Genomic DNA, 72,089 nt, shown 5'->3' on the forward strand with positions numbered 1-72,089 from the left:
TTATTTGCAATTATGTATTGAGCATAAGTATGTGATAATAAGTTTATATGCCAAATCTTCATTATGTCATTCATATTTTGTCTGCGATCCTTAAAGAAATGAACTCGAATTCCAAAATTATGTAGACTGAAAATTAAAATGGATAAGATTCTCATGGCTAAAACTTGGAGTTTATACTCAATGATTCATGTCCTCCATTTCCTCGACATAATTCCATGAAAATTGTTCGAGAATGCTTTTTGCATATACTTGACAAGTTCTTTGAGGAATAAGGTCAAGCTATTTTCTTTTAAGTAGCACGACAAGTCTTGGTTAGTGGCGATGAAAGATGGATATCAATAGAATTTGTCAAGATGATTCGATTGGAATATCCTAAAGGGACAGAATATTTTGAGGAATCTTTTGATCACTCAAATAGTTTCTGACTCAAGTCATCGCCTGAAGTAATAAGAAATGACTAAAAGAAGGTTTAACCGTAAAGTAGAAAACCTTCAGAATATTAGTCGTTATATTACTGTTAGAGGAAAGTAACATGATAGATGACGAATTCGTAAAGGCTGCATTTTTCCTAAGTCCTAGTTCATTTGAACAAAAGACTAGATATGGAAATGAGAGAGCTTGAATTGTCATCAAAGTTTATTTAAAGCGAGTGAAGATGCTTTGTAAGTTGGATTAACATCTTTTAAAGAAGGACAATGACTTACGTGACAATGCAACTTCTAAGTAAGAGATCCTAATCCAGTTAGGTTTTTGTTGCATTGGGAGCTATCAATGCTCAATTATTGTTTTATGGTTGATGCATCATAGTATTGAAACAATATAGATGCAACAAGATTGAGTATTAAACAACACATCAACTTCTTAAACCATGAATGATAAAGTATTTATGGCTCTTAGTCTTAAGGCCAAGAAAATACTAAGTTATTGTTCAAACTGATCTAGACTATCAAGATTTTAACAATTTGTTAAATAGTTTGAAAGTCGATAATGTCTATTCGATGCACTATGAGTTAGAATAATTTGATTCAGAATACTTATAGAAGTGCAACGTAGAAAGACTAGCAAGTCTCAATGGTTTACACCAATAAGGAGACGAGCAAAGCGTTATGATCAGTAGTGGGAGTCTAATCTCCATTAACGAATCCAAGCATTCTTTCAAAAAATGGGATAGTTATGTAAGAAGGAATCGAAGTCTTTCTAAGACAAGTTTGATCAAGTGATGAGTTGTACTCATGAAAATCTTATCATTGATGGGATAAGCGTTAGATATAACGAGATACACCTTAACGAAACTACCATCATCAGTACCTTCTACAAAACACGAGTTGTGGACTAGAGCGACTCTAGTCTAGCACATCTCAAGGTGTAATGTTGTTTCAACGCATGTTGAAAAGGTATCCAAGTAATTTGAGTTGAGTACTGAGGTATGTTTTAAGGTTGTCCCAAATGATGTAAGATTATAAGTTCTGTAATCTTCAAAGATATAATTCTTGTATAAAGATCAAGAAAGGAACTAAAAGCCTAACAGCGTGATAACTCTCAGGACAGAGAGATATCGAATTTTCCACGTTACCAAGGACTCATACCATTAGAAATTTTGCACTAATAAAATCAAATTCAGAACCTAAGATTGTAAGAACCATGTCGTAGTGGGAGCGTTCCTAAGGAACATAACAAGTTCAGCGGTCTAAGAGTGTCGTCAGACTCAGTCTTAGATTAACTTGAACATAATCACTTTAACTACAATGTGGAGTTGGTTCATTTGGATATTCGTCCTTGAAAAGGTGATAGATTCCAAACTACAATCTTAGATAGACAACATGTTTTACAAGACTTGCAATACTACCTAAAGGTTGTGTCAGACAGTGGGAGCTAGTACATTTGCAAGTGTAAATATGGATCTCAAATGGTTAGACAATGACAATGGGCTATGCCCAAAGAGAAATATCATCTTCTCGCTGTCGTTGTGCCAAGATTTGTTCGATCCTACTGTCTATCAGCACTTACATAATTAGAATGTATGTATTATGATTGTCAAGACAACTTTCTATTAATAGAAGTCTTGAGGAAATCATCTACATGGAACATCCTAATGGGTATGTAATAAAGGGCAAGAAACACATGATTGGAAGCTAATGAAGACCTTTATGGTCTTAGGTATGCATCTAAATAAGAGTATGTGTTTTAGCGAGATTGTCAAATATTTGGAATTTGACATGTGCCCTTAAGCGTGTTGTGAGCACAAGGAAGTTGAAAGTGCATTGAATATGGTATTATTGGTACTCTACGATGATGAAATCTATAAAAGTTGCAAACAACTAAGATTGACATCTAGCGTAGGAAACTGGTTGTCTACCTAGTTTAAGATACATGATTTAAGAGAAACTAATTACATTCTAAGCATCTAATTCTTTAAGATTGCTGGAAAGAATGTTGAGATTCTCTTAGGAATCCTATATCTATACATTGCTTGGAACATTTTAGCATTGGAAAATCCATGCAAAGGTGTTTTCCTTTCAAGATGAATTGTCTTGTCTCTAGTCAAGTGTCGTTTGACGCTTAGTGAGAACAAGAATTATGAGACTAGTTTTGGAGATAGATGTCTCATGTATGCTATGTACTAAGCTTGATCTTAGTTGTGCTCATGCATAACAAGGGTATATCATATTAACCGTAGCAAAGGATTTTGATTGAGGTAATGAATATACCATAGTACTTGAGAAAGACTAATCGTTATATTGTAGTTTACCAGTCATTCATGTAATGTCCTTGGGGTTACACTGACTAAGTTATGACTAATCAATGATCGAGTAAGTCATCATCATCATATGTGTTTACCTTAGGAGTATACTCCTAGTAGCTTTGATCGTAAGTTTGAGTATGCCTATGAGTATTTTTACTCTAGCAAAGGCTAACTCAAGAGGAACATGAGATCATAAGCTAAGCAATCACACAGAGAGATGAAATTAATTAAAGATCAAGTACGCAGCAAAGACATAGTGGTGCAAAAGATATTATCAGAGAACAACCAAGCAGATTTTTTACAGAAATTGCCTTTGTGGCAACATGTTTCAAACATGGTGTGAAATGAATGGTAGTTCGATATATCTAGCTCCAAGACCTGCTTTGTGCATAAGTGGGAGTGTTTTTGGCAGTGGGTATACTCGAAAGCATGTTTTGAGTATAAGTGGGAGATTGTTAGGTTTAGTATACTGAAAAGCATGTTTCGAACGTGTTCGTACGAATAGAATCTTGCTTGTGTACGGAAAAACTCTACAATCCACTTTTGACCCGATTCAGTATTATTCCAGCATTTCGCACGAATAGAATCAGTAAATTATTACATTGTGTTTGCTTGTGCGTTTATAAGATGTTTTATAAACATTTAAATGCATAAGAAGTAAACAAAGTCTAACTCTTTTGCTTAGTAGACTGGTTGTGGGCGTCGTCCACTTTAAGGTAACTACAGTCGGTTCTATGCAATGCTTTGCAAAAGAAAAAGAAGGATTTCACAACTTAGATAGGCTTTGGCTACCTATCGTGAAAGGTTGCAATGTCAGTCCGATTATTTCTAAGCCTTATGGAAATAAGATGACGTTGGTGTGGTATAGCGCACTGAATGGATCTAACAGCAAGACGTGTCTTTATGCTATCTACTGAAAGACGAGGTCTTGATAAATATCTATTTCTTAATCAATGTACGTTAGCATTGAGCATACGATATTGAGTATCTACTACTTTGACTTACCAAAGGTGCGGGTTTTTCGTCACCCAACGATCCAGGTATATTGGGTAGTGGTGATCACTATCTAGCGGTGCTAGGATTGCTATTATGTTGAATCGTGCACGAGGTGAGTCTCGTTTGATAATATCCTCAAGATGAGTTTGAACAAGGTTTTATTATTCGAAAACAGGTCAGTAGGAGTTTTATTACTCTATGAATAATAAATAAGTGTTTCTTGCTAAGTCTACTCTTGGAATTAATAAGATGTTAATTAATTAAGTCCATAGCAGACTTTAATTAATTAATGGGCATTTATATCTTAAGCGCGGGAAATATATAATAAACAAAATAGAAACCCAGAATACTTATAATTTCGGATTTGGATGGGGAGTTCAATATTACTTCTGTAGTGGCTGCTCGTAATATTCCAATATAAGCTTGTATTAAATTGTGGGTTCAATTTAATTAGTAAAAAGCTAATTGGGGGAACCCATATCCAAAACCTTCCATAGATCCCTGACTGGGCCCAGTATGAACTATTATAAATAGGAGAATAAAGGAGACAGAACAGATACAATTAATTGTCATGAAAATTTCACCCACTCTAATTTTAGAGGGTACGAAAATTTCTCAGCTCTCTTCCATGAGTTTTTCAGCTCCTCCTCCGTGAGAAAGTTCTGTCTTCTTTATTCGAGTCCTAGTGTTTCGATAAGATCAGCCCACCCTGATGTCGGAATACAGTTCGGGACACCAGTCAGAAGATCCGTGGTCTAGTATTGAAGATCATCGTGGAGAAGGCGCGAGCAATCGACGATTCTTTGGAGAATCGACGAGGTAAATTGGCTAACTCCGTAGCAAGCATGTTTTAGGTATTTTTTGTGCTAAAGCATGTTTGAAATTCAAGTTATGAGCATGATACATGTGATAATTACGCGAATAGAATTTGTCTAAATAATCTGCAAAATAGATCCTATATGTGATCCGTTAGAACGCATGCTTCCGCTGCCAACCTTTTCATCTACATGTTCAAGCATGAAATTGAATCGATCCACATAATCTCCTAAATAGATTCTTTCGTGGATTTATTTAATTTGCAATTTTCGCTGCAAAATCCCCAACAGGAGGAGACATCCATGCATGCGTGGCAGAGGTGTGTCTGTGATTTATGATTTACAACACAATTCGGAACTACGTTTATGATTTGTGATTTATGGTTTATGTTTTGCCGATTGTAGGATGTCCCAATCCCAAGGCCGTTAGCAGTTGATTCCATGACAGATCCTCCAGCGGGGTAATCAACTCAAACTCCAACGGAGCAGTGCCAAGTTACCGAATCTCTATCCGAAACATTAGATGTACAACTTGAGGTTGAAGAGATGGAAGAAGTTGGTGTAGTTGGAGTAGAAGATGTCCACGCAAGCGTGGAAGAGGTTACAACACAAGTTAGAACTAAGTTTGTGATTTATGTTTTATGTTTGGTATTCGTTGTGATTTATGTTTTATGTTTGGTATTCGTTGTGATTTATGTTTTGTCTATTGTAGGTTGTCCCAAGGCCGTCAGCTTCAGTTGAACATCCAATTCCAAGTCCTCCCACGGAGCAATCAATTCCAACTCCTTCACCTGCATATCCACGTGACCAAGTTTCTGAGTCTCTAACAGAATCAGTAGTTGTACAACCTGACATGGAAAAGCCAAATGCAGTTGAAGAGGATATGTACAAACTGGTCATGGAGGAGTCAGAGCACACTCAGTGTCAACTGCAGTTGGAAGTTCCCATCATCGAGGACATTACGGATGAAATGTTAATGTCAGAATTTGAACGTGATGCGCAAGATGGAGCTCCAATGGCAGAAGTACCTGATGCGGCGGAAGTAGTACCTGTTGTACCGGAAGTTGTCTGTAGAAGATGAACACCAGCCTAGGGAAGATGAAGACCAGCCGGAGGCAGGGTCGAAACAGCGGAGGAAATATTCACCTTATGTGGAAAAGAGGAATATGCCAGATAACCCACTATGCGAGGAAGAAACTGTGGATGAGCTACAAGATCTTGAAGACCTAGAAGATTTGGAGGGTTTCAAGAAGAAAGATATTAAGTATACCCCGTTCAAGCTCCTGCCTAATGAGCTTCCAGTGTGGAAGCCTGGTGATGTTTTAAAGGACAGAGATTTTTTCTATGATGTCTTGCGCCAGTATGCAATAATAACTAGACGGCGGGTGCATGTGCAAAAAAAATGATGGCGACAGACTTCGTGCCGTGTGTAGAGGGCAAGGTTGTAAGTGGTATGTATGTGTATTTGAGAAAGCTCGAAACACACAATTGTCATGATTATGTGGTCATGAATATGCAACGGGATCACGATCACACATGCTCCCAAGTGTTGGATCATAAATGGCTCATAACAAAGTGGCTAGGTGAGCGTTACATGGAGAAAATCAAAGCCAACCCTCACATTCCACAGGCAGCTATACGAGAGTGTGTGGATGAGGATTTGGGGCTGAAGATCGGTAGGATGAAGGCATATCGGGCCAGAGAGCACGCAATGGAAGGCATCTTCAGCTCTGCGGGAGTCTAATACATGAACCTATTCTACTACAAAGCCGAATTGGAACGGACACACCCTAATTCCAGTGTGCATATACACTATGAGAATATGAGGGATCCTGGATGCGTTTTTGTCGGCCAATTATCTTCTTGGATGCTTGTTTCTTACGACGAATGTACAGGGGACAGCTAATGACGACTATGGGAATTGATCCAAACAATGGTTGGTGGCCGATTGCTTGGGCTGTGACTGAGGCGGAGAGCTATGTTCAATGGAAGTGGTTTCTGTAATACTTTCTGATGACCTTGACTTGCATGCGAATGGCCCTAGATACGTGTTCATGTCTGATCAACAAAAGGTATGAGCATCGCTTCTATGTTCAGTATCCCCAAGCACATCAGTACCTTATCGGTGTTGTTCCCAAAGAAAAATGGGTGAATGCATATTTCTCGCATACTTGTTGTGATATGCTCCTCAACAATATTTGTGAGACATTTAATTTGAAGGTTGCATTAGCTCGAGAAAAAGCTATTATCAATATGTTGGAGGACATTTGAACTAGTCAGATGGAAAGGATTCAGATTAGAGGCCAGTGCATCAAGAGCTACGATCACATAGTCCCTCATGTTATCAAGGAGATTGTGGATAAATTGTACGCGAAGGCTTCTTCTTGGAGAGCTACATGGAATGGAGAGGATTCATACCAAGTATCAGGGTCGTCTGGACAATATGTTGTGAACATGCATGAATTTACGTGCTCCTGCAGATTGTGGCAGCTAACAGGGATTCCGTGCTCTCATGATATCGCTACAATCAACAAGAATGGCGATGATGTCACGCGATATGTCTTCTGCTATTATTTGAAGTCCACAATGATGATCATGTACGAGAATGTCCTTTATCCAATCAATATGGTGGACAATTGGCCCAAGAGTTCTGATGTTGGATTCGAACTGGCGCTCCATAGGACAAAGCGATAGCATTGACGGCCGAAGAAACTGAGTCGTGAGGAGCCCCAGATTCTTCTTCATGGGAATGGAGGAGAGTCACTGCGACGAACCTTCGTAATGAACCTTCGTAATTGAGTGCACGAACGGAGAAACTCGAAGGCTTTCAAAACCTTAACCCACAATACTATTACTTAGTAAAGGGAAGTAATGATCGAATATCCCACAGAGAGGATGTGTTCTACATTTGTTGAGGACAAGTTGGGGATGGCTGCTGCCACGCTTACAAGTGGGTTAAGTTTAGATTACTAAGGGTTTGAAAAAACTGAGAGACTAACTAAATTGAACTGATCAACTCATTCTAACTGAGGAAATTGTACGACGGTTTCCTGAAATAGCTAAACAGAATAAAAGTGAGTCGGTGTCAGAGCTCTGCAAAACGTACGATAAAGTCCTAACAAACTCATCTTCCTCATACAACTAAATTGAAAACAGAGTAAATCGGATCTGTAGAGATTTCAATCATAATGAAATTGCATAAGAAACTAACCTACAAAACTCACGCAAGACTCCAAATTAAAGCAGAAAGAAGACGACTACATACGTAGATAAACTGACTGACACATAATCATGCAGAAGTCATAAATCAACAATCAGATCTACAAATACGAAAACTAAATCAGACACGATCACATCTTCAATCGACGTAAGCATACTCAGATCTACTATACTCCAATGTACCAGATCTAAACATCCTAGCTCATTTTGTTCAAGATTTCTTCACAACCAAGAGAAAATCATAAGTTAACAGCTTAGATCCAACATATTAAACAATAGCAAGAAACTTAGTTGACAGATGCATCGTTAATCAGAAATCAAAGGTGAATCAAAGAACTCATGCATAGGAACAGAACAGTCCAAGGTAAACGGAAATCATTCATCAAATTTACTTAGCAAAAACACTAGAGTTAATTGCAGCAAGAAAAACATAAAACCAAGCGTAGCAAACACAAAATATCAGATTGTTTCATCGTCCCTTCTCGGATCTCAATTATAGAACCAAAACGAAAGTGTGAAAAACAATGCCCAACCCTGCTAAAACTAAAACTAAACTAAAGAACCAAGTGTGTGTGTGACGGAATTAAGGAGTTTGGAGTGTTGGCCCCTATTTCAACCCTAGAAGAGAGCTGAAGTCTACTGAGTGCTGCCTCCTTCCTCCTTCTCTATTTCCATTTGTTGGAAGGCGTGAGGTCTCGATCCCTAGGGCAACTATCCTCCGAAAAGTCACTCTTGCCCTTGCTTTTGGGGATCTTTCTTGTGTTTCACTCCATCTCCCAATCGGGTGCTCCTGCCGCATGCTATATAGTCTGACTTGAGCCGTTTGCGCAGCAAAGTAACTTCTTCTCCTTGATCCGCTTGTCCGCCCAACTGATCTGTTCATTATCTGAATATGGCGGACTTTTGCACACACCTGGCTCACTATTGCACGTTAGATTACAGAATTGGGTGTAGTTTTAACATAGAACACATGCATGAAACGAGCCTTATCAGAATTGAGTGTAGTTTTAACACAGAACAATGATCCCCGGATAGATGCTCATACTGAAGTTGGGGACAGTTCACAGCAAAGTGGGTCGCGTACGATAGATGAGAGTAACTTGCCCGAATCTTCAAACCATCGCCAAAGCCAAGAGGTACTATTCATTCAGTATCCATATATGTATTCTCTACCCGTACGAAGTGGTTTCTCATATATAAGATTATTTGTTGCAGCCTAATGTTTCTGCTCCGGGGCCTAGCACCCGTCGGACCAGGGCCAGGACTCAGCCCCAGCGCTGTGGCTGCTGCGATGATCAAGATTGACTTCTTAGTTACTGAAGAAGTGGAAAACTTAATTATGTATAAACTCTAAAAACTTGGTTTTTGTTTGGGGGTTTTTGTGATAGTTTTTGTCAAACAATATTTTTGTGGTTGTATGTTGAATGATGGTTTTTGTCAAACAATATTTTGGTATTTTGGTGGATGTATGTTGAATTACTCCCGTACGTAATGAACATTAATGTGGTTTTGGGTTTGTTGATGGAGTACTTCGTAGATTATTTACACAATATTTTGTGTGTTGTTTTAATTGTGTACATAGTGTGTTATTTCATACAAATGTGAATACTTCATTCGTGATTTATGTGTTTAGTTTGGAAAGATGTTAACTCACTTCGTATGCTGTTGGAACCACGCTTCTGTGTCTGATTTGTGACTAATGTTTGATATTCGTATTCATATGACATCTGAAAATTTAATCAACATGATAACGCAAGAGTCAACACTGCATAGCTTTGTTACAAAAGTAGAATAATTACAATGCATAACTACTAGATTGTGATTTTCAACTTTCAGGACATTTTGTTTGTTTTAGCAATTCTGAACGTCAAAGCTTCACACTCGTCAGTTTTCATGGTCAATTGTAACTTCAACGCTTCACACTCCTCAGTTTTCGTGCGCAATTTCTCTTTAAGAACACCTCCAATCAACGATTTGGGTCTAAGCTGTGATTCGAATTGGTCTCGTTCAAGCTTCACTCTTTCAAAGTAAGTGTCTTGACTTGGGGAAAGACCCGCATCAACCCAACGAAAAAACCTGCAATCATCTTCCTGCATAATACTATATCATTAAACTTCGTACCACAAATTTCAAATAAAAATATAATACATGATTTTAACATACCTTCCATATTGGACAACGATAGTAACGTCTACCTGGGTTAGCAGCCGTCCTAGATATCACAAGTTCAGCCTCAAGATCATGATTACAGTTCACAATTTCGGGACGAGGCCAATTCTAATTGAAACTTGACCAATAAGATTGAGAAGAAGAAGAAGAAGAAGAAGAAGAAGAAGAAGAAGAAGAAGAAGAAGAAGAAGAAGAAGAAGAAGAAGAAGAAGAAGAAGAAGAAGACATTGCAACAGGACCTGAATTGAATTTAAAATTTCAAAATTAAAACCAGAATTGCAATTTGGACGGAACATAACTACCTTCAAAATTAATATAAAGCTAAAAATCATATGCTAAAAAAATAATAACAAATTACTATTTCTCTCTCAAATGAAATCCCCAAAATTTGCATAGCACAGGAACCTAAAACCATAAATCGAGTTGCATACGATGAACCCTAAACCCCTAATTCGAGTTGTCAATCGAGTAGCCTAAATCAAGGATGAAATCCATGCGTTACATGATAGAAAAATCAATAGAAGCACACCAACTCAGGGATGGCGATGCGTGGGTTGACGAGACGACAGTAGAAGCAGAAAACAAAAGGGGGCGGAATGAGAGGAATGAATTGAATAGAGAGGGAGAGATAAGTATTAATTCACAAAAACTCATCATAGGAAATCTGCACCAAATATAATCCTGTATGATTTGACAAATCTCTGCAGGTATGTGTTGTTGTGTAGAGTAGGTGTGCAGGTTTACAGTCATCAGACAAAATTGCCTTTCAAGCCATTTAGGCATTTTCGTTCGAAAAATGGCTAAAAACACCTTGTTTGTGATTGTATATTTTGTTAGGCCCATTTGGTGCTATTTTTTTATTAGGGGTCACGGGTGCAACAAATGCAAAAGTTAGGGATATTTCATGCAGTTCACTCTATAATCTATATGAGATCTTCTAACTCTCTTGTTACTGAGTTCAAAGAGAGTACGATGAATATGTTTGAGATGACAGATTTGGGTTTGCTTAATTATTTTCTTGGGTTGGAAATTAAGCAATGAGAATATGGAGTGTTTGTCTTCCAAAAAAAATATGCTGAGGATCTTCTCAAACGCTTCAATATGACGAATTGCAAAGCTGCAATTACTCCTATGAATATAAATGAAAAGTTGCAGCTCAAAGATGGTACGGAGGAAGTTGATGTAGTAAACTTTCGGAGTCTAGTTGGAGGTTTGATTTATTTAACGCATACGAGGCTCGATATCGCCTTTTCCATTGGTATGGTTTCCAGATTTATGCACAATCCAACACGGCAACATTTTGGAACTGCGAAAAGGATTCTTCGCTATGTAGCTGGAACTCAAAGTTTTGGTATTTGGTACTCAAATGTTACTGAATTTGAGTTGATTGGGTTCACGGATAGCGATTGGGTAGGTTCTGTGGATGATAGGCGAAGTACTTCAGGCATCGTGTTCAATCTCGGGTTAGAGGCTGTAACGTGGAGCTCGAAGAAACAAGGAGTAACAGCGCTTTCGATGGCAGAAGCAGAGTACATGGCTGCTACTTCTTCAGCGTGTCAAGCAGCTTGGTTGAGAACGTTGTTGACGGATTTCGAGCAGGAGTAGAAGGAGGCTACTGGAATTTTCTGTGATAATCAATCAGCTATTGTAATTGCAAAGAATCCAGTTATACACAGAAGAACGAAGCACGTCGATATTAAGTTTCACTTCATAATAGATTTGATTAATGAAGGGGTCATCTCTTTGAAGTTTTGCAGCAGCTTTGAGAACTTGGCTGATATTTTCACCAAGAAATCTTCTTGGAGTCTGCAATTATGAATCAAGGGGAGTGTTGAATGAATACTGTAATTCATTAAGTGACAACTCAACTTTATTTTGACTCATTCTTAGTTAGTTGTTTAGTATTCCTAGTCAATTAGCTATATTATAGTTATTCCTGATTTTTAGCTCATTTCAGTTTACTGTTGTAATCTTCATGCTTAGAGGGCTTATAAATAGCACCTCATATTAGTGGAATAAACAAGTCATTTTGGAGTCATCTTCTGATATACACATTTAAGGCTACAAATATTTCTATCTTGTGTTCTGTGCTTTCTAGTTCCAACATCTTTTCTCTTTTACTTTATCGTTTTTCCTACTTTATTATCTCATCTTTTCCTTAATTTGTTAATTTCTTAGATTTTATTCTTTTTCTTATTTATCTCAATAAATACATTTTTCTTATTTTTAATGTGAAAGAAGCATATTAATTATCAGGGGGAGCGGATCCCCTGCTGCGGTGGGAACACAGCATGGGCTGATGTGCCCAAAAACGACGTAGTTTAGTTCATTTGCTACAGTAAATTTTCAATTAAGCTTTCAATTCTGTTGTGCACGGAAGGCGACGTTTTGTCCCACTTTTGCAAACTTTAATCTTTTCAAATATAGATTCAACACAAGCAACACTAACTAATCCATATAAAATTGAACAATGCTTTTATAGAGTAGTGACCTAGGGAAATCACTACTTAAATGCATAACTAGAGATTTGAATTTAGTTCACTATAAGAGCGATTTAGTTCACTACAGGAAGGAATGAACCAAAGTGCCTTTACAGTGAACTAAATCCTTCACGAATTAAATACTTCACTATAATGGTGTTTTGGTTCACTCCTTCCTGTAATGAACTAAATCACTCTTATAGTGAACTAAATCGCTCATATAGTGAATTAGATCATTTTGATTTAATGGCGGAGATTTGTTCTCTAGTTATACACTTAATATTAGTTATACTTTGATTATCTCCCTTCAGTTGAATGCTCATTTAAATTTTACGTATGCAACTATTAATACTATGATAAATTATGTAATATTAATAAATTAATTATAGTTGATCTTATCTTGGGAGTAATCAATTCTAGTTATAATTTATTTTAACTAAAAACTTGTCAAATTCAAAAAGTCATTTTATCATTAAATTTATAAGTCATAATCACTATTACACTAAAAAATAATTGAAACTCCCTCTGCATTGTTCTTTAAATTATTTTTAATGTAATTTAGTGGTATTTAATTTTGAGAAAAAAATATAAGAGATAATTATTATTTTAATCATAATATTTATTGACTTCTTGTTAATTTCATAAATTGAAATACAAAATCATAACTTTTAAATTTTTCTTGATTTTCTCACATTTCTCAAAATAGAAACTAATATGACAAAATCAAATACTATAATAAAATGACAATCCTAACATTGTCTTTTGATAAAACGATGTCATTATATTTGGAGTGTTAATTAAAATATGATGATAAATAAACAATGACGTGGTTTATTGTCGTATCATATTTTAAATTTTATCATATTAGTTTTAATTTTAACCATCATAGGAAAATTGAGAAAAGTGAATGTTAAATTCGAGTTTCAAAGTTATGGAATTAGCCAAATTAAGAAAAAAATTGTGATTTAATTACAACTATCCCTAAATTTAAATAAAAAATGATTTTTCAAAATTAATACATTTTTAGCCAAAAATGAATTTCAAATTGAAACTTCCTATTGCAATAAATAAGCTCTTAATTATTATTTTTAATAATAATATATTGATATTACATTAATTTATAATAATACTTAATAGTATTAGTTAAAATATTTTCAAATGATAAAAATAGTAAATGTGTCCTACTCCCTCCGTCCCCTAATAGGAGTCGCTCTTTGACCGGACACGGTTTTTAAGAAATGTAGAGAAAAGTTAGTGGAATGTGGGACCCACATTTTTATATTGGTTTTATAATAAAATGTGAGTGGAGTGAGTTAGTGGAATGTGGGGCCTACTACCATTTATGGTAAAAATAAAGAGTGACTGTTAATGGGAGACGACCCAAAATGGAAATTAGCGACTCTTATTCGGGGACGGAGGGAATATTTTTTATGGGGGAGGGAGGGAGCATTCAACAAAGTGGAGTAGTACTATTATATGAGTAAATTCACTATTCAATGAATTAGTGTTAAATAATTTCATTAGTGGGTGTGGAGTGTGGACGGTACAGTAGTGCAATTAATTTGAATGAGTTAAACCAGTTTACCTAAGTCTACAATTGAAAGCTACTGTAGCAAATGAACTAAAACTGTGTTTTCAGTACCGCAGTGGATCCAATCCCCAATTATCATTCAAATTGAGACGAAAATAGAATTATGAGTTGTAAGGGCATCCACAACGCGTGCCTTCACGGTGCCGCGTTCTATGTCTACTGAACGAAACCACGGAGACACGCGTTGTGGATGCCCGTGTCGTCCCCATGCCGTGTCGTGAGTCGTCGCCGCGAGACGCGGCACGATACGTCTCATCACGCGCCGAGGCGACGTGGCGAGCTCCCAGCGCATGCGTGACGCCCACTCGCAGCCCCCGCGAGTGGGTTTCGTCACGGTGATGCAATAATTCATTTTTTTTTTAAAAATCGAATTTAATTTAAAAAAATTGCAACGGTAATGTTACCGTTTTTTTATCCATTTTTTTTAATTTTTTTAAATTTATTTACTCTATAAATACTCCTATTTCATACTCATTTCACTCACAAACACACATCTATTCCTCTCAAATCCTCTCTATTTCCACCCCAATTTTCATCTCAAATCAACTCTGTTTTTCTTCTCCCAAATTTAATCAAACTAATGGATCCTTTTGAACAAATGCGTCAAATAATGGAACAATCACTTGAAGAAGATCGACGGCGGGAGGCGGAAGAAGCCGCGCCGCCCCAACGACGCTCCCGTACGTACATCCATCGTAACCGGGAGGAAGCCGCCGCTAGGTTAGTACGCGACTACTTCTGCGATAACCCGGTTTGGGGAGATACCTACTTCCGTCGCCGTTTCCGCATGGGGAAACCGCTATTTCTCCACATCGCGAATACTTTGGCAGCCCGAGAAGAGTTCTTCCAGGAAGGGTTCGACACGATCGGTCGTCCCAGCCACACGACGCTGCAGAAATGTACTGCAGCAATCCGCCAGCTTGCGACTGGACAAATGGCCGACATGTTCGACGAATACCTCCACATCGGAGACACCACTGGGTGAATGTGCTTGCTCAAATTTTGCAAAGGCGTCCGGGAAACCTTCACCGACAAATTTCTCCGGAGGCTAAGCACGACCGATTGTCAGTTCCTGCTCGACCTTCACGAAACAGTGCACGGATTCCCCGGGATGCTCGGCAGCGTCGATTGCATGCACTGGCAATGGAAGAATTGTCCGGTGGCGTGGAGGGGGTCCTACACGAGCGGCCACAAAGGAACCCACCCAACCATTATACTCGAGGTCGTTGCCGACTACCGGCTTTGGATCTGGCACGCGTACTTCGGGTCCCCGGGTCGAACAACGACGTAAACGTACTCCACCAATCCGACCTCTTAACCGAAGTTTTGGATGGTAAAGCATCGGCCATCAACTTCGTCGCCAACAACCGGCTTTATAAAATGGGGTACTATCTCGCCGCCGGCATCTACCCGAAGTAGCCTACCTTCGTGAAGACGTGCAACAGGCCTGCGAACCCAAAGCAGACTCTTTTTGCGCTGAAGCAGGAGGTTGCTCGCAAGGATGTGGAGAGGGCGTTCGGGGTTCTCCATGCGCGCTTCAACATCATCAAAGCCCCGGCTCGTACGTGGTTCATGGAGAGCATGGTCGACATCATGTATACGTGCATAATCTTGCACAACATGATTGTCCAAGACGAAGGACCCGAGGCGGGAAATTGGTTCGACCCCGAATCCCCCGGAAGCTCAACCGCAAGTAGTCCGACTCGAAGTGGAGCGCATCCGTCTATACAAGAACGATTATCTATTCGTGCAAGGACACACGACTCTAGCGCCCACACCCAACTCCAAGAGGATCTAATTGAGCACATTTGGGCAAACTTTGGGGAATGAAATTATTAAATTGTGTACTTTTATTTTTTAGGAAATTATTAAATTATGTTTTTTTACGAATTTTATGTTGTAAGTTTATTTTATGTAATGAAGTGTGTTTGTTTTAATTGAATTGGGTTGGAAATAAAAATAAAAAATGAAATTGAATGCATAGTAATTTAAGGAACGGTTAAAGAACGAATAAGAAACGGAGGGTTCCAGGTTCCGCTTCTTAGTTAAGGAATGGAGTAAAAAGGTACAGTGGAGTCCGCAAATAGTAGTTTAAGGAACGGTTAAAGAACGGTATAAGAACAGCGTTGTGGATGACCTAAAGCCATACAACTGGTATCGATGGACGATGTTAAGTATTTTAAGTGGTGAATTCCCAATATAATTAGGTGTTTTTGGAAGCTAAAAAAGGTTTGTTTATTGCAATTGCGTTTGGTAGGGTGGTAGGAGATAGCCCCACCCTGCCGCACTAGGTTAGGTTGGCTTATCTGATATCTCCTTCTCAATTTCATAGGAATCTTCTGCTATTTCTCGACTCCGTAGCCCTCGTCGTGGGCAAAGGTTTAACCATATTCCTCGCTAAAACCCCTCATCTTCTTCAATTTTTCCACTATTTAACCTAACAACACTCCCCCTTCTCTCAGATAAAGCCTCATGGGGAATTGCTTTTTTGCTAAGGTATGCACTTCTTTAATTAGGTTTCTATGTTTTCCTCTTTCCTTTTTTTTAATCTAAAAATGTGATCTTGCAGCGTCATAATGATGGGGATGAGTCCGATCACAATGTTGAATTCACCGGTGGAAATGTGCATCTCATCACTACCAAGGAATCTTGGGAGCAAAAGCTTGATGAAGCTAACACAGATGGAAAGCTTGTGAGTATCTGCTCTGCTTCACCTCGCTAAATTCCATCCATTTGGTTTTAGGTTTTTGATTTATCTCAAAGAATTACTTATTTGGCTTTGTGCATCTTTTAGCTCTCAAGTGACACAAACAATCATTTAATTGCTACTTAATATTGATCTCCATAAGTAGGAGTTTTATTCCCTAAAAAACTCCATCCTTGTTATTTTCCTTGCTCTTGCTTCCTTTTTTGGCTTAGGAGTGATAGATTAATCTAATACAATCGCGCCTCGTACGTTGTAGTATCAACTTCCTCGTCATCTTCCCTCGTAATGGCGTGTTTGGGTTATAGATAGGAGAACAATGATGCAGTTAGTTAGTCTCCATGTTGTTGTTTGGCACATACGAGGGAATGATCTTAAGATAGCTACTCCCTCTGTCTCGACCTAAGCATCTGTCTCGACCTAAGCAAGACATTTCTATTTTGGCAGAAGAATTTAGGTAGTGGTGTTTAAATTAAATTGTTAATAGTAAAGTAAGAAAGAGAATAAAGTAAGAATGTGATAAGAGGATAAAGTAGGGGACAAGAGTGAGTTATTTATTGCCAAAAAAAGAAAACGTCTCACTTAGGCTGAGACGTACCAAAAAAGAATACGTCTCACTTAGGCTAGGCTAGGATAGAGGGAGTACTTTATTTGTCTTGATAAACAAGTGCAACTCGTCCGTATTGCCTGTGACTAAAAATTAGGACTCTGTAAACATAAATGACAGAAGTGACTTGTTTTAGTATCTGTGGTTTACTCCAACAACCATAATTGACTTAAATGTTGGAAGCTCGGAGCACTTGTGGTTTGTAACATAATCGTGGATACGACAGGTGGTAGCAAATTTCAGCGCTACATGGTGTGGCCCTTGTAGAATAATTGCACCTTTCTTCGTCGAGCTGTCTGAGAAGCACCCTTCGATAATGTGTCTCACAGTCGATGTAGACGAACTAACTGTAAGTTTCTGCTCCTACATGATAAAAAATGACCGGTCATGCAATAGCTCTGATACATGAGTTTTGTTGTTTGCTTCACAGGAATTCAGCACATCATGGGATATAAAGGCAACTCCGACCTTCTTCTTCCTCAAAGACGGCCAGCAAATCGACAAGCTCGTGGGTGCAAATAAACCAGAACTAGAGAAGAAGTTGATTGCCATACTAGAAACTAGATTCACTGGCACCACCTTGCCCAACATAATTTCTTCCTGCCATTGAAGCTCGAGGAATTGGTAGATCTTCTCTTTTCCTTGTCACTTTCGACGTATATTGTAAATCCAAAACAGGTAATATTTTGTTTATGGTATGTATCGCTAGAATCATGTATGTGTGAGATATTGAGATTTTGTTATTATAACATAGTAATAAAGAGTGTATTTTGTCCTCCCATCAATCCCCCTGTGTTGTTCGGACGTCCATAGTCCGCCACATAACCCGCCCTATACCAATTTATAGTCCTCCATTCCTATAGTCACCTCTTCACCCGCAGAGGGTGGACTATAACTTGTCCTATCTTTTAACAACTATTTTGTATTTCTTTAGTTTGTTTATTTTTAATATTAATAAAATACTCTCTCTGTCTCATAATATATGGCATACTTGGGAATGACACGTTTTTGTAGGAGTTGTTTTGTGTGTTAGGTGGAGAGAGAAAACAGTATATTTTTATAAATGTGAGAGAGAGTTTTTTTCAAAAAAGGAAATGTAACTTCTTTTGTGGGATAAACTAAAAAGGAAAGTGTGACATCTATTATAGGACGGGGGAGTAGCATAATAAAATATCAAAACACCACAATTTAAAATCAAAACCTACATTAACGTAGTTTTAAAAAAATACAAATAAGGCGGAAATGAAAAAAAAACATAAGAAAATAGGGAAAAAAACTAGTTGCATATAGGCTTTCATCTTTTTTTTTTCTTTTTTATCTTTCTGGCATTTGGAGCGGAAGGTTGCTCTGAAAAAAAAGCTCCGCTCTATGCTATCGAGCCCATAGGAGTCCGTGGCGAACTGAGGATCAATTTGGTTCGAAATTGGACTGCACTGAACCCGGTGTGTCGACCACAAACGGTCGGGTTTGGGAAATCGTCAGGATTCATCTTTGAATTACTAGTGAGAGATAGAATGAGATGGGAGAAGAGATTGGAGTAAAATGTGTGAATGAAGGTAAAAATGAGTGTATATAGAATGAAAATAATTTTAAAAAAGGAAAAACAATGCATCGTCCGACCTATCGTCTGGACGCCCGCAATGGGGCGGACGATGCATCGTCCAAGCTCTCCTCCGCGGTCGACGCATGGGGCGTCGGGATGGGGCGTAGGATGGCGGATGATGCATCAGGCGTGGCATCGACCACCCCATTGTGCCGAGGCGAGTAAGTAAAAACCTGGGGGCGAGATTAATATATCATGTGCATATATATGATGTAAAGTGTTTGTCAAGATTAATATATCTGCCAAACAATGTGCTTTTAGCTGCTAATTTTCAAACCCTTGACGTATGATAATACAGACAGAGACAAAAATTCTCAAAATTGCAATGATTCAGCATTCATTAGATCATATATTTCCGATTATTAGATGACTTGTTACAATATTTAACAACTTTCACTCAGGCACGTCTTTACATATATAACATACAACCTCGACCAAACTAGTTAGTTACAAGGTATCAATTTATCTCTAAATTCATTATTATTAGAAGACATAAACATATTGGACGAAAACGAAGGAACAAATTATTGTTACACAATCTTTCAGTATGGATAAAGCTTTGTAAAATGTTTTGGGCTCAAACAGATACACGAGATATAAATATAAATAAATATTCAAGTAGAAGATGAAGAATAAGATACAAGCAAAAAATTTATAAATAAAGAAAACCTCTTCCCGCAGTTAAAAGGGCAAAGCAAATTTGTTGCTGATATCAAATCACCTCCCTTTGGGATTCATTATCTGAGAAAATACAGCGCTCGGAGTTAGCCCGTCCGAGTCTTCACTAGCAAGGCTGCGCCCACCAATGCTCATCGACAATCCACTGCTCTTCGAATCTGTGATGTTGCCATCGAAACCCGAGGATGAATCAGGGTCCTTCTTCCCCTTGCACGTGATGTCATATGAGTCGACATCTATCTCACCAAGACCCTTCCCGCTCTCCTCTGCACTCTCCTGCAGCTGCAGCGCGAATTCAAGGTTCCACAGGACGTCCCCCATGGAAGGCCGGTCTGTTCCAATGTCGGACACGCACTTGACTGCTGTCTCAGCAAATTTCTTGAAGCATTCTGGAGCTATCTTTCCCTTTAGGTAGGGATCCATTATCTGGTCGAGGATGCCTTTCCTGTAGCAATGCTGCGCCCACTCGGCCAAGCTGACTTGTTCTTTGGGAAGTGCAGGGTTTAGAGCTGGCCGAGCGCATATGATCTCAAACAGAACAACCCCGTAGGAGTAAACATCAGATTTTTCGGTCAGTTGCTGGCGCCTGAAGTACTCAGGATCCAGATAACCGAAGCTTCCCTTAACAACGGTGCTGACGTGTGTATGGTCCAGTGACGGGCCAGTTTTTGAGAGACCAAAATCTGAGACCTTAGCCACCCACTTCTCATCCAAGAGGATATTAGTTGTCTTGACATCACGGTGAATGATTGTATGTTTGGCGCCAGTGTGCAGATAGTGCAAGCCACGAGCAGCACCTATGCAAATCTCAAGCCTCTGTTTCCACGGCAAGGGGGGCTTCTGGGTCTTGTATAGATGCTCACGAAGAGTTCCATATGCCATGTAATCATATACGAGGATCATTTCACAGTTCTCTTCACAGTACCCAATGAGGGAGACCAGGTGACGGTGGCGAAGCTTTGAGAGCATTTCAATCTCAGTTTGGAATTCATGAATACCTTGTTCCGAAAGAGGGTTCCCACGCTTAATTGCCACCTTCGTGCCACTATCTATCTCTCCGCGGTAGACTTTCCCAAAACCTCCAACCCCAAGCAGGAGAGCCTCGTCAAAGTTGTGAGTGGCAGACTTGATCTCAGCAATAGAAAAGTGGCGGCAAAGATTTGATGGCAGGGAGGAGGCATAACTGCCTGTGGTGTTTGTCTTGGCAGAACCCGAAGAATGAGAATTTCCGTACAAGGACAATGGAAGCCAGCCATCACTGGTGCTAGAATCCTTCTTCTGCCTCCGGCGTTGGACAACTACACAGACAATCAGACCAAGAACAAGAAGTGCAGCAATTCCACCACCAACCGCTCCTCCAATAATAGCTTTGTTATCTTTACCAGATCCAGAGGACTGGTTAATCAATAAATCATCTGGTGTCTGTGGAAGTGGTTGTGGGTTGACACCAGCAAGATTACCAGTTGTATCATTTATTTTAAATATTTCGACTCCATTCAAGATGGCATCATAGTACTGGGGCTTCAAAGAAGTGAAAGGATGCAATGCAAGCCAAAAATCCTGCCGGGGAGGCCCATTAGGAACAAAGACAACATAGTCCTTGTATATGGGGATTCCATTACCACCTGCCCAAGCAATCACATCTGCCTGCTCCTCTGCAGTCTGATTATTCATGAAGATACTAAAAACTCTTTGATTTACCTTGGTTATGACATCTGTAACTTCACAGAAGTGAAGCCTAACTAGGTAAGAGAAGCCAGAATCAATATCGAAGAGCCAAGTTAAGTTGTAATTCTGGTTGATAGATGCATTTGGACCCATTGATCTCAGGGTGCTGTATACATCAAGAGGGGCAATGTAGGTTGGGGTCCCAGAAGGATATGCAATCGTTGTGTTATCAGGAACCTCTGTAACCCCATTTGCTGCACCAAAGATATAATATGAATCATCACGCCATGATCTGAACAGACCTGTATCCCCAGATGAGGAAATGTCATTTCCACCCACATTCAGCCGGTAAACGTTCTCCAGCGCTGTGCTGTTGTCCATATTGAACCCAGTGGACTGACCAACGACAATTGCAGAATTTGCAGTCCCATCATTGCTGTAAATATCCGGATGTGAAATGACCTCAATCCCATTGACGAACGCATACGAATTGGATGCATTCGGAGTTGGGGTGAATGTGACATTCAACACTTGATCCGGGACATTTACAGAGAACTCCTTCATCAAATAGTCGTAGTTCAGAGCCTCCGTGGTCAGAGCAGCACTAAAGTTCCTCATCAGGGTATATTCTCCAGAAGTTACTGAGAAGACAGCATCAGAAGCATTTAGACCATTATACGACGCAGGATAGAAATGCAAGCGCAAGAACTTGCGACCGGAGGCCACTGGGAAGCTGTAGGTGAAGGCGGATTGAAATATCCGAGCAGACATGTAAGGAACCTCAGGCACAGATGGTTTCTGCACGGATGCGGTTGCAGTTGAAGACTTTGTACTTGACAGAGCAAACTTTGACCCAATGTCCGATGTCCATTTCCGGCCATCGGTGTCCGCCGAATCAGGAGGACCTCCACAGTTCAAGAAGATCTTATCCGTCGGTGAGTAATCAGCTGCTGAAGCTACATCAATCAAAAATACCACCAACACAAACCCTAGAGCCGACCACACCACAACCTTATTGCTGTTCTTCATTGATGATGGCTGGAAAAGCCTAGAAATTAGCCACCTATTTTCTGCAAAAATTAAATTCAACTACATCAATCCCTAACCTCTATTCCAATCACATCAATAGATCTATAAACTGCTCAAAATCAGCCCAAACATATTGATTATAATTTATAATTCAACATTACTGCAATGCTCAGAACTCAGCTCTCAACTTCACAAGCATAAAATTCAATACATTAAACTTCAAAAACAGCTTTAAGATCTAACGGCTCAGCTCTACAAGAATTAAACATTTCACTCAAATAAAAGAAAGATAAACAGCGTAATTCCACAGATCCAGAAGAAATCCAGCTCAAAAGCAAGCTCGAAGCAAATTAAAAACGAAGAAGCAATAATAAATACCTGAAAAATCAGCGGCAGAACTCCAAAAATGCGAGCATTCGGCGAAGAAATGGAAAGTGACAAAAATTAAAAAACCAGCAGAGATAATCTGAGCTTGCAGAAGCTGTAGTTGAATGTGGACGTTTTAGAGAGAGAAATATGATTACAAAAAAACTAGACAGAGAGAGGTCAATAAATACAAAGATGCTTTTATATATTGATATGATAATTATCGCAGTAATTAAGGGTCTAAGCATGATGACGGAATGACGGAAATACCCTCGCTGCGAATTTAGTCTCAGGATTAGTAGTTAATTAGTTAGTTTAAGCGATGACGTGTAAGCTTATTTTCTATTTACCGCAGTTAAATAATTGACGTTGATATTAAATGTTTTGGAGTCATGTATTTATTGAGTTGGCAAATTATATTTATTGCAGCAGGTGGAAGAGCAAATTGAAGTAATTTATTTTCAGCTTTGTAGTTTGTACTTCATTATAAAATATTAGTATAATATTTTATAGTTTCGGCATTATGATTTTTAAAAAAGGAATTAATTGATTGAGGTTAGATGAATAGAGCGAACGCGTCAAGAACAGAAGAAAAGGGAGGGCCCAGTTTTGGTTAACGCGGTTTTTGTTTTTGTGGCACAAATTTTTTAAATTTAGATTAAATAGTATGAAAGAATTGTAAAATGATGGGAGTATTAAACAAAACTTTTATATTGGAATATTATAAAGTCTAAAATGATTGGAATATTGGTAAGAGTGAGTTGTGCAATGGTTGTTAAGTGGGCCCTCATAAGTGAAGGAACTCACGTTGTGATTGTGGGACCCATACGCTTACATGGGACCACCCTTTGCCTACAACCGCCGCCTATTCCTAATTCTCCTTCATACTGGAACAAATTAGATGGCTCGGTCACAATTAAGATATCATCATCAATATTGAAAATTAGAGGCGCTCTAGCGACACTAAGAGCATCCATAAAAGGAAAATAAAGCTACGCACGTGTCTGCGCCGCTCCACCCGGCCTGACTGGCTGGGGCGACTGGGTGGCGAGGTGCATCTCACCACCCGTTGAGAGCGAGACGTCGCGTTGTGTCGCTCTAGATGAGGTGGGGGTGGGGTGGCATGTGGTCTCGAAGAGTGGGCAATTATTTGTTTTATTTGAATTCAAAATTCTTTTAATCATCTATCATAGTACTCCCTCCGTCCCTAATAATTCGTCATCATTTGATGCGGTACGGGTTTTAAGAAATATAATAGAAAGTTGGTTGAAAAAGTTAGTGACATGTGGGTCCTATTTTTATATATTAGTCTTGTAATAAATTGTTAGTGTGAATAAGTTAGTGGAATGTAGGGTCCACTGCAAAAAATGGTAAAAGTGAAAGATGATAAATTATTAGGGACGAATGAAAAAGGAAATAGATGATAAATTTTCAAGGATGGAGGGAGTAACGTTTATTTTTTCAGAAAAATGAATATGATGTTAGACAAGTCACAAGTCCATGCTAGCCTCCACGAAAACCTAATCGAATAACTTTGGACACATAGCAATATTTTTCATTGACGAACTTCTTCAATTTTTAATTTATAGAAATGTCTACAAATTTTCAGAATTTTTAAATTTTTTAATTTGTAGGATTTGTAATATTATTTATTTTTAATGAAATAATTTCAATTTATATATTGTTTTATCATGTTTTAATTTCACAATCAAAACAACGAATAACATGAATATCATCACAGTAAGCCAAAACATGAATAACACGTAAAAAATATGTGAATTTCATGATTTAAATCCCCTATTAACAAATGCATATCATAACACGAAGTCTAACTTCATTTTTGATCAAGTAACATGGAAAACAAAATAGGACATATTTTATGCAAGTCAATTTCATTTATCAAACCAGTAAGTAATTATATGGTGCTACATTGGTTCGTATTACATTGACAAAGTCGGGAGCTAGATCCTCTCTTTACTCAATATGGTAGATAATTTTGTTTGTTCAATTCAGTTTTCCGATCAATATACTTCGTTAGTCTTTTGAGTCATTCGATTCTGAATCTTCTTATTTGATTTTGTTGAAGTGAAGTCCACAATTTCCAAATAATTTATCGACTTATCGTATAGATTGTCATCATTATATTTAGAGTGAACTACGCAAATGGTCCTTGGACTATGTATTTTGCACGTCAATGGTCCCTGAACTTTAAAAATATCGTAGATAGTCCCTGAACTAAGGGATAATCACATTTTTTATATTTTTTTCACTTTTTAGTCTTATTCTATACCAAAAATACCCCCAATTTTGGCCTACCACAAACTTTACTTTATATACTACATCATCCATTTCTTAATTTTGACTTTGATTTTATTTTCACCACATTGAGCATATTAAGTGGGAAAATAAAATAAATCAATTCAAGCCATAACATATATAGAAATAATGTGAAATAAAAATTTTGTGGTATTATGTTCAGTCATTCAAAATTGCGAATGCTTATGTTCCTATCAAGCATAAAAAATTCTATTTGTAAAATATCATCAAACTTTTGATATATTATGCATTAATCATTATACAAAATTAATGAAAGATATAGTAGGAGTACAAAACTATTAATTAGTATATCAAAATTTTTAATGTGCAAGTTAGAATTTAACCTTCCAAAACAAATTAATTTGATTAATAAAAAAAGTACAGGAAAATAAAATAAATCAAATTCAAGCCATAACATATATAGAAATAATGCGAAATAAATATTTTGTGGTATTATGTTCAGTCATTCAAAATTACGAATGCTTATGTGTTCCTATCAAGCATAAAAAATTCTATTTGTAAAATATCATCAAACTTTTGATATATTATGCATTAATCATTATACAAAATTAATGAAACATATAGTAGGAGTACAAAACTATTAATTAGTATATCAATGTGCAAGTTAGAATTTAACCTTCCAAAACAAATTAATTTGATTAATAAAAAAAGTATAAAAACAAAGATTGAATCGAAAGTTGAAGCTGAATATCAATTTTTTGAAAATATATAAAATTCAATGTGGTGAAAATAAAATCAAAGTTAAAATTAAGAAATGGATGATGTAGTATATAAAGTAAAGTTTGTGGTAGGCCAAATTGGGGGTATTTTTGGTATAGAATAAGACTAAAAAGTGAAAAATATCAAAAATGTGATTATCCCTTAGTTCAGGGACTATCTACGATATTTTTAAAGTTCAGGGACCATTAGCGTGTAAAATGCATATTCCAGGGACCATTTGTACAGTTCACTCTTATATTTAACTATCTTTCACATCCATATTTCGCGATGCTTCCATCTGTTTTCACCAATATACCTTTCTCCCTTATTCTGTCACATATTTTAGCCTTCATATCAAACCTATTGGAGAAGTCCAGGGAGGTTGATATTTAGTTGATTATGTATGTTTGAATTAGCACGCCACTTGTTAGATGAAACTCCACAACTCTTTATCATAATGGAGTGTTTACTTTTCTTCTTGCCAAACATTTTGAAAATATTTAATTATGATCAGTGTTAAAACAATTTTGAGGATGTTTTGCGATTGAATGGAGTTTAAACAGGGGAGATAATTGGTTAATATACTTATTGATTTTGGTAATAACGTGAAAAAATTCTTCACATATTTGGCAGGGTAATGATTCTATATCATAATTAATGTCCTAAAATTTGTTTTCCATAATTATGTTTTATATTTGGACTAATACAATCTAACGTTATTTCACATAGATTTATATCCTTAGATTATGATTATTTCACATAATATAAAATTTTGACACATATTTATACACTTCTTTAAACATTTAACGGGATTTCCATATTTATCAATTCTAAAAAATATACTTACATAAAACTGGTAAAAGTAACACCAAGAAAAATATGAGAATCAGTATTCTGAAAAATTGTAGTACTCTACTATGAAATAGAGGGGTATATCTTTCCTTGTTTTTAGAATTTGATTACTTTCATAGTTTAATTAAAAATTAAAACAAACAATAAATTTTTAAAATTAAGAAATAAGATTATTTTTCAAACAAAATTCCCTCATATATAATTGGTCAAATAGTTAAATTGTTGACTTGAGTATTTTTATAAAAGGGTTGAATTCCACTTAGATTTCGAAAAAAAAGCAACAATAGGTTCCTACTAATATTCAAGATTTGAGGTACTAAAAATAACATACTCTGAGACAAAAGTAAAAAATAATTTTAAGAACTATTTTTGAAATCTCAAGGAACTTGCCGAAAAGGCTAAATCGATTGATACCATAAAGTAGAAGCCAAGTATTCAATTACATGATCTCAGAAATAGAATAATCATCTCATCAACTAAATCAGAGTTCGATGGTGAGACTTGAAATTCTCACTTAACAAAAGTACAGCGGAATAAGTCCTTACTAAACGACTTCGTGTATGAAGACACGAATCGTCGAAAGATCCACTTGATTAATTAATAACATCGACTCCGATCAATACTCCTTCCTCTTGACGTTCAACCTGCACATTTAGAAATGCATGCAGGGCTGAGTACAGGAGTACTCAGTGGACAGGTGCCGAAAATCAAAACATACATTATATAGTTGTCATCCATCAACAGTAACACACGTGCGTTTTCTTAAAAAGACCCGAGCTTACTAAATTCTTTTGTGATCTTAAAAGTCCGACTGATCAGTCTAAGTTCTTCAATACTCATACCATATATGTAAGTTGTGTACCGAGAAAGTGGCCACCTTCACGGACACCATAGCCGGCCAACCCTCTTGGATGGCTCACGGCCCTTGTGCACAATATTCCGAATAGGATTTGCGGTCCTATTGGGAACTGAATTCGTTACATAGCTTTGGCGTCGCCAAAGCCATAGGCATATAGCCCCAACGGATAGGCCTAAAAAATAAACATTTTATGGCATGACAACAACTTGAAAATAATCACAGCTCCATTTTGAGAAAAGATGATATTTCATAATTTCACAAGTACTTGATTTATATCCACACTAATGCACTGGATATTAAAAGAAAGGCCACCTGTTATGCTTATTCCTCAACTCAGTTACTCGCTTTGGCCTCACTTGCCCTTGAGCAATTTATACTTTGAAAATAAATAGCGTAGCACGCTAATTAGTACTTGACTATTTCTCTTGAGAAAAGAATGTATGCATATCCTATTGGATAGCACCTATATCTCAGTCTTGTCTTATAGGATTTTCTAAATCCTGCCTCGGGCTTCACTACTCTGTAGAATTTATTTATTCACTTTACTAACTTCGGAGAAATTCTATTTTCTCTAAAATAAATGTTTTGGCACTTATTAAATACAATATGGATTCTTGGAAAATCCTTTTTTTTAAAAATCATTTTCTTCGGATTTTTCTTAAGGCTGCCCATGGCGTCGCGGGGCGACGCCGGTCGGCCCTTCGCGTCTCCAACTTTAACATTTTCCATCTTCGGAAACTTAGTAACTTATTCGAAAATTAATTAATTAAGCTCGAAGTTCAATTCCTTAAATAAATTTCTTCCCAACATAATTTATTTCCAAGCTCAACAAAATAAATCTCGATCCATCTGCCAATTAAAATTGGTCCATGCTCCACTTTCTTTTAAAACATTTCGAGCCCAACTATTAATTTCAGGCCGATCTAATAATTAGCCCACTTTTTTAATAAATTTCCTTGAGTTCATTTTACATTACTTGAACTCCATGTCCACAATTAAAAATGGGGTCAGCCCAAATTCTCAAGAGGGGAAGTCTCGGTCTCTATTTTCCTTCAACATCTCTTATTTCTACTTAAATTGGCTCAACTCAAACATTTAATTCATTCGGCCCACCTAAATAATTTCCCTGGCCCAAATAGTTAATCCACTAAAGGACCCATTTATACCTCCACCGATTCTTCTCTTATTCCCCAATCACTTCTATTTTCAAATTACAATTACTAAATTGGAGTGATGCAGCAGCTTCTTCTCCTCAGCGCCGTCGTACCATATCGAGTTCGGGCGGTCCAGCCGCCGCTGTGGAGTCCTCAGCCTCTGCTCCGTGCGGACAGTCAACCGGGAAGGCAGCGGCTTCGGCGGATTCACAGCGCCGCCGCTACTCCCGCCGCCTCCTTGCGAGCCGCGGCTCCGTCGTCAGCCGGTCATCGCCGACAACCTCTCTTCTTAAGCTAAGTTTTCCTCCCTCCATTACTTAGTTCAACTCGTGAGTTTTATTCGTCAAGGCTATGTGATTTGGGAATCTTGATGTTTGAGTTTCATAGTGAGAGCTACTGCAGTGTCTATCTCTTGTGGAAAGTTTGGGCTGTTGTTGTTTCTGGTTCAGGCAGTCCCTATCACTATGTGATAACTTGTTGTTGAGTATCATGTTATTTCTATCGCTATGTGAGTATCTAAGTTCTTGACTAGATATGGTGTTCCCTAAATGATGCAAGAGAGGGTATGGTTGTGTTTTTTTACCTCTGCCTGGGGTACTTCTACCGGCTGCCGGACTGCTCTCCTGTCCTTTCGCCGCTGCCCTCTCCTTGTTCCTCTTCTTTCCCTTTGCTGCAGTCTTACTATGTGAAATTTTGGGTGCTCAAAAGTGGGGAGGAAGGAGGGGACGATGGGCTGTTTAAATAGACCTTCCCCTTTGGCATTTTGCATGAAATCTTGGGGACAAAGTCTCCTATTTTTGGCTGCCAGCTTGCTCCCTTTTGAGCTTTGTGAAATGCTCATCATACCTTTTTGGTGTAACTTATGGGCCCTGGCTGATCTCATGGATCATACTCATTCATCCTTTTGGTGCTTCCAAAAGAGCTCACATTCATATACTAATTGTCTCCATTCCCTCTTTGGGAGATCCGATGATGTCATGTTGCTTGGCCATACTTGCTATTTTGATAAAGTTCCCAATACGTAGATTTTTGTGTGAAGATTCTCTAATCCCTCTTTGTGATACTTGGAATGAGGACAAAAAGTGGCTGATCTCAAGCTCTAAATTGCAGCCTCTTGGCTGTTCTATTTAGCCTACTTCTTCTCTTTTCTTAATTGAGCTTGTGTCTCCTTTCTCTTTAATTTATGAGCTCACTTTCTAGCCTCACTCTTGTGTTATCTTTGCAGGTACATGGCTGCCATTTTGGAGTCTTGTGGAGGTGGAAGTCGAGAGAGGAGAGGAGAAGATAAGGAAAAGATGAGGATTTTTATTCCCACACTTAGAGCATCCACAATGGCGCCCGTCCCGGCAGACGTCCGGCCGGCGTGCTGGAGTTCCGCGCGGGACGTCCGCTGCGGGCACCGGAGTTCCGCGGCGTTCCCAGGACGCCAGTCGCGACGTCCTTGCGGACGTCCGCCATTGCGTTGACTCCACGGACGTCCGCGCGGACGTCCCGATTATTTTATTATTTTTTTTCAAAAATTCTATAAATTCGACTCGTTGAACTTCATTTCATTCGCACCACTTGTATTAGACCATCAGTAGTGGGGCGCCCTAAGGCGCGCCCTATGGCGCGCCACGTCAGCATTTTTATCCTCCTCCTTCTCCACCTGCAGTGGGGCGCCCTAAGGCGCGCCACATCATCAATTTTGTAATATTTACAAAATACATACGAATTAAAAAAAAACTAAAATACATTTAAAATACGAATTTTAAAAACTTCATTCATTTAATAAAAATTAATACATTACAATGCGAAATAATAAAAAACGTGAAGTATTCTTCACGTGAAGAGGGTGGACGAGTTTCCCGATGCCGTCCTCCCGAAACGTGAAGTATTCTTCACGTGAAGACAATGTACGAACAATGCTGAGAAAAAGGTACCTCGACATTCGAAACCGGCGGAACACAGTCGGGCCCCAACGTGGTTGATCGGCAAAATAGTTTTCAACCAGACGCCTGTGAGCTTCCTCGTGGTTGCTTCGGACATACGTCCTATGTCGAATAGGACGATGGACTTGCTCAGCCGCCGCTGCAGTCGCTGCCTTCTCGCGCTGCATTTGCGAATAGCATGCCGCCATGGCCTCTTCAACGGCTGCATCTAATGCTTCGTCAATCGAACGACCGGAATTAGATGAACTAGAACTATTGGTGTCTTCGCCGGGATTCATTTTCGTTGGATGTTGAGAGAGAATATGTTGAGAGATAGTCGATATGTTCGTATGCACAACTGAATGAGAAACGAGATTTATATAAAAAAACGAAACCGCGTGCCATCGTCCGCGGCCTTCACAATGGGCCGGACGATGTCGCGGACGATGGCCATCGTCCGCGGTTTAAGTCGCGCCCGAAGCATAGGCCGCGACTATCGTCCGCGGCCTATGCCACACACCCACAGTGGGGGCGGACGATGAATGGCGCGGACGATGCGCGCCATCGGGCGTGCCATCGTCCGCCCATTGCGGATGGCCTTAACGAGTATCTCTCTCTCTAAATACTTTTCTTTCGAAGATAAATGGAGCACCACGATAGTGATTCCCTTGCCACGAGCGAGTCACATGGACCGATCTTTCCCGTTGGTGGAAGTACCCCAATGTTCGCCACGATGTCCGGAATGGTGGGGATGATGCCTCAACCCCAAATGATGGCAGGGATGATACCCGGGTCCTACAACATGTACCCGCCTTGGTATGTGATGATGCCCCAAATGCCCCAAATGTCCGGGGTCAGTGCCGGAATGACCCCAATGCCGGGGATGATGCCCGGAATGCCGGGGATGATGCCTCCCCAGTTGACCGGGATGATGATCCCGAGGATGATGCAGGGCTCGCCTGTCGCTGCAGGGGGGAGTAGGCAGGGGGTCCCCCAATCACCGGTGGACAATGTCTATCGCCCCTATATGGATTTATTGTCGACGGACAACCCCTCGAGTACTCCTCTCGAGACTCAATTCACTGGCATCGAGACGTTCTCGTTTGAGGAGTTGGAGCTATCTCCGATCTGGGATTCTCCCACAGATGCACCAATGGCGACATGGAGGAGGGGAATTACAAGGAGAGGGAGGGGCAGGGGACGGGGCACTACCTCACCTGCGGCGGGGAACGATGGTGAGGCGGTGGCCGCTGAGGTGGGGGAGGGATCTAACGGGAAAAAGAGGACCGTCTAGAGCACAAAGGAGTGCATCGCGCTTGCGAATGTGTGGATCAGTATAGTGGAGGATCCATATATCGGGGCTAAACAGCATATCGACAGGATGTGGTGGCGCATTAGTCAAAGCTACCTCCAATTCAAACCGCCAGGGGGGAAGCCTCACAACGGAGAGCAATGCCGGAAACTTGTGGGAGCGGTTGAAGAGGCAGCTCAGCCGATTCGCCGGCATTTACACAAACAACCTCCGCTCGGCAACCAGCGGCATGTCTGCCGAGGATGTGAAGCTTCTTTCTCACCATCAGTTCAAAGACGCTGCGGCAGGCTTCGTGAAATTCAAATATTGGGAGGTGTATCTTGTGGTGCAGACTTCGGCCAAGTTTACTGCGGGTGTTGAATCTGGCTGGCCGAAGCAGACGAAGATTAGCGCCTCCGGGGAGTACAGTAGCAGTGCTGGTTCCCACGAACTCCCCCCCGCCGAGGCAGAGTTCCCGACACCTTCATCGTTGGCCCGCCGCCGTCAGGGCCGGCTCTGGGGGCAGGCAACCCAGGCCACGGCCAGGGGCCCAGGATGGACAGGGGCCCAAAATTTTTTTGCGCTATATAACACACACAATCACTCTGGACCTCATGACCGTCGCGGGAGAGGCCCTCCAGACCAACATCACCACCCTCGGGCCTCTCGTCCTCCCCATGTCCGAGCAGCTCCTCTTCCTGGCAACACTCATCGCGAAAAAGCTCCAAAAGATGAAGGTCAAGCCCTACGTGCCCGACTTCAAGCTCGCGTTCGAGCACTTTTGCATCCACACGGGCAGGCGGGGCGTGCTTGATGAGCTCGAGAAGAATCTGAATTTAAGCAAGTGGGACATGGAGCCTTCTAGAATGACGTTGTATAGGTTCGGGAACACGTCGAGCAGCTCGCTGTGGTACGTGTTGGGCCAGTATGGGGCCTTGACATCCAGCTTGGCCAAGGGCCCTTCAAAACACAGAGCCGGCGCTGGCCGCCGTCGCTCGGTGGGGTAAAAGTCCACGGCGCGGATGGCGAGTGGAAGCGCCAGCGGGTCCGCCGAGGCCCAATCGACAGCTCCTACCCAAAACGATCCCGAGCTCCCCTCACTCGCCCGCGTCTTGCAACATGAAACCCTGTTACGTGCGATGGTTGAATGGCAGACATCGACCGATTGCCATTACAGGTCGTCGCTGAAGGATATCATCAACAGTATTCGGCAAGATTTGGGGTTGGGAGACATGGAGGAGAGTGGCGACGAGGGGATTACCGGCGGGGATGACGAGGGTACTGGCAGCGGGGAATCCGAGGAGTGAGACGACGGTTTTTTTTAACTATGTAATTTTTTTTAATAATTATGTATGTTTTTTTATACTATGTATGTTTTTTTTAAATAAAGTGGATGCAATTTCTCCGTATTTGTGTTGAAATTTTAATATCGTAAATTGTTTAATTTGGTTAATTTGTGAATTTTTATTATTGTGGGAAGTCCGTCGGGATGTCCTTGGGGATGTCCGCCACTGTGCAGTGGGTGGCAGGAGGTGTTTTTGGGATGTCTGCGGGGATGTCCGCCGGGACATCCGCACCACTATTGATGCTCTTAGATTTAGTTACTCTATTGTGTTAGTATCCAAATGCTTTAGTTTGGCATCTTTGGAATGCTAAGTTGTAGCTTCCACTATTGTATTTCAACAACATGTGACTATTGTGTAATCCAAAACCTCACTCATATCATAAGATTGTATAGTCCCTTTCCATTAATCTCTCCAAGATATGTAAATCCTCTTCATAAAGTATAGTACTAATTTATTCTATTTTCCTTTGCATGAATAACTCCTTATTCCTTATTCTCCAAGACCGATCACTTATAATTTCAAAAGTTGGGGTTACAACGGAAAGTCTACGATCACACGTCTTCTAAACGAAATTAATTAAGCTAATAAATTCGATTTATCACGAAAGAAAGGATCGAAATTCTGGGGCATCACAACAATCTTCAACCAAACACTAAATTTCATTTTCATAGTAAAAAACTTCTCTAATCATACTATAAAGTTAAATTCATTTTTGTGTTTTTCTACTGATAGTACCAAATATAGAGCTACTACAAAAAGTTTTGTGATATATAAAAAAAATAATGTAAAATTTGATTTGGTATAAATAATTGAAGTACTTTTAACTTTTTAGTGTGACATAATCAAAATGAATTTGAGTTTCATATAAATAGTTGGAGATACCTCATACTCATGAAAACTTCTACCTTAAACTTATTCATTAAAACTTATGCATTATAGAGTAAACATCTTATTAGTTAAATTACGGAGTAATGTATTAGAGTATCATTTATACAAGAAATTCTCCATTCACATAGCCATATCTCTCACCAAACACCATTTAATATATAGGGGAGCACTAGGACGCATCCTTAGTTAGAGTGCTAATGTACCCCCAATGATGTGCTGCCACGTATCACGAAAAATGCAATATTAAAAACACTAAAATGCAATATACATTTGTGAAGCTATATAAGTAATTCGGTATATTGCATTTTAGTTATAAGCAAATTGTATTTTATATGGCTGAGTTTTGCATTTTAACATAAATTGTCTTCAATGCAAAATACACTATATATAAATGCAATCCGTCTATATATAAAATGCAAATTAAACAGTCTATATCTAAAATGCAAAACTTAATAATAAAAAATGTAATCTGCCTATAACTAAAATTCAATTTGACGAAATCCATCTACAGCTTCTACAAATGTATATTGCATTTTAGTGTTTACAATATTACATTTTTCGTGTCACGTGGCAACACGTGATTGGAGGTACATTAGCACTTTAAAATTAGTTAACATATTAGTATATCCCCCGTTCAATATATTTAAATAATGTAGATTAAGTAAAAAGAAGGACAAAAAAGTTTACTATAAGCAAATTACTAGAGAAAAACGATAACATCAATTCTAATAACTTCCAGCAAAATAAGCAAACTAATTAAGTAAAAACGCAAAAATTGATACTAATAAATCCAAGAAAATAAGCAACAAAAAGCCATGCATGACTAATAGTAAACCCTAAACCACCAACACTCCCTACCATCCATTCCCATTCCCATATCCATAACCATACCCGGAGTAGCTACTACCCGGCCCCGGAGGCGGAGGCGCCATATAACCGCCTCCGTACCCCACCGCCGAGGTGCTCCCGAGCTCCTGCGGCAGCGGCGGCAGCTCATCCCCCGGCACCCACTGCGGGTACTCCACCTGCCCGAACCCCGAAGCCTGCCCCTGGCCCTGCCCGTAGTAGCCCTGCTGGTAGTTGTATCCGGCGGCGGGGGCGGGGGGGTGTTGCGGCGAGAGCTCATACTCGGGCTCTTCGGGGGCGGGGATGTTGGTGAGGGAACCGCGCTGCCTGCCGTCAGGATAGACGAAGTTCGTGTAGGCCTTGGAGCCGTGCAGGGAGCGAGCCGCGTAGTCGTAGGCCATGGCGGCTTCCTCGGCCGTGTCGAAGGTCCCGAGGTGATTCTTCTTTCCCTTCTCCTCCACGCCTTTTATCACCGCTCTGTACCGGTTGTCCGACCTTCTCTGGACGCCCCGGTACTGGAACTCATCGCCTTGGCCCCCCGATCGACTGCTGCCAAACATTTTGCTAAACAATGTAGATATTTAGAAAACAAGAGTCGAGTGTTTGTAGGTGTTTTGCAATTGAACGGAGTTTAAATAGAGAGATTATAGGTTAAATAGAATTTGGTAATAATGTCAAGAAAATAATTAAAATTAATTAATTTTCGGATGGAATATTTTGTATTTATTTTAGGACATAATGTCTCTATATAATTATTCTCTTATATTTTTTTTCCATAATTGTATTTGGACTAATATTTTTCCATAATTACGATTTTTTCACATAATATAAAAATCTTTATACATGCTTATACACTTTTGTAGATATTAATTCAAGATTTTCATATTCATTATTCTAATTGGACGATTTTAAAAAATATAGGGTGGGAGATTCCCTGCAATGCAGAAAAACACAGAATTCAATGAGAATGAAACGCGTAGGTAAGTTTTCTTTTCCTTTTTCTTTATTTTACTGCTTAATAAGGTTATTTTAATTTGGGATTTTTTTCATTAAATAGTTATAATCTTGTCAAAATTAATTCATAAGTTAAAATACTTCAATATTTACTAATTCTATCTATCATATTATATGTTTCTGTTAATATTTTTATTTTGTTTACAGAAAACATAAAATAATAAAATAAAGAGAATAAAAGTTGCAGCTTTCATATGTTTTCCTGCGGTATTTTAATACACTAAGTTTGATAGTAGTAGTATTTTAAATTTGTAAAGAAAAATATATTCTATTATAAAAACAATCTTACTAAACAAAATAAAGAAAAAAGGAAAATTGAGAATAAGAATGTGTTGAAAAAACCCCACTATATGCATCGGATTTACAGTCTAATTTATGTAGGGTTTTGTGATTTAGTCTAAAATGATTGAGTTTTGCGTTTTAAATTTGGATATAAGATGTTGAAATTAGATTATAAAGAAAAATTATAAATTTAAACAAATTAAGGATGCTGAAAACAAAACACCCTATGCACTGGAATTCAATTGTAACTTTCAAACATTAAGAATTGAAAATAAAAGATATCGAAAAGTAAAGAATTCAAATTAAAATAATAAACTCAATTGTATTAATATATCATATAGTATTAAATTTTTAAAATATCGAAAAGTAAAGAATTCAAATTAAAATCATTAACTCAATTGTATTAATATATCATATAGTGTTAAATTTTAAGTTGTTGCGTGATATAGTGAAATGGATTAAGAACTGTAATATTTTAGAAAGAAAAAAAATAAAATATCAACTATATAGCTATAAAAGTAGTACTAATATAGATGAGTTAAAAAATATGTGATTATCAATTCCATTAATTTAAGTAAGCAGCTACGGGTGTTTCACTATTCCCTTTATATTAGGACTAATCAATTACCCAAATTCATTTTTTGTTATTTTGAATTCACTACTTCGTTTATGAAAGTCTTACTTTTTTCTTAACTCGCAACTCAATCTAACGCGCAAGTAAAATAATTAAGGTTCACGCAGATTAATCAAGAAACGTAAGCAAGCTACTAAACTTGTCGTTGGGTGCGCAAACTGAAACGGGGACCTTCAAGACCTTAACTCGCAATACTATGAATTAGTAAAGGAAGTCAGGGAGAGGTGAAGGTGTTTGAACATGTGTTGTGGACATTTTGGAATAGCTGTTGCCACGCAACTGTTAGGTTAAGTTTCACTCTACTAACTGAACTGCTCAAGACACAAAACTCTAATGGATCAACTAGACTAAACATGCGCAAAACAAAGACATTCTGAATTGATCAACTGAGCAGATGTTAAGTAGAAATTTCACGGGACGGCCGCGTACGAGCAAGAAAGCTGTAAAAAAGCAAAAGATGACGCAAATTGTTTCCTAACTAACTCTACTCGTCTTCTTCCCCAAAAATACCAAATTAAACACGACCTTGAACGTCATTTCAGATCGGAAACAGAGAATGTACCCGAAAAGAACGATTCACCGAATTCAAACGAGATCCATGCAATTTAATCACGTACGAGACAGATCTAACAGTAACTAACCTATATCATGCAAAACTCAGTGCTAAACATTCAGGTCTACGTAAATCAAACTACTGAAAACTATATCTAGGCAATCAAAGGAAATTCAAATGCGATCAACCATGTAAAACATCGAATCCAACTTGCAAATTTCAGATCCAACTCTACATTCAACTAACAGCTTCACTACATCAAACATTTCACAGAATTCTAAATCTAAACAGAAAATGAACTCAGATTCAACAAGTGCACCGATCAAAGACTTGACGAAATAGAAATTAAACTAAGGTAAACTCAGATCAACAAGATTCAAAGCAAACTATCTTAAAAAAACAAACGGGAAGTAAAAATAGACAGATTGTATCGGCTCCTCGGAGCTAGAAAACTCAAAAAACAGAGTGCGTAATTCCTCTAACTAAGCTCTCTCCCTCCAAGCGAGGAGATAGAAAGTATTCCTGCTTCCTTCTTCTAGCTTCCCTTTCCCATGACTGGAGTGGTGTGGGTGTGGGCTAAGTGATGAAAAGTGAATGTGATTCTCGGTGACTTCGTCCTCTCTGATTTGGAGTCCTTCCTTCTATTTATAGGACGGCTTCAGCACCAATCCCTAGGGTAAATCCTCATGATTTGACATTAATACCCTTGCATAAGAAGACACTCTTCTTTCTCTCTCTTCTGACTCATCCTTCGCAGCTCATTGATATCAGCTCCTCTTGATCAATTCGCACGGCTGCCAGGTTCAGTCGCTCCACTCTCGCTAGCTTGATCGGTTTGCTCCACTTCTGGGCAATTTTTCGCTTCCGTTCCCACTTGATCAAGCCGCATCAACACTTAGCCAATTTCGAATCCTGCATGCCAAAACTCCACTTTTCTTTGTGTTATTTCCGAAATTCAGTATATTATCCACCATAATACTATGCATGAAACGAGCCTTATCAGTTCACATGCAACCCAAATTAGTGATTGTTTTTTCTTTTAATTCAACATTGCAGCGTGTTGCTTGAATTAGTAATTAATCTTAGTTGTAGAGTTTACTAATAATAATAATTGTACGATAAAAGTAATAAAAATTATACTCTTTTAAAATACTTAAATATGTAAGAATTCTAAAACTAGAAAAAGCAATAGTACATAAAAAACACTGAAATCAAAATCCTGGAAAGTTGTTATTTTATGATTAGGTGACTTTCCTAGTTTGATTAGAAATTAAAATAAACTCCGGATTCTAATAAATTAATAAATTAGATTAATTTCACAAACAGAATCATGTCAAATAAACATTGTGAAATTATTAAATTGTCTACTTAAAAAGTATTTTTTTTCAGCAACTATAAAAGGGTTGAATTACAACTAGATTTAAATTTAAGAAATAAAACGCAATAATAGATTCCTACTAGCTAGTAGTATTCAAGATTTGAGGTACTAAAAATAAACAAAATATTTTGAGACAAAAGTAACAAATATTTTTAAGAAATTTGAAATCTAAATGCATTGATATAGTTTACGTTTAAATGGTGTTAGATCCAATGTAAAAAAAGAAAATGCCAACTGCCAATAGAAACGCGCCACGTCGCCCTGCTCGCTGGCACGGACGTGCTCTTAGCTAAGAGCACGTCCGTGCCAGCGGCAAGAGCGCAGCGGCGGACTAGCGTGTCTTTGCCAGCGACAAGGACGGACGGACGGCGTGTTGCCACCGTTGTGGATGCTCTTACATCCTTGTTCAATATATGAGTTTTTCTCTCTCATAGTCATGAAAACTTCTACCTTTATTATTAGTTAAACACTTATGTAAACAGGGCAGTGATATAATGAAAACTATATATCTAATACAAACTCAAAACTTTAATCCAAGCCACTAATTTTTATAGATCAACGCTTATTATGTTTTCAGATTAAAATTTCAATAACTGCTATGAATCTATCAACAGAGGGTATATTAGGCACTTTCATAATACGGTGAATCATTTAATTATAGAATAATTGTGTAATTCCAATTTCGTCGTTCTCTCTCCTTCCACTATTCACGTTAATTAAACCGTTTCAATTACTCCCCATCATTCCAACTTTTCGCCTTTTCGTCGTTCTCTCTCCTTTTCGTCAAAAAAATTGCTTGAATTTTGCGGTGAAATTGCGTTGATTCTTTGTTGATGTTGTATTTTGTGTTGAAATCGTGTTGATTCTATGTTGATTCTAAAATCTGTGTTAATTTTAGGAAGATTTTTTGTTGAATCGATCGTGTTGCTTTTTTGTTGAATTCTAAAATCTGTGTTAATTTTTTGTGCTGAAATTGCGTTGATTCTTTTGTTCTGCTGTTGGTGATTTTTTGCGTTGAAATTGCGTTGATTCTTTTTTCTACTGATGTTGAAAATTTTGTTGAAATCGTATTGATTCTAAATTATGTGTTGATTTTTTGTAGATTTTTTGTTGAATTTGTGTTGAATCGACCGTGTTGCTTTTTTGTTGAATTCTGAAAAATCTTTATTGATTTTTTGCGCTGAAATTTCGTTGATTCTTTTGTTCTGTTTTTGGTGATATTTTCCGTTGAAATTGCGTTGATTCTTTTGTTCTACTGATGTTGAATATTTTGTTGAAATCGTATTCATTCTATGTTGATTCTAAAATCTGTGTTGGTTTTTTGTAGATTTTTTGTTGAATTTGTGTCCATTGTTTTAATCATGTTGAATCGCTTCTGGTAGATTGAGACTGATACACAAAGCAGTCAAATTTCAACAGAGAATTAAAAAAATGGACTCGCACAACAACTATATATATCAATATAGAATCAACAAAAATGTCAATCGAATTGCAACGTAGAATCAACCGTAGCTTACAAATGTCAATATATGATCAGCCATGTGATACGACATATCAACAAAAATTCAAATAATTTCAACACAGGTTCAACGGAAAAACAAACACAATCTGAATAACAAATTGTATTCGCAATCGACTTAACTTACGGACATCTACATCCTAAAAATCTGAAAATCTCAAATCTGGAAATGAAAAATCTTTAAAATATGGAAATAAAAAAATCATGAATCACGAATGTGTCAATCTTCAACGTATGGAAATTATTAATCACGAATGTGTCCATCTTCGACATATAGAAAACACGAATCTGGAAATGAAAAATAAAAAATCTTCTGCGGCATTAAGATTAACTTATAATTCTCATTACCATGAAATTACATTTATCAGCGTTAGAATCCTCCATATAATAAAAAATCGTTGTGACACAGAATACACCAGAAATGATTTTATGAAATATGAGATTCAGTCGGATAATATTACGCCGGTGATGGTACAGTCATAAAATTAATTCTAGAATACACTGACAAAGAAATCAATTTAAGTCCTCAGAATAAAGTTTTGACGTCAATTACAGTGGTGTTAAGATCCTTTCGAAGATGTGAATATTTTCAGTTTTGAAAGGTGAGAGAGAAATTAGGAACGCAAGAACCGTTCAAAAACTTCACTTATAAAAATACCATCTGTTGACAAAATACATGCTCTTGTTGAGATGTAAATTCTACGCAATATTAACCACAAATATGTTATAATTAATGGCTAGGATTAAGTTTTGAGTTTGTATTAGATATATGGTTTGCATTTGATCACATCTCTATGTAAACATCTTTAATTTAATACTACTCCCTTCGTCCCCCATTAATTACTCACTTTTGTCATTTTTATCCGTTCCCATTAGTTATCCACTTTCACTTTTTACCATAAATGGTAAGTATGTCTCATATTCCACTAACTAATTCGATTCTCATTGTATTATAAAACTATATAAAGCATGACTCATATTTCACTAACTTTTTCTAACCCATTTTTATTTACATTTCTTAAATTATGCACTGAAGCCAAAATAGATAATTATTAGAGGACGGAGAGAGTATGATTTATGATTATTAGTACAAGGAATTCGCCTTTCACATAGCCATATACATCCTGCCAAAAACCATTCGATGCGTTATAGAGGAATGCGTATTATTTAAACCGATGACAATATAAGGTAGATTAAGAAATAGGAAAGACAAAAACTTTATAACAAATTACTATAGAACAAGACACAAACATTCATTCTAATAAATCCAACGGACATATAAATAATTAATACTCCCTTCATATACTCCATACGTCTCATAATAGATATTACACTTTTCTTTTTAGTTTGTCACACAAAAGATGTCACATTATTTTTTTGGAAAAAACTCTCTCTCACATTAATATAAATATAATATTTTCTCTTTCCACCTAACACACAAAACAATATCTCCTAAAATCTCATGCCATCTATTATGGAACGGAAGGAGTAAAAAAGACGCAAACACTGAGTCTAATTAATCCGAACAAAAACACCATTGACAAAAAGCCATCACTAATTAACCAATATCCTCTGCCGCCGGAGCAGCTACTACTCTGAAATACTCGTCTCCGTATCCCACTGCTGAGCTCAATCTTGCGGCAGTGGCGGTAGCTCATTCCTCTGTCCGAACCCCGAGTTTGGCGGGTAATCCATGAAAAGAGTCTTTCGCGCTTGCTGTCTATATCTTTACTCTATTGTCGTTGTGGCTTGCTCAAGTTGGATTGTCGAACTAATCTGGCCAGCCAATTGTGTGTCCTTCTACCTGTGAGGACATGTTAGTGATTAAGTAAGGATTTGTCCTGATCAACTCAATCTACTCCGACTCAAGTGAGATAAAAAGAAGAGTGCAAAAGCGCGCTTTCAAAACCTTAACCCACAATACTATTAACTAGTATAGGGAAGTAAGGATCGATCCCATAGAGATGATGTGTTTGACATTTGCTTGCGAGACACGAAATGGGAATGGCTGCTGCCATGCTTTCTAGGGGTAGGTTAAGTTAAACTACTGGACTTGGAGGATGGAAACTAACTAAACTGATCAACTCATGAAAACTAGACAGTGTACTTGATCAACTTTACTGAAATTTCCGTAAATAAGCAAACAGAATAATCGGGGGACTATCAGTCCCCTTCAAAGTGTACGATAAAGTAAAATTTTTCTAACAACTTCATATTCTTCACAAAATCAACATGGAAAACCGAGAAGACGGAAAACAGATCTGAGAAGCTACGGAGGACGAAACATCAAAACTACTCAGAGACTTGAATCCACTCCTAAGATCTAAACTACAACTACGTAAACAAGAACTACCCCATAATCATGCAGAAATAAACAGTAGCTACCAGATCTAAACAGAAACGTGAATTGAAAACTCAGATTTGACCAAACCAACATGAAATGGAACACTTGAGTTGAGATATGTGACATAAAACAAAATTCAAGAAAGATCGGAAACAACACGCACGAAAATGGAACACTTCGGCTGAAAATGAAAACATAACTTCAAATCTACTAAATCAACCATAAAAAGTCGATAACATCCAGAAATGAACTACAAAAGCAGGAAATTGTTTCATCACCCCTTCTCAGAGTTGAATAACAGAACTGAAAGTTTAAAACTAAACTCCAATACCAAAATGCCAACTAAACTAAACTAGAACAAGACCAAGTGTGTGTGGGATGAAAACAAGAAGATGAAGTGGTTGGAACTCCTAATTCCAGCTAATGAGTGATACCCAAAAAAATGCTCCCTCTTTCCTTCTTCTCTATGTCCATTTATAGGAAGGCATGAGGTCTCGATCCCTAGGGCATTTGATCTCTGAAAAGTATGTTCTGCTCTTTTCTCTTGGGGATTTTTCTTGTACAACACATCAGTCTTCGAATTGGTGTTCCCGCTGCATGTAATTTTGTTCCAACTTGACCCGTTTGCGCAACAACTTGGCTTCTTCTTCTGATCAATTCGTCTGCCCAGTTGATCAACTCAGTTTCTGAACATGGCACACACACACCTGACTCAAAATTAGACGTTAGTTTATAGAATTTGATGTAATTTTCTGATAAAACACATGCATGAAACGAGCCTCATCAAACTGCTCACACTTAACCCATACTTGTCCTCAAGTATGAAAGAAAAGAAAAAGAAAAGAGGCACGTTTCAACGCATGGTTCTTATTGAAGACAACATAAAGCAACCTCAACTACGTAAGGACTAAGAAAGGAAAAACATGTAAGTAAACTAAATACATTGATAAGTAAACGGAAAAATAGAACTGGTTTATATTGTTTGGCAATCGTCCCCACAAGCTTAAGGTCAATCCAATTGTCCACAGTCTTAAATTCCTTTCCATCATCTCTTCTACCGAATCATGCTTGTCTGTTTGTCAAGATAGCTTCTATCTTTCCAACTGTTGGATTCACTCGGTCACTCAATTCTCACCAGATTTGTTAGGACCTTTCTCTCATTCATTTCTCCATACCACTGATGCTCTAGTTCTGTTGACAGAAGCTAACTCCTTAAGGCCTTTATTTTGGTTGTAATGGGGTAGGGGTTGTAGTGTATAAAGGTGAGATCCTATGGATTCTAAGTTCATAGTGTATATAGAAGTGTGAAGGACATGTGAACTTAGAGACAAAATTAGGACGGTTTCCCTTTATACAATCTAAAACTTTTACCATGGGGATACCCTTGACCACTTTGGCCTTATTTATCTAACTATTTCTTAGGGCCAGGTTACATAATTTTCTGCCCTTCCAATTTCTATTTTTCTTCTCTTTTTTTTGTGTGAGTCAGGTTATACATTCTTCCTGCCCATTTCTAATTTTCTTTTTCTTTCCATCTTCCTTTTTCCTGGGTCAGGTTACAAGGTTTCCTGCCCTTTTTTTCTATATATTTTTTTACTCCCCTGTTTCAAACCTATCTTTACCCCGGCTGGTGAGTTGCCCCAGCCTATCCCCTTGTTCACATGACATGAAAGCTACGGGTTTACAAAAGGAAGGGTAACTGCAATTCAAGCTCAAAAGGTGTATCTAGTGGGTGCCTTTACAATGAGGCAGGTTCATACAGTTCAAAAGAATTAAGCTAAACTAGCTGATCCTATTGCCTTTAGTCCTTGCTAGCTTGTGTCATTTCCCTCTAAGCATCAATGGCAGCCTCTTTTATCCTCTAATCAGTAGAAAGTGTTATACTCTAGGCCTTTAACTCACATTTTTGAGGGCTTCACAGAAGATTTCGATTAAAACACTTCTATCATTCTTACTTCATCCAAACATATTTTGGTTTATTAAAGAAGGGAACCTCACAAATCAACATGCATCATTTCTTCAATCACTCTTACTAAGGGAATCTTGCCTTTATTATACCAATTCATATCCAAAACACATAAGGTCAACTTGAACAAACATGGTTCAAAAACTGACTACACTGACTTTCCCCCCTCCCACTTCATCGCAGCTTGCCCTCAAGTGAACAAAATGAAGTGGAAAATAGGGTAGGCAGTGTTTGAACAAGGGAAACTGAATTTACTTGGTTTGACTAGTTTAGTTCTTCTTCTGGCTCCCTGAGGAGCCAGACCGCCTCGCTGACTTGGCCCTCCTGACCGATGTGGCGGGAAGTGCAGAGGGTGAATGGCTGGCGGTTGGTCCCCTCTTCTTGGATGTTCCAGCAAGGTCAACATTAGGGAAGTGCAGTGGAGGTTCATTTTGCCCTGCCACTGAAGCTGCTGGTGAGGGCTGGTGGGGATCGTCCTTCTCCTTAGTGTCATGGTAGAGGTTGTCTATGGGGTAATCTCCTGGGGTTGACTGCTTTTTGAGGTAGAGGCTGCAGATAAGAGTTGGAGCGTCAACTGATTGTTCTACTCCACCAAGTTTGTCATCCTCTCAACCAAAGAGAGTGCTTGGTTCTTATTTTCGTTCTGGAGCTCGAGAAATGCCCGTTGCTTCTCATTGGCCTCTCCGAACTTTTACATCATGAGCTCGAGAAATGCCCGTTGCTTCTGATTTCTGCTTGGTCGAGCGTGGTAGCACCTCAGATGTCGCTAGCATTGCTTTAGCACTCTCTGGAGGAGTCTTCACTTTTGCGGCCATCTCGGGCTCATCCTCATCTTTACTTGCCTCCTCCAATTGCTCAGCTTCACAAAACACCACAGCACTCCTTTCTCTTGATTATACCAATGCTAATGAGATAATTCGTGTCAAAGCACTCTGGATCCTCGCACATCGCGATGGAGGATCTTGGGATTGTCAGCCTTGGCATAACATTCCTAATCAAATATGCTCCCAGCAGATGGCAAGCATATAAATGACAAACAGGGTGATGAGCTATCTTGTGACATGAATGGGCTAGCCAGTAGCCTAGGTGCACCTTTGACCTTTTTGACCATACACCACACGAAAAACAATTCGATTGTGGTGACCGTGGTGTTGTTGTGGCCAATGAGGTTATTGGCCAAAAAGAAATGCGCCATGCTCAGAACAGGATCCGCAATCTCCTCCGCCGTCGACTCACTTGTCTTGAAGGTCTCACACCTTTGGCCCCTATTAGGTTCCATGCTTCTTCAGCATTGAATTCCTCCGTGCATACAGGTTGGCCAATTTCGCTCAGAGACCAATATCCTCTCTTGTCCGCTTTAGTGCTCAGTAGTCCATATCTCAACGACCATTCCCTAAGATTTATAGCTATTTCTTGGTCGAAAAACCTGAAATAAACGAATTCCTCGTCCAGGTTGGTGGTGTACTCAAAATTGAAGGAAGTAAAAAATTCCTTCGCCAGGTTCACTGGCTCCTCACAGGGTGCGTGTTCCAGCAACCATCCAAAGCCTATTCCTCTAATATAGCCAACAAAATGCTCTTTAACATCGATCATTTGCAACGAGGGGTAGTGAATTTTTCTTCCTGATTGCGCTGGTCTTGACTCTGATACTCTCCCCGTGCAATTCCTCCTCAACTTCGGGTCTTCGAAATGGATCATGGCATCCAACAGCTTTTGATCTAAATCGATTTCCGGCCTTCCAAATTCTCGGATATGCTGATCTTCTTCTCGATGGTAGGTTGCTTGAATGGGGTTAGTAGCAGCTTCCCAGATCACCACTCCCAGCGACGCTGGTCTTGATTTCTTGCTTTTAATTGAGGTTGCCCCATGCTTCCCCTTTCTCTTCCTCTCTGTTGCTTCTCTCTTTGCCGCCGCCAAGACTGCAGCCTTTTCCCGCATGCTTCTTAGTTCCTCTCTATATCCAGCCCTCGCAGTGTACGGAAACTCCTTCTTCTCACTCTCTCACTTAGGGTTTTGATAAGGCTCGTTTCATGCATTGGTTTTAGATCTAAACTCTGTGTTTTCGGTGCACTAATGTATGTTTCTAAGTTCAGGTGCGTAGTAAATCTGCCGGACCCAGGAGTTTGTGCTAATTGACCTGGCAGATGCAAAAGAGATTAATTTTGAAGTGAAATATCAGGAGTCGTTGCTCGGACCTAGGAGAATCAGGAAGTTGGCGACACGAGCAGAACGGAGCAAGAGCTGACTTCAAAAAAGATCCTATTCAGGGGCACAAGCGTCAATTCACCAAGAAGATGCCCTAGGGATCAGAGCCTTACCTATATAAAGAGCTCAACATTGAAGAACGAGGGAGATACTTTTTCCAGATCATTTTTTGGGAGGCTCCTAGCTCACTCTCTTAGCTCCACACTTCAGAAACACATTTCAGTTGCTGCGCACTTGGATATGGGGTGACTTCCGGCTACCGTGGTAGTTCTAGTTTGTTTTGCTGCTGTGTAACACCGCCTTGCGAAGGCGAAGAAACAATATTTTACCTTGCTTTGTTTAGTTCTCGATTTTTAAGTACTCGTTGGTTTTTGTTTAGTAATTTATGTCTCTTGCTTAGATCTGCTGGAATCAAGCTTAGTTTTATATATTATGGAAGTTTCTATTGGTTTTTGTTGGATCTCGTGAAGTTGATGCTTGTTTGTTGCTTTTCTTTTTCGTATTTGTTGTTTGTTGGATGTTTGGAGTTGGGATTTGTTTGTTTGTTGTTGGAATTATTGGATCTGATTATGAGGATGTTGGGATTTTGGAGAATCGTGAGGGATCTGGAGTTTGCTGTTTGAATTCTGCATGATTATGGCTGTTTACTGTTGCTCTCGTATCTGCTAGGCCCAGTAGTTTAGATCTGTTGCGTTTAGTCTTAAATTCTTGTTTAAGTTCAGATCTGGAACTTGCTCTGTTTTCATGGTGATTTATGCTCTGTTTTATTCTTTTTTCCCGTTGGATTCCTGAAGTAGATGAAGTTTGTTAGTAGTTAGGATCAAATCTGCAATCTGTCTGTTCTCTTTGCTTAATCCTTCTACTTTTCTGCAGCTTTTCAGCACCTGGCTAGTTAGGAAAATTGGTCCCCACGTTCTGTGCTAGTCTGTTCGGTCATTTTAGGAAAGTCAGTATAGTCTCCAATTCGTTGATTTTGTCTCTCAAGTTGATTTTACATTTTGAGTCATGCATGTGTCGTACGTACCCGTTTCCTGGACCCAGTAGATAGAGTAGTTAGCTTTCATTTCCTAAGTCCAGTAGTTTGCGTGGCAGCAGCCAACCCCTCCCAAAACCCTCCAAATACATGCTAACTCATCCGTCCTCGTGGGATCGATCTTTTGCTTCTCTATACTAGCCAATAGTGTAGTGGGTTGAGGTTTTGAAGCGGAAAAGTGTGTGTCCAACGACCGAATTCTGAAGGTTCCACGATCTCCTAGTCCCTGTGATCTAGTGAATCCTCTGGACCTAGGGGTTTGTGATATATCAATAGCACAACACAATTCTGCTACTTCAAATGGCACCGTTTCCGGGGATGGATGGCGCTGTTAATGTTTATGTTTAGAGGTTTTGGTGTATATAGTTTTAATATGTTTGTTTTTCCTTATCTTTTCAGTTTATGAGTAGAGGCTCAAGGTTTGGACACTGGAACAACTCACCCGGTTGGAGAGACGACCAAATTAGTTGGCAAGTCAAGAAAATAGTATCCCTTGTCACCACCAGGTCAGGGTTAACAACAGGAGATCCAGTCTAGTTGAGTTTGGAAAGTGACGAAGACCCAACCTCACCAATCAAAGAAGAAGTAGAGTCATCTTCAGACTCAGGAAGAGAAGAAGGTGTTATCATGGCGGCTGAACCAGATAACAACCCCGAGATTGGCTCACTCAATGCCCATCTGAATGGCGAACCATCCCAAGCCATTGTTATTACTGTTAGGTTTAGTATACTGAAAAGCATGTTTCGAGCGAGTTCGCACGAATAGAATTTTGCTTGTGTACGGAAAAACTTTACAATTCACTTTTGACCCGATTCAGTATTATTCGAACATTTCGCACGAATAGAATCAGTATATTATTACATTGTGTTTGCTTGTGCGTTTATAAGATGTTTTATAAACATTTAAATGCATAAGAAGTAAACAAAGCCTAAGTCTTTTGCTTAGTAGACTGGTTGTGGGCGTCGTCCACTTTAAGGTAACTACAGTCGGTTCTATGCAATGCTTTGCAAAAGAAAAAGTAGAATTTCACAACCTAGATAGGCTTTGGCTACCTATCGTGAAAGGTTGCAATGTCAGTCCGATTATTTCTAAGTCCACTCTTGGAATTAATAAGATGTTAATTAAGTCCATAGCAGACTTTAATTAATTAATGGACATTTTTATCTTAAGCGCGGGAAATAAATAATAAACAAAATGGAAACCCGAATTACTTGTAATTTCGGATTTGGATGAGGAGTTCAATATTACGTCTGTAGTGGCTGCTCGTAATATTCCAATATAAGCTTGTATTAAATTATGGGTTCAATTTAATTAGTACAATGCTAATTGGGGGAGCCCATATCCAAAACCTTCCATAGATCCCTGACTGGGCCCAATATGTAACTATTATAAATAGGAGAATAAAAGAGACAGAAAATACACAATTTTCTAGACATGAAAATTTCATCCATTCACTATTAATGAAGGGGACGATTTTTTCAAAGAAAATTCTCCTCCGTGAGTTTTTCTGCTTTTCCTCCGTGAGAAAGTTCTGTCTTCTTTATTCGAGTCCTAGTGTTTCGATAAGATCAGCCCACCCTGTTGTCGGAATACAGTTCGGGACACCAGTCAGAAGATCCGTGGTCTAGTATTGAAGATCATCGTGGAGAAGGCGCGAGCAATCGACGATTCTTTGGAGAATCAAATCGGTAACTCTAAACCGTAGAATTCGTGTTTAGGATTTATATTCTATGAGCATGAATTATTTGCGTTCTAGCATGCAATTCTGTGTTAACATGTGAATAGATAATCCCATAATCTTTCAAATAGATCCAACGTTTGATTTATTTGTTTTGTACAAGTCTTCCGCTGTGCAAGGGGCTCCAAACCCCAACAATTACCCCATCCCAGCAGGCGATTGATATCAAAACAAACATGTTGGCCGTGATGTCGCATTTCTACGGGCGAAAGATTGAGTGCCCATATGAATTTCTCCATGAGTTCTGCAAACTTTGCAGTATTCAGAAGAGGCCCCTCGTATGGCTCCCCTCGTACTATCCTTAGAAGAGGAAATGTGGATGCAGTGAATGTGCAAAATGAGGATAGGATGGACGCTCGGATGGATAAGGTGGAGAAGACGATTCTGACCGCCTTAGGAAAAAATAATCCACCGGACCCAGCCAAAAAGACCAAGCAAATGTCGGGCCCAGAGGAAGGATACCATTGCTATGGTCAGCCAGGAGACGAAGAAATTCAAGCTCGGGTAAATTCGATGGGAAGCTGGAATCCGAATGGAAGTTGGAACCCAGGGTAGCAAAAGGAAACCCCATAGAGGGACCACCCAAACTTTAGATGGTCTGATAATAACCCAAATCTACCACCCCAACAGCAGAACACCAACTATTCGAACCCTCAGGAGCGGTAACCCAACTGGGCTAACAGAAATCAAGAGGGGCAGAACAATTGGGGCAACTGGAATCAGGGCGACCAATCTAACTGGGTCACTAGGAATCAAACAATCAGCAAACTCCTATGTGCCACCACACCAGAGAAATTACCAGAGCAACAACCAGAACCCTCAGCCCAATTACCAAGGGAATCAAGGGTGTCAAGGGTAAAGTCATCAATACAACAACACTCAGGGAGGTCAAAGAAATTTCCATCCAAATCAGGGACATGGACCAAACCACCGTGAAGGACCGAATACCAGTCTGCCAAACTCCAGGCAGTCGAAAAGCCTTGATGAGATGGTAAACAATTTGGTCTGCTCACAGCAACACAAGAAGAATAATATGCAGTCCAACAATGATGTGGTACATAAGCTTCTAGACGCTCAAGTGGAGCACAAGGCAGCCATGGAAATGCTGGCGAAGCAGCTATCTCAGATCGCGACTTCCTTGAGTGAGATGCGCGGAAACGAAGGACGGATTCCTGCCATAATCAAGCCACCGGACAGGGTGAACATCAGTCAGATCACCCTTGGGTCTGGATGAGAGTATAAAGGTACGACAATGAAGATTGATGATGGAATACCTCATGTGGTGAGCAAGGAAGAGGATAACCCAACCCTACAGAAGGAAGACACTGAAACAAGGGAAGTTGAAACAGGGGAAACTAGAACAGAGGATTATATCCAGATCGGAGACTTGGGGAAACCAGTGCCCCGAATGGCTGACCTGTTATTCCCGGACCCAGGAACTGAGGTGGAGGTTGAAGAAATGAGGAAAGAGGCTGGAGAGTCCTCCAAGGGAGATTCCAGCAACACGGTCAAACAAGTGAAGCCTTTTCCGTACCGAGGGGAGACCAAGAAGAAAAAAGATGACCCTGTGGATTTCGTGGAAATCTTTGGTAAGTTGGAAATCAACCTGCCATTTCTCTAGGCCTTGAAGCTACCTATTTTCAGTAAATTCATCAAGGAGTTTATTGCTGGAAAGACTAAACCCAATGGTAAAATAGTGATCGGAGAAACTGTGTCAGCAGTGATTCAGAAGCGGAGGATGCCGTTAAAACGCACTGACCCAGGTATGTTCACTCTTCCCATTTCAATCGGGAACATTAAAATTAAGCATGATATGTGTGACCTAGGAGCATCAATAAATGTTTTACCGCTTTCCATCTATAAGAAACTGGAAGGAGTAAGAGTGGTTGATACGAAGGTGGTGATCCAGTTAGCGGATAGGTCATGCATTAGTCCAGAGGGTGTGCTGGAAAACGTGATAGTTAAGGTGCATGATTTCTTGTATCCAACTGATTTCCATGTGCTTAAGATGAGTCAATATGAATCCGCTGAGTCTAGCGGAGTGCTTTTAGGTAGACCATTTTTACGCACCGCTAAGACCATAATTGATGTGTTTGACAGAACCATATGTCTGGATTATCATGGGGAGAAATTCACTTTCAACATTGATGAGGCTATGAAGAAGCCGTTTGATGTGGAAAATCTGCATGTTGTGGATATCATTAACCCCTTAGTCCAAGAATATCTTGAGACTGAATTAATGCATGAATAGATTGACAATTCAGAGTTAAGCCATTCTATTGATAGAGAGGTAGTAGGATGGCGTGAGGCCATGAACACTCTAGAGTTGACAGATAAAGAGCTAGCAAAGACGATTGTGGAATTCAGTAAGAGTCCTGAATCCGCCAGGTCAAGGGGATCAGCCCATGTAGCTAGTTAGGAAAAATTGCCAGGGCCTGAAGGATTAATCACCAAAGAAATGGAAAAGAATCCACTGCCCCATGAGACAAGTTCGCCAAAGAAGGAGATGAAGACATTGCCATCCGGTCTAAAGTATGTTTATTTGGAGGAGAACGAGACGTTCCCTGTAATCGTCAACAACAACTTGACCCAGGAACAGGAAAATGAGTTACTGGAAGTGATCAGAAGAAACATGAAAGCCATAGGGTGGACTCTATCAGACCTACTGGGAATCAGACCCGACCTCTGTATGCATCATATTCGTTTGGAGGAAGGAGCAAAGGCCTACTGGGATTCACAAAGGAAACTGAACCCGAACATGAGAGAGGAGATCTTGAAGGAAGTTCTTAAACTACTGTCCTTGGGAATCATCTATTCGATCCCACATAGTGAGTGGGTAAGCCCAGTCCACATGGTACCGAAGAAGTCGGGGATACAAGTGGTAAAGAATGAAAAGAATGAGCTGGTGCCCACAAGACTGGTGACGGGCTGGAGGATGTGTATCGACTACCGGAAGTTGAACGAGGCTACACGAAAAGATCACTTTCTGTTGCCTTTTATCGACCAGATGCTTGAGAGACTAGCACGCAAGCGATTCTTCTGCTTTTTGGACGAGTACAGTGGGTATTTCCAAAAATACGTAGATCCGAAAGACCAGGAGAAGACGACTTTTACGTGTCCCTTTGGGACGTATGCGTACAGAAGGATGCCCTTTGGCATGTGTAATGCACCAGGAAACTTTCAAAGGTGCATGATGAGCATCTTCTTGGACCATCTGGAAGAGTGCATCGAAATTTTTATGGATGATTTTACAGTTTATGGGAGTTCCTTCAAAACCCGCCTAGCTAACTTGGATCTAGTACTACAGAGATGTCACTTTATGGTGCCGGAGGGAATTGTTCTGGGCCAATGAGTGCATGTTCTGGGCCAATGAGTGCATATTGTCACTTCATTTTTGAAGCCGCCGCTGTGGAGTCCTCAGCCTCTGCTCCGTGCGGACAGTCAACCGAGAAGGCAGCGGCTTCGGCGGATTCACAGCGCCGCCGCTACTCCCGCCGCCTCCTTGCGAGCCGCTGGCTCCGTCGCCCTCCGTCGTCAGCCGGTCATCGCCGACAACCTCTCTTCTTAAGCTAAGTTTTCCTCCATCCATTACTTAGTTCTACTCGTGAGTTTTATTCGTCAAGGCTATGTGATTTGGGAATCTTGATGTTTGAGTTTCATAGTGAGAGTTATTGCAGTGTCTATCTCTTGTGGAAAGTTTGGGCTCTTGTTGTTTCTGGTTCAGGCAGTCCCTATCACTATGTGATAACTTGGTTGTTGAGTATCATGATATTTCTATCTATCACTATGTGATAACTTGGTTGTTGAGTATCATGATATTTTTATCGCTATGTGAGTATCTAAGTTCTTGACTAGATATGGTGTTCCCTAAATGATGCAAGAGAGGGTATGATTGAGTTTTTTCACCTCTGCCCGGGGTGCTTCTACCGGCTGCCGGACTGCTCTCCCGTCCTTTCGCCGCTGTCCTCTCCTTGTTCCTCTTCTTTCCCTTTGCTGCACTCTTACTATGTGAAATTTTGGGTGCTCAAAAGTGGGGAGGAAGGAGGGGACGATGGGCTGTTTAAATAGACCTTCCCCTTTGGCATTTTGCATGAAATCTTGGGGACAAAGTCTCCTATTTTTGGCTGCCAGCTTGCTCCCTTTTGAGCTTTGTGAAATGCTCATCATACCTTTTTGGTGTAACTTATGGGCCCTGGCTGATCTCATGGATCATACTCATTCATCCTTTTGGTGCTTCCAAAAGAGCTCACATTCATATACTAATTGTCTCCATTCCCTCTTTGGGAGATCCGATGATGTCATGTTGCTTGGCCATACTTGCTATTTTGATAAAGTTCCCAATACGTAGATTTTTGTGTGAAGATTCTCTAATCCCTCTTTGTGATACTTGGAATGAGGACAAAAAGTGGCTGATCTCAAGCTCTAAATTGCAGCCTCTTGGTTGTTCTATTTAGCTTACTTCTTCTCCTTTCTTAATTGAGCTTGTGTCTTCTTTCTCTTTAATTTATGAGCCCACTTTCTAACCTAACTCTTCTGTTATCTTTGCAGGTACATGGCTGCCATTTTGGAGTCTTGTGGAGGTGGAAGTTGAGAGAGGAGAGGAGAAGATAAGGAAAAGATGAGGATTTTTATTCCCACACTTAGAGCATCCACAATGGCGCCCGTCCAGGCGGACGTCCAGCCGGCGTGCGGGAGTTCCGCGTGGGATGTTTGTTGCGGGCACCGGAGTTCCGCGGCGTTCTCAGGACGTCCGTCGCGACGTCCTTGCGGACGTCCGCCATTGCGTTGACTCCACGGACGTCCGCGCGGATGTCCCGATTATTTATTATTTTTTTTTCAAAAATTCTATAAATACGGCTCGTTGAACTTCATTTTATTCGCACCACTTGTATTAACGAGTATCTCTCTCTAAATACTTTTCTTTCGAAGATAAATGGAGCACCACGATAGTGATTCCCTTGCCACGAGCGAGTCACAGGGACCGATCTTTCCCGTTGGCGGAAGTACCCCAATGTTCGCCACGATGTCCGAAATGGCGGGGACGATGCCCCGACCCCAAATAACGGCGGTGATGATACCCGGGTACTACAACATGTACCTGCCTTGGTGTGGGATGATGCCCCAAATGCCCGGGGTGAGTGCCAGAATGACCCCAATGCCGGGGATGATGCACGGAATGCCGGGCATGATGCCCGGAATGCCGGGGATGATGCCTCCGCAGTTGACCGGGATGATGATCCCGAGGATGATGCAGGGCTCGCCTGTTGCTGCAGGGGGGAGTAGTAAGCAGGGGGTCCCCCAATCACCGGTGGACAATGTCTATCGCCCCTATATGGATTTATTATCGACGGACAACCCCCCGAGACTCAGTTCACTGGCATCGAGACGTACTCGTTTGAGGAGTTGGAGCTATCTCCTATCTAGGATTCTCCCAAAAGTTGGGGTTACAACGGAAAGTCTACGATCACACGTCTTCTAAACGAAATTAATTAAGCTAATAAATTCGATTTATCTCGAAAGAAAGGATCGAAATTCTGGGGCATCACAACAATCTTCAACCAAACACTAAATTTCATTTTCATAGTAAAAAACTTCTCTAATCATACTATAAAGTTAAATTCATTTTTGTGTTTTTCTACTGATAGTACCAAATATAGAGCTACTACAAAAAGTTTTGTGATATATACAAAAAAATAATGTAAAATTTGATTTGGTATAAATAATTGAAGTACTTTTAACTTTTTAGTGTGACATAATCAAAATGAATTTGAGTTTCATATAAATAGTTGGAGATACCTCATACTCATGAAAACTTCTACCTTAAACTTATTCATTAAAACTTATGCATTATAGAGTAAACATCTTATTAGTTAAATTACGGAGTAATGTATTAGAGTATCATTTATACAAGAAATTCTCCATTCACATAGCCATATCTCTCACCAAACACCATTTAATATATAGGGGAGCACTAGGACGCATCCTTAGTTAGAGTGCTACTGTACCCCCAATGATGTGCTGCCACGTATCACGAAAAATACAATATTAAAAACACTAAAATGCAATATACATTTGTGAAGCTATATAAGTAATTCGGTATATTGCATTTTAGTTATAAGCAAATTGTATTTTATATGGCTGAGTTTTGCATTTTAACATAAATTGTCTTCAATGCAAAATACACTATATATAAATGCAATCCGTCTATATATAAAATGCAAATTAAACAGTCTATATCTAAAATGCAAAACTCAATAATAAAAAATGCAATCTGCCTATAACTAAAATGCAATTTGACGAAATCCATCTACAGCTTCTACAAATGTATATTGCATTTTAGTGTTTACAATATTACATTTTTCGTGTCACGTGTTGCCACGTGATTGGAGGTACATTAGCACTTTAAAATTAGTTAACATATTAGTATATCCCCCGTTCAATATATTTAAATAATGTAGATTAAGTAAAAGGAAGGACAAAAAAGTTTACTATAAGCAAATTACTAGAGAAAAACGATAACATCAATTCTAATAACTTCCAGCAAAATAAGCAAACTAATTAAGTAAAAACGCAAAAATTGATACTAATAAATCCAAGAAAATAAGCAACAAAAAGCCATGCATGACTAATAGTAAACCCTAAACCACCAACACTCCCTACCATCCATTCCCATTCCCATATCCATAACCATACCCGGAGTAGCTACTACCCGGCCCCGGAGGCGGAGGCGCCATATAACCGCCTCCGTACCCCACCGCCGAGGTGCTCCCGAGCTCCTGCGGCAGCGGCGGCAGCTCATCCCCCGGCACCCACTGCGGGTACTCCACCTGCCCGAACCCCGAAGCCTGCCCCTGGCCCTGCCCGTAGTAGCCCTGCTGGTAGTTGTATCCGGCGGCGGGGGCGGGGGGGTGTTGCGGCGAGAGCTCATACTCGGGCTCTTCGGGGGCGGGGATGTTGGTGAGGGAACCGCGCTGCCTGCCGTCAGGATAGACGAAGTTCGTGTAGGCCTTGGAGCCGTGCAGGGAGCGAGCCGCGTAGTCGTAGGCCATGGCGGCTTCCTCGGCCGTGTCGAAGGTCCCGAGGTGATTCTTCTTTCCCTTCTCCTCCACGCCTTTTATCACCGCTCTGTACCGGTTGTCCGACCTTCTCTGGACGCCCCGGTACTGGAACTCATCGCCTTGGCCCCCCGATCGACTGCTGCCAAACATTTTGCTAAACAATGTAGATATTTAGAAAACAAGAGTCGAGTGTTTGTAGGTGTTTTGCAATTGAACGGAGTTTAAATAGAGAGATTATAGGTTAAATAGAATTTGGTAATAATGTCAAGAAAATAATTAAAATTAATTAATTTTCGGATGGAATATTTTGTATTTATTTTAGGACATAATGTCTCTATATAATTATTCTCTTATATTTTTTTTCCATAATTGTATTTGGACTAATATTTTTCCATAATTACGATTTTTTCACATAATATAAAAATCTTTATACATGCTTATACACTTTTGTAGATATTAATTCAAGATTTTCATATTCATTATTCTAATTGGACGATTTTAAAAAATATAGGGTGGGAGATTCCCTGCAATGCAGAAAAACACAGAATTCAATGAGAATGAAACGCGTAGGTAAGTTTTCTTTTCCTTTTTTCTTTATTTTACTGCTTAATAAGGTTATTTTAATTTGGGATTTTTTTCATTAAATAGTTATAATCTTGTCAAAATTAATTCATAAGTTAAAATACTTCAATATTTACTAATTCTATCTATCATATTATATGTTTCTGTTAATATTTTTATTTTGTTTACAGAAAACATAAAATAATAAAATAAAGAGAATAAAAGTTGCAGCTTTCATATGTTTTCCTGCGGTATTTTAATACACTAAGTTTGATAGTAGTAGTATTTTAAATTTGTAAAGAAAAATATATTCTATTATAAAAACAATCTTACTAAACAAAATAAAGAAAAAAGGAAAATTGAGAATAAGAATGTGTTGAAAAAACCCCACTATATGCATCGGATTTACAGTCTAATTTATGTAGGGTTTTGTGATTTAGTCTAAAATGATTGAGTTTTGCGTTTTAAATTTGGATATAAGATGTTGAAATTAGATTATAAAGAAAAATTATAAATTTAAACAAATTAAGGATGCTGAAAACAAAACACCCTATGCACTGGAATTCAATTGTAACTTTCAAACATTAAGAATTGAAAATAAAAGATATCGAAAAGTAAAGAATTCAAATTAAAATAATAAACTCAATTGTATTAATATATCATATAGTATTAAATTTTTAAAATATCGAAAAGTAAAGAATTCAAATTAAAATCATTAACTCAATTGTATTAATATATCATATAGTGTTAAATTTTAAGTTGTTGCGTGATATAGTGAAATGGATTAAGAACTGTAATATTTTAGAAAGAAAAAAAATAAAATATCAACTATATAGCTATAAAAGTAGTACTAATATAGATGAGTTAAAAAATATGTGATTATCAATTCCATTAATTTAAGTAAGCAGCTACGGGTGTTTCACTATTCCCTTTATATTAGGACTAATCAATTACCCAAATTCATTTTTTGTTATTTTGAATTCACTACTTCGTTTATGAAAGTCTTACTTTTTTCTTAACTCGCAACTCAATCTAACGCGCAAGTAAAATAATTAAGGTTCACGCAGATTAATCAAGAAACGTAAGCAAGCTACTAAACTTGTCGTTGGGTGCGCAAACTGAAACGGGGACCTTCAAGACCTTAACTCGCAATACTATGAATTAGTAAAGGAAGTCAGGGAGAGGTGAAGGTGTTTGAACATGTGTTGTGGACATTTTGGAATAGCTGTTGCCACGCAACTGTTAGGTTAAGTTTCACTCTACTAACTGAACTGCTCAAGACACAAAACTCTAATGGATCAACTAGACTAAACATGCGCAAAACAAAGACATTCTGAATTGATCAACTGAGCAGATGTTAAGTAGAAATTTCACGGGACGGCCGCGTACGAGCAAGAAAGCTGTAAAAAAGCAAAAGATGACGCAAATTGTTTCCTAACTAACTCTACTCGTCTTCTTCCCCAAAAATACCAAATTAAACACGACCTTGAACGTCATTTCAGATCGGAAACAGAGAATGTACCCGAAAAGAACGATTGATATAGAGTGCGTAATTCCTCTAACTAAGCTCTCTCCCTCCAAGTGAGGAGATAGAGAGTATTCCTGCTTCCTTCTTCTAGCTTCCCTTTCCCATGATTGGAGTGGTGTGGGTGTGGGCTAAGTGATGAAAAGTGAATGTGATTCTCGGTGACTTCGTCCTCTCTGATTTGGAGTCCTTCCTTCTATTTATAGGACGGCTTCAGCACCAATCCCTAGGGTAAATCCTCATGATTTGACATTAATACCCTTGCATAAAAAGACACTCTTCTCTCTCTCTCTCTCTTCTGACTCATCCTTCGCAGCTCATTGATATCAGCTCCTCTTGATCAATTCGCACGGCTGCCAGGTTCAGTCGCTCCACTCTCGCTAGCTTGATCGGTTTGCTCCACTTCTGGGCAATTTTTCGCTCCCGTTCCCACTTGATCAAGCCGCATCAACACTTAGCCAATTTCCAATCCTGCATGCCAAAACTCCACTTTTCTTTGTGTTATTTCCAATTTCCAATCCTGCATGCCAAAACTCCTCTTTTCTTTGTGTTATTTCCCAAATTCAGTATATTATCCACCATAATACTATGCATGAAACGAGCCTTATCAGTTCACATGCAACCCAAATTAGTGATTGTTTTTTCTTTAATTCAACATTGCAGCCTGTTGCTCGAATTAGTAATTAATCTTAGTTGTAGAGTTTACTAATAATAATAACGGTACGATAAAAGTAATAAAAATTATACTCTTTAAAAATACTTAAATATGTAAGAATTCTAAAACTAGAAAAAACAATATTACATAAAAAAACACTGAAATCAAAATCCTGGAAAGTTGTTATTTTATGATTAGGTGACTTTCCTAGTTTGATTAGAAATTAAAATAAACTCCTGATTCTAAAAAATTAATAAATTAGATTAATTTCACAAAGAGAATCATGTCAAATAAACATTGTGAAATTATTAAATTGTCTACTTAAAAAGTATTTTTTTTCAGCAACTATAAAAGGGTTGAATTACAACTAGATTTAAATTTAAGAAATAAAACGCAATAATAGATTCCTACTAGCTAGTAGTATTCAAGATTTGAGGTACTAAAAATAAACAAAATATTTTGAGACAAAAGTAACAAATATTTTTAAGAAATTTGAAATCTAAATGCATTGATATAGTTTACGTTTAAATGGTGTTAGATCCAATGTAAAATACTTACAGCATCCACAACCGTGCTCTTGCCAACGAGCACGGTTGTGGATCCGGCCCCACTTTTTCTGCCTGCTCTTAGGTAAGAGCACAATACCAACAGCCGTGTCTTTCCGCAAGGAAGAGCACAAAGGCCCTACCATTCCATTATTCAATTTAAATAAAAACAATTCCACAAAATTAAAATTCATTAAAAATAACCGAAATAATATACAAATTATAAAAAAATAAAAATTACATAATTAAAATCCTAGAAATTAAAATTACATAATTAAAGTCTTAAAAATTAAAAATTATATAATTTAAATCCTAAAAATTAAAAATTACATAATTAAATTCATAAAATTTAAAAACCCACCACTCGTGGCTGAATTTCTCCCAAATGGATAATGAATGTGTGTATTTATAGATGATTTTGGGATTAATTTTTTAAAAAAATTTTCAAAAAAAATTCAAAAAATGGTAATAAAATCTGTATATTTTTGGGAATCCGAAAATATATAATTTTTAATTTTTGGTATTATTTTCGATTTTTTAAAAAAAAGGAAAAAAAGAAAATACCAACGGCCAATAGAAACGCGCCACGTCGCCCTGCTCGCTGGCACGGATGTGCTCTTAGCTAAGAGCACGTCCGTGCCAGCGGCAAGAATGCAGCGGCGGACAAGCTGTCCTTGCCAGCGGCAAGGACGGACTGACGACGTGTTGCCACCGTTGTGGATGCTCTTACTTCCTTGTTCAATATATGTGTTTTTCTCTCTCATAGTCATGAAAACTTCTACCTTTATTATTAGTTAAACACTTATGTAAACAGGGTAGTGATATAATGAAAACTATATATCTAATACAAACTCAAAACTTTAATCCTAGCCACTAATTTTTATAGATGAACGCTTATTATGTTTTCAGATTAAAATTTCAATAACTTCTATGAATCTATCAACAGAGGGTATATTAGACACTTTCATAATACGGTGAATCATTTAATTATAGAATAATTGTGTAATCCCGATTTCGTCGTTCTCTCTCCTTCCACTATTCACGTTAATTAAACCGTTTCAATTACTCCCCCTCATTCCAACTTTTCGCCTTTTCGTCGTTCTCTCTCCTTTTCGTCGAAAAAATTGCTTGAATTTTGTGGTGAAATTGCGTTGATTATTTGTTGATGTTGTATTTTGTGTTGAAATCGTGTTGATTCTATGTTGATTCTAAAATCTGTGTTAATTTTAGGAAGATTTTTTGTTGAATCGATCGTGTTGCTTTTTTGTTGAATTCTAAAATCTGTGTTGATTTTTTGTGCTGAAATTGCGTTGATTCTTTTGTTCTGCTGTTGGTGATTTTTTGCGTTGAAATTGCGTTGATTCTTTTTTCTACTGATGTTGAATATTTTGTTGAAATCGTATTGATTCTAAAATATGTGTTGATTTTTTGTAGATTTTTTGTTGAATTTGTGTTGAATCGACCGTGTTGCTTTTTTGTTGAATTCTGAAAAATCTTTGTTGATTTTTTGCGCTGAAATTTCGTTGATTCTTTTGTTATGTTTTTGGTGATTTTTTGCGTTGAAATTGCGTTGATTCTTTTGTTCTGCTGATGTTGAATATTTTGTTGAAATCGTATTAATTCTATGTTGATTCTAAAATCTGTGTTGGTTTTTTGTAGATTTTTTGTTGAATTTGTGTCCATTGTTTTAATCATGTTGAATCGCTTCTGGTATGATTGAGACTGATGCACAAAGCAGTCAAATCTCAACAGAGAATTAAAAAAATGGACTCGCACAACAGCTATATATATCAATATAGAATCAACAAAAATGGCAATCGAATTGCAACGTAGAATCAACCGTAGCTTACAAATGTCAATATATGATCAGCCATGTGATACGACATATCAACAAAAATTCAAATAATTTCAACACAGGTTCAACGGAAAAACAAACACAATCTGAATAAAAAATTGTATTCGCAATCGACTCAACTTACGGACATCTACATCCTAAAAATCTGAAAAAATCACAAATCTGGAAATGAAAAATCTTTAAAATATGGAAATAAAAAAATCATGAATCACGAATCACGAATGTGTCAATCTTCAACGTGTGGAAATTATGAATCAAGAATGTGTCCATCTTCGACATATAGAAAACACGAATCTGGAAATGAAAAATAAAAAATCTTCTACTGCATTAAGATTAACTTATAATTCTCATTACCATGAAATTACATTTATCAGCGTTAGAATCCTCCAAATAATAAAAAATCGTTGTGACACAGAATACACCAGAATTGATTTTATGAAATATGAGATTCAGCCGGATAATATTACGCCGGTGATGGTACAGTCATAAAATTAATTCTAGAATACACCGACAAAGAAATCAATATAAGTCCTCAGAATAAAGTTTTGACGTCAATTACAGTGGTGTTAAGATCCTTTCGAAGATGTGAATATTTTCAGTTTTGAAAGGTGAGAGAGAAATTAGGAACACAAGAACCGTTCAGTAACTTAACTTATAAAAATACCATCTGTTGACAAAATACATGCTCTTGTTGAGATGTAAATTCTACGCAATATTAACCACAAATCTGTTATAATTAATGGCTAGGATTAAGTTTTGAGTTTGTATTAGATATATGGTTTGCATTTGATCACATCCCTATGTAAACATCTTTAATTTAATACTACTCCCTTCGTCCCCCATTAATTACTCACTTTTGTCATTTTTATCTGTTCCCATTAGTTATCCACTTTCACTTTTTACCATAAATGATAAGTAGGTCTCATATTTCACTAACTTTTTCTAACCCATTTTTATTTACATTTCTTAAAATATGCACTGAAGCCAAAATAGATAATTATTAGAGGACGGAGAGAGTATGATTTATGATTATTAGTACAAGGAATTCGCCTTTCACATAGCCATATACATCCTGCCAAAAACCATTCGATGCATTATAGAGGAATGCGTATTATTTAAACCGATGACAATATAAGGTAGATTAAGAAATAGGAAAGACAAAAACTTTATAACAAATTACTATAGAACAAGACACAAACATTCGTTCTAATAAATCCAACGGACATATAACTAATTAATACTCCCTTCATATACTCCATACGTCTCATAATACATATTACACTTTTCTTTTTAGTTTGTCACACAAAAGATGTCACATTATTTTTTTGGAAAAAACTCTCTCTCACATTAATATAAATATAATATTTTCTCTTTCCACCTAATACACAAAACAATATCTCCTAAAATCTCATGCCATCTATTATGGAACGGAAGGAGTAAAAAAGACGCAAACACTAAGTCTAATTAATACGAACAAAAACACCATTGACAAAAAGCCATCACTAATTAACCAACATCCTCTGCCGCCGGAGCAGCTACTACTCTGAAATACTCGCCTCCGTATCCCACTGCTGAGCTCAATCTTGCGGCAGTGGCGGCAGCTCATTCCTCTGTCCGAACCCCGAGTTTGGCGGGTAATCCATGAAAAGTGTCTTTCGCGCTTGTTGTCTATATCTTTACTCTATTGTCGTTGTGGCTTGCTCAAGTTGGATTGTCAAACTAATCTGGCCAGCCAATTGTGTGTCCTTCTACCTGTGAGGACAGGTTAGTGATCAAGTAAGGATTTGTCCTGATCAACTCAATCTACTCTGACTCAAGTGAGATAAAAAGAAGAGTGCAAAAGCGCGCTTTCAAAACCTTAACCCACAATACTATTAACTAGTATAGGGAAGTAAGGATCGATCCCATAGAGATGATGTGTTTGACATTTGCTTGCGAGACACGAAATGGGAATGACTGCTGCCATGCTTTCTAGGGGTAGGTTAAGTTAAACTACTGGACTTGGAGGATGGAAACTAACTAAACTGATCAACTCATGAAAACTAGACAGTGTACTTGATCAACTTGACTGAAATTTCCGTAAATAAGCAAACAGAATAATCGGGGGACTATCAGTCCCCTGCAAAGTGTACGATAAAGTAAAATTTTTCTAACAACTTCATGTTCTTCACAAATTCAACATGGAAAACAGAGAAGACGGAAAACAGATCTGAGAAGCTACGGAGGACGAAACATCAAAACTACTCAGAGACTTGAATCCACTCCTAAGATCTAAACTACAACTACGTAAACAAGAACTACCCCATAAACATGCAGAAATAAACAGTAGCTACCAGATCTAAAGAAAAACGTGAATTGAAAACTCAGATTTGACCGAACCAACATGAAATGGAACACTTGAGTTGAGATATGTGACATAAAACAGAATTCAAGAAAGATCGGAAACAACACGCATGAAAATGGAACACTTCAGCTGAAAATGAAAACATAACTTCAAATCTACTAAATCAAACATCAAAAGTCGATAACATCCAGAAATGAACTACAAAAGCAGGAAATTGTTTCATCACCCCTCTCGGAGTTGAATAACAGAACTGAAAGTTTAAAACTAAACTCCAATACCAAAACGCCAACTAAACTAAACTAGAACAAGACCAAGTGTGTGTGTGATAAAAACAAGAAGATGAAGTGGTTGGAACTCCCAATTTCTGCTAATGAGTGACACCCAAAAAAAGCTCCCTCCTTCCTCCTTCTCTATGTCCATTAATAGGAAGGCATGAGATCTCGATCCCTCTGGCATTTGATCTCTGAAAAGTATGTTCTTCCCTTTTCTCTTGAGGATTTTTCTTGTACAACACATCAGTCTTCGAATTGGTGTTCCCGCTGCATGTAATTTTGTTCCAACTTGACCCGTTTGAGCAACAACTTGGCTTCTTCTTCTGATCAATTCGTCTGCCCAGTTGATCAACTCAGTTTGTGAACATGGCACACACACACCTGACTCAAAATAAGACGTTAGTTTACAGAATTTGATGTAATTTTCTGATAAAACACATGCATGAAACGAGCCTCATCAAACTGCTCACACTTAACCCATACTTGTCCTCAAGTATGAAAGAAAAGAAAAAGAAAAGAGGCACGTTTCAACGCATGGTTCTTATTGAAGACAACATAAAGCAACCTCAACTACGTAAGGACTAAGAAAGGAAAAACATGTAAGTAAACTAAATACATTGATAAGTAAACAGAAAATTAGAGCTTGTTTATATTGTTTGGCAATCGTCCCCACAAGCTTAAGGTCAATCCAATTGTCTACAGTCTCAAATTCCTTTCCATCATCTCTTCTACCGAATCATGCTTGTCCGTTTATCAAGATAGCTTCTATCTTTCCAACTGTTGGATTCACTCGATCACTCAATTCTCACCAGATTTGTTAGGACCTTTCTCTCTTTCATTTTTCCATACTACTGATGCTCTAGTTCTGTTGACAGAAGCTAACTCCTTAAGGTCTTTATTTTGGTTGTAATGGGGTAGGGGTTGTAGTGTATAAAGGTGAGATCCTATGGGTTATAAGTTCATAATGTATATAGAAGTGTGAAGGACATGTGAACTTAGAGACAAAATTAGGACGGTTTCCCTTTATACAATCTAAAGCTTTTACCATGGGAATACCCTTGACCACTTTGACCTTATTTATCTAACTATTTCTTAGGGCCAGGTTACATAATTTCCTGCCCTTCCATTTTCTATTTTTCTTCTCTTTTTTTTGTGTGAGTCAGATTATACATTCTTCATGCCCATTTCTAATTTTCTTTTTCTTTCTATCTTCCTTTTTCCTGGGTCAGGTTACAAGGTTTCCTGCCCTTTTTTTTCTATATATTTTTTTACTTCCCTGTTTCTCAACCTATCTTTACCCCGGCTGGTGAGTTGCCCCAACCTATCCCCTTGTTCACATGACATGAAAGCTACGGGTTCACAAAAGGAAGGGTAACTGCAATTCAAGCTCAAAAGGTGTATCTAGTGGGTGCCTTTACAATGAGGCAGGTTCATACAGTTCAAAAGAATTAAGCTAAACTAGCTGATCCTATTGCCTTTAGTCCTTGCTAGTTTGTGTCATTTCCCTCTAAGCATCAATGGCAGCCTCTTTTATCCTCTAATCAGTAGAAAGTGTTATACTTTAGGCCTTTAACTCACATTTTTCAGGGCTTCATAGAAGATTTCGATTAAAACACTTCTATCATTCTTACTTCATCCAAACATATTTTGGTTTATTAAAGAAGGGAACCTCACAAATTAACATGCATCCTTTCTTCAATCACTCTTACTAAGGGAATCATGCTTTTATTATACCAGTTCATATCCAAAACATGGTTCAAAAACTGACTACACTGACTTTCCCCCCTCCCACTTCATCTCAGCTTGCCCTCAAGTGAACAAAATGAAGTGGAAAATAGGGTAGGCAATGTTTGAACAAGGGAAACTGAAACTTCTCACACTTAGACCAAGAAGTGGGCTAAGTGGTAGAAGGCAACAAAAACACATATTCAAAACCACGTGTGTATCAAGTTTCAGACAAACTTCTCACACTTAGTGTTAGGGTTAGTATACTGAAAAGCATGTTTCGAGCGAGAGTTCGCACGAATAGAACGTTGCATGTATACGTAAAAACTCTACAATCCACTTTTGACCCGATTCAGTATTATTCGAGCATTTCACACGAATAGAATCAGTATATTATTACATTGTGTTTGCTTGTGCGTTTATGAGATGTTTTATAAATATTTAAATGCATAAGAAGTAAACAAAGCCTAAGTCTTTTGCTTAGTAGACTGGTTGTGGGCGTCGTCCACTTTAAGGTAACTACAGTCGGTTCTATGCAATGCTTTGCAAAAGAAAAAGAAGAATTTCACAACCTAGATAGGCTTTGGCTACCTATCGTGAAAGGTTGCAATGTCAGTCCGATTATTTCTAAGCCTTATTGAAATAAGATGATGTTGGTGTGGTATAGCACTGAATGGATCTAACAGCAAGACGTGTCTTTATGCTATCTACTGAAAGACGAGGTCTTGATAAATATCTATTTCTTAATCAATGTACGTTAGCATTGAGCATACGATATTGAGTATCTACTACTTTGACTTACCAAAGGTGCGAGTTTTTCGTCACCCAACGATCCAGGTATATTGGGTAGTGGTGATCATTATCTAGCGGTGCTAGGATTGCTATTATGTTGAATCGTGCGCGAGGTGAGTCTCGTTTGATAATGTCCTCAAGAGGAGCTTGAACAAGGTTTTATTATTCAGAAACTGGCCAGTTGGAGTTTTATTACTCTAAGAATAATAAATAAGTGTTTCTTGCTAAGTCTACTCTTGGAGTTAATAAGATGTTAATTAATTAAGTCCATAGCAGACTTTAATTAATTAATGGGCATTTATATCTTAAGCGCGGGAAATGAATAATAAACAACATGGAAACCCGGAATACTTATAATTTCGGATTTGGATGGGGAGTTCAATATTACGCCTGTAGTGGCTGCTCGTAATATTCCAATATAAGCTTGTATTAAATTGTGGGTTCAATTTAATTAGTAAAAAGCTAATTGGGGGAGCCCATATCCAAAACCTTCCATAGATCCCTGACTGGGCCCAATATGAACTATTATAAATAGGAGAATAAAAGAGACAGAAAAATTAATTATTAGAGTTAGAATTTTCGTCCCTCTCTCTAATGAGAAGAGGAACGATTTTTCTACTTCTGTCTTTTTTATTCGAGTCATAGTGTTTCGATAAGATCAGCCCACTCTGATGTCGGAATACAGTTCGGGACACCAGTCAGAAGATCTGTGGTCTAGTATTGAAGATCATCGTGGAGAAGGCGCAAGCAATCGACGATTCTTTGGAGAATCAACGAGGTAAATTGGCTAACTCCGTAGCAAGCATGTTTTAGAGATTTTTGTGCTAAAGCATGTATGTAATTCAAGTTATGAGCATGATACATGTGATAATTACGCGAATAGATTTTGTCTAAATAATTTGCTAAATAGATTCGTATTATGTGATCCGTTAGAACGCACGCTTCCGCTGCCAACCCCTACAATTGGTATCAGAGCCACTCTTTGGCTCTGATTATTTGGATTTAAATTTCGCGAAATTCATGTATGCATGCGTTAATTGATTGCGAAGCATGTTCTTGGTGTTTTGTTTAATATTTATGCATGATGAACTCAAGAACTATCGAATCAAGGAACTTGAATTTTTTGATCGTACGAGACGTGCGATCCGTCGGCGTTCGCGCCGAGGCGGATCGCACCACGCGCGATTGAAATAGGGATGTCGAGATAGTGGGAGCTGGGGAGCTACGATCACGGGACGACGCGCAGACAAGTGAGGGCTCGTGCGCGCCGACGGCCGAGACCGCACGCCCTAGACGAACCCGCGTCGAGATCGACACGGAGGCTGGCATGGTGCGGCGGTTCGACCGAGAACTGGCCGAGACACCGAGGCGCCGAGAGCCAAAACCCTAGGCGGAAGGCCGAGACAAAGCTCCAAGCCACTGGTCGAGACGTGCGCGCCGACTGGCGCGACGTGTGCCACATGAGTGGGAGCATCGTGGCTCGGGAGAGCCGAGACGGCGACAAGCTGATGGCCGAGAGGAGCTGCGCCACCGCGCAAGCTCCTGGCCGAGAGCACGCGTCGCCTGACGAGCCAGATATGCCGAGACGGGTAGCGAGGCTCTGGCCGAGAGCCAACGCCATCCATCGAGACGCCTGGCTAGATACGTCGGCACCCGATGGTCGAAACGGCCGAGAGCATCTGCGCTTTGTGCGCGACGCTGGCCGCAGACGGAGGCGACGGGCTGGCCGAGGAACCGAGCCACCCGACGCCTCACCTGGCCGAGACACTGGCGCGCCCCCTGCGCGTTGGTGCCGAGACGCTGGGTGCGTTGTGATCCGACGACGAACTCATCGGACTTTCATCGTTCATCGTTCGTGCGAACCTCGTACGATGAGATAATGATGGATGATTATTTTAATGATTATTTAATTATTTTATTAAAAGATACCATTAAAATATTATTATTTAATGGAAAGAAAATCTTTTTGGAAGATTTGCCTAGATTTTAGGAATATTTATATTATTATCTATATCTATGAAAATAAATAATATTATTTTATTCCTAGATGATATGGATGAGAATAATTTAATAGTTTCCTAATATTCATCTAGATTCAAGATAAATATGGTGATAAGATTTGAATATATCTTTTGTGAATTATATATATTATATGAGATTTGTTTTAATATGAAATCATGGATTAATTAGATTCTTTCCTTATTTATTGGATTTATATGGATTTTATTCCTGGATATTTCCTAGATGGATTTAGATAATGATAATATTATTTTATTCTTATCCTGTGAATTTATATGAATTTACTCATAGATAAATTCTAGTTGGATTTGGATAGTGATAATATAATATTTTATTCTTATCTTATAGATTTGTATGGATTTGTTCCTAGATAAATCTAAGATAGATATGAATAATTATAATATAATATTATCTAATTCTTTGGATTTATATGGATTAATTCCAAGAATAAATCCTAGATGGATTAGGATTAATATTTATATTAATTTATTTTATCCTATAGATTTGAATAGATTTAATTCTATTAAGAAAAATCTTAGATGGATTAAAATAAACATTAATCCAAGATATCCTTATCTTATGGATTATATCCTAGATAGATTGGGATAAACATAATATATGAGAAAATTCTTATTTAATTGGATTTAGATAAACTTATTTATCTAAGAAATCCTAAGTAATGTTTGATATATTCTAGACATCTATTCTATATAGAATTAAAGATTTGTATAAATCTAGGTTGATTGGATTTTATTCATCGTATGGATTATGATGGAATCGATTCTATCTAGTAATATCCTAGAACGATTTAAATAATGATAATCCTAGATCAACATTATCTTGAGTTGAAGGATTAAATTTTATCGAAATAAAATCTAGAATAATCCTAAGTGGATTTAGGTAATCAACACTATGTTGATAAATCCTAATTGAATCTCCCTTGAATAGATTAAATAATGTCGTTAATTATCCAGTGTGTTTAAATGCCATGCATTAAATGGATTTATCTGTTTATTTGGTGTTTATCATTTTAAGTGGATTATCTGTCTTATCTGCTTATGTGATAATTATGCAAAAACCATATAAAATATCTAAGCGATAATTACAACAAGTGCGTTTTATATGGTCTCCATCAATTGGTCTGCAATTTATGAAGCTTTTTCTAATATTATCGCCACCTGCTCTGTGGGGACAATAATCCTAAGAAATAGCGAGTTCATGAGGGCTGATTTCTCGAAGATAAATAGTATGAACTAGAATGTGGTTTCCAATATTATCGCCACCTGCTCTGTGGGGACAATAATCCTAAGAAACTGCGAGATTCAGAAGTTCACACAAAATTTATGAGATAGCTTGATCTTGTTAGCAACACATGAGCATTGTTATGGGAGTGTGTTGTAGAAATGAGACTCTGTAATGCTAAATTCGATGGTCGTGCTTAGGCAACATTTGGCGGCCATGCCGTGCTGCGGTCTCTGGACTATTCGTCGGTGTTGTCACCAGTAAAATTGTAAAATTTTAATGCGTATTGACTTCCTCTGGAGGGTACAAAATATTAATTTTTTACAGTTGCAAGATACATAATTGTTTTGTGGTTATTTGCGATTATGTATTGAGCATAAGTATGTGATAATAAGTTTATTTGCCAAATCTTCATTATGTCATTCATATTTTGTCTGCGATCTTTAAAGAAATAAACTCGAATGCCAAAATTATGTAGACTGAAAATGTAAATGGATAAGATTCTCATCGCTAAAACTTGGAGTTTATACTCAATGATTCATGTCCTCTATCTCCTTGACATAATTCCACGAAGATTGTTCGAGAATGCATTTTGCATGTACTTGACGAGTTCTTTAAGGATTAAGGTCAAGCTATTTTCTTTTAAGTAGCATGACAAGTCTTGGTTAGTGACGATGAAAGATGGATATCAATAGAATCTGTCAAGATGATTCGATTGGAATATCCTAGATGGACAGAATATTTTGAGGAATCTTTTGATCACTCAAATAGTTTCTGACTCAAGTCATCGCTTTGAGTAATAAGAAATGACTAAAAGAAGGTTTAACCGAAAAGTAGAAAACTTTCAGAATATTAGTCATTATATTGCTGTTGGAGGAAAGTAACATGATAGATGACGACTTCGTATAGGCTATATTTTTCCTATTTCCTAGTTCATTCGAACAAAAGACTAGATATGGAAATGGGAGAGCCTGAATTGTCATCAAAGTTTGTTTAAAGCGAGTGAAGTTGCTTTGTAAGTTAGATTGACCTCTTTACAAAAGGACAATGACTTACTTGAAAATGCACTTCTAAGTAAGAGATCTTGATCCAGTTAGGCTCTTTGTTGCAGTGGGAGCTGTTAATGCTCAATTATTGTTTTATGGTTGATGTTTAAGGCATCATAGTATTGAAACAATATAGATGCAACAAGATTGAGTATTAAACAACACATCAACTTCTTAAACAATGAATGATAAAGTATTTATGGCTCTTAGTCTTAAGGCCAAGAAAATACTTAGTTATTGTTCAAACTGATCTACACTATCAAGATTTTAACAATTTGTTAAATAGCTTGAAAGTCGAAAATGTCTGTCTGATGCACTATGAGTTAGGGTCATTTGACTCAGGATACTTATAGAAGTGCGACATAGAAAGACAAGCAAGTCTTAATGGTTTGCACCATAAGAACACGAATGGATTATGATCAGTAGTGGGAGTCTAATCTCCTTTGACGAATCCAAGCATTCTTCTAAAGAATGGGATACTAATGTAAGAAGGAATCAAAGTCTTTCTAAGACAAGTTTGATTAAGTGATGAGTTGTACTCATGAAAATCTTATCATTGATGGGATAAACGTTAGATATAACGAGATACACCTTAAAGAAACTACCATCATCAGTACCTTCTACAAAACACGAGTTGTGGACTAGAGCGACTCTAGTCTAGTACATCTCAAGGTGTAATGTTGTTCCAACGCATGTTGGAAAGGTATCCAAGTAATTGGAGTTGAGTACTGAGTTATGTTTTAAGGTTGTCCCAAATGATGTAAGATTATGAGTTCTGTAATCTTCAAAGATACAATTCTTGTATGAAGATCAAGAGATGAACTACAAGCCTAACAATGTGATAATTCTCAAGATAAAAAGAGAGATATCAGATTTTCCATATTTCCAAAGAGTCATACCATTAGAAACTTTTGCACTAATAAAATCAACTTCA

At 38.4% G+C, this 72,089-nt stretch overlaps 5 protein-coding genes across 6 annotated transcripts; 2 read left to right on the top strand and 3 right to left on the bottom strand.

Moving 5' to 3' along the window:
- The first annotated feature begins 16,259 nt into the window (after positions 1-16,259).
- Positions 16,260-18,109, top strand: LOC121763424 (thioredoxin H9-like). Of its 2 annotated transcripts, XM_042159444.1 has the most exons (5): positions 16,260-16,392; positions 16,476-16,509; positions 16,583-16,705; positions 17,551-17,673; positions 17,755-18,109. In XM_042159444.1, exons 2-5 carry the CDS (start codon positions 16,486-16,488, stop codon positions 17,932-17,934), a joined length of 450 nt encoding a protein of 149 aa, XP_042015378.1. In that variant the 5' UTR covers positions 16,260-16,392; positions 16,476-16,485; the 3' UTR covers positions 17,935-18,109. The 2 variants fall into 2 exon arrangements, with proteins under 2 accessions (XP_042015378.1, XP_042015372.1); XM_042159438.1 differs by having other exon boundaries at positions 16,260-16,509.
- Positions 18,110-19,454: 1,345 nt separating this feature from the next.
- LOC121792067 (receptor-like protein kinase FERONIA) lies at positions 19,455-22,840 on the bottom strand. The gene is made up of 2 exons (XM_042189860.1): positions 22,681-22,840; positions 19,455-22,343 (listed from the first exon to the last, which is right to left on the bottom strand). Exon 2 carries the CDS (start codon positions 22,300-22,302, stop codon positions 19,645-19,647), a length of 2,658 nt encoding a protein of 885 aa, XP_042045794.1. The 5' UTR covers positions 22,303-22,343; positions 22,681-22,840; the 3' UTR covers positions 19,455-19,644.
- A 9,544-nt stretch (positions 22,841-32,384) lies between these two features.
- On the top strand, positions 32,385-33,077 carry LOC121777232 (3-ketoacyl-CoA synthase 11-like). Its single transcript, XM_042174416.1, has 2 exons — positions 32,385-32,768; positions 32,925-33,077. Exons 1-2 carry the CDS (start codon positions 32,385-32,387, stop codon positions 33,075-33,077), a joined length of 537 nt encoding a protein of 178 aa, XP_042030350.1.
- A 1,781-nt stretch (positions 33,078-34,858) lies between these two features.
- LOC121777238 (ethylene-responsive transcription factor LEP-like) lies at positions 34,859-35,410 on the bottom strand. The gene has a single exon (XM_042174429.1). The coding sequence runs from the start codon at positions 35,408-35,410 to the stop codon at positions 34,859-34,861; it is 552 nt and encodes a 183-aa protein (XP_042030363.1).
- Positions 35,411-56,172: 20,762 nt separating this feature from the next.
- LOC121777247 (ethylene-responsive transcription factor LEP-like) lies at positions 56,173-56,724 on the bottom strand. Its single transcript, XM_042174439.1, has one exon. It carries the CDS (start codon positions 56,722-56,724, stop codon positions 56,173-56,175), a length of 552 nt encoding a protein of 183 aa, XP_042030373.1.
- Positions 56,725-72,089: the final 15,365 nt, after the last annotated feature.

This window comes from Salvia splendens, chromosome 2 (assembly GCF_004379255.2).
Source record: "Salvia splendens isolate huo1 chromosome 2, SspV2, whole genome shotgun sequence".
In the NCBI taxonomy this organism is placed as follows: Eukaryota; Viridiplantae; Streptophyta; class Magnoliopsida; order Lamiales; family Lamiaceae; genus Salvia; species Salvia splendens.

Bases quoted from the DNA above. Each gene is read 5' to 3' on its own strand.
- LOC121763424 (XM_042159438.1), top strand. From the start codon at position 16,486: ATGGGGAATTGCTTTTTTGCTAAG. The intron at 16,706-17,550 runs GTGAGTATCTGC...TGGATACGACAG, and splicing joins CTAACACAGATGGAAAGCTT to GTGGTAGCAAATTTCAGCGC. The intron at 17,674-17,754 runs GTAAGTTTCTGC...TTTGCTTCACAG, and splicing joins TCGATGTAGACGAACTAACT to GAATTCAGCACATCATGGGA.
- LOC121792067 (XM_042189860.1), bottom strand. From the start codon at position 22,302: ATGAAGAACAGCAATAAGGTTGTGGTGTGGTCGGCTCTAGGGTTTGTG.
- LOC121777232 (XM_042174416.1), top strand. From the start codon at position 32,385: ATGACCGTCGCGGGAGAGGCCCTCCAGACCAACATCACCACCCTCGGG. The intron at 32,769-32,924 runs GTGGGGTAAAAG...GTTGAATGGCAG, and splicing joins GCGCTGGCCGCCGTCGCTCG to ACATCGACCGATTGCCATTA.
- LOC121777238 (XM_042174429.1), bottom strand. From the start codon at position 35,410: ATGTTTGGCAGCAGTCGATCGGGGGGCCAAGGCGATGAGTTCCAGTAC.
- LOC121777247 (XM_042174439.1), bottom strand. From the start codon at position 56,724: ATGTTTGGCAGCAGTCGATCGGGGGGCCAAGGCGATGAGTTCCAGTAC.